Genomic DNA, 72,089 nt, shown 5'->3' with positions numbered 1-72,089 from the left:
AGAGCTTTGAAATCTTCATGTAGTCACTCACGTGACTCCGAAGTAAAATAGTAAGATTAAACGAGAACTTACCAGTTCGAAGTTTGATCTGTATTTTATGAGGAGTAACGTTGAGGGAATACATGCCCTCCGCTCCCACCCTTGATCATAAACACAACTGGTATCTTTTCTCTAATCTTACTATGCTTAGTCATTACAGGTATCTGTGATTCACTCCGCTGCTTTGAAGAATGGCACACGTGCGTACTGGCGGGTGCTTCATGTATTCCCTCAACGTTACTCCTCATAAAATACAGATCAAACTTCGAACTGGTAAGTTCTCGTTTAATCTTACTATTTACTTTAGTTTAGAGGAAACAGGCCATTCGCCCAACCAATCCCACACCGATCATCGATCACCTGCACGACTCCTTTTCTTCGCACTCGGGACAATTTGCCAGAAGTGAATTAACGTACAAACTGCACGTCTTGGGAATTTGGGAGGAAACCGAAGCACCTGGAGAAAACCCACGTGGTCACAGGGAGAAGGTACAAACTCCACACAGACAGCAGGCGTAGTTAGTATCGAGCTGGGGTCTCTGGCGCTGTAAGTCAGCAACTCTGCGCCACTGGTAAATCCCGGGGGGGGGGGAGGGGGGTCTGTTACCCAATGTTTTGAGAGGTGGGGAACAATCCCCCCCATGTTTTGTGAAACATGTTATAGCAAAATCGCCTTAGAATTTTACAATTTTAAAAAGCTCGGGTTTAATGAGAACTACAGAAAGGTTGTAGTCATTTATCACTTGATTCCTCTGAGACGAAAATGATTTGTTAACTACTACTGTTAGCACTTGTTAACAGCCAGTAGTTAACAAGTAGTTATACAATGTGTCATCAATACATCGATATGCATTCCTCAATAAATGTAATTGTCTTTTGTCCTTCAAGTATTACTGACGCCGCGTTCCTTTGAATAAAATTCATGGGAGAATTTCTTAAAACTGTCACTAACGGCTCCGGACCGCGAGCATGGGCTTCTTCCTGGCGTGCACGTACAGTTCCTCATTCAGCTACGTTATTTAGGCATTTTTACCCATCATTTAGGGATGTTTTATGAATTTAAAATAATTATGTTTTTTCTCACCTCAGTCTTGAATGGTTTCCACAGTCTTAGAATAAAGGGGAGGCCATTTATCATTTCCCCTTTTTTTTCCCTTTTATCATTTAAAAATAAATTGGATAGGTATATGGATAAGAAAGGAATGGAGGGTTATGGTCTGAGTGCAGGCAGATTTGGACTAGGGGAAAATAATTGTTTGGCACGGACTTGTAGGGCCGAGATGGCCTGTTTCCGTGCTGTAATTGTTATATGGTTATATAGTTATTTAAGACTGAGGTGAGAAAAAACTGTTTCACTCAGCGTGTTGTGAATTTGTGGAATTCCCAGTCACAGAGGGCAGTGGAGGCCAAGTCACTGGATGGATTTAAGAGAGAGTTAGATAGAGCTCTAGGGGCTAGTGGAATCAAGGGATATGGGGAGAAGGCAGGCACGGGTTATTGATTGGGGACGATCAGCCATGAGCGGTGCCGGCTCGAAGGGCCGAATGGCCTCCTCCTGCACCTATTTTCTATGTATGTTTATTTTTGTTAGTTTATCAAAAGTTTCTTTATGTACGTTTTATTAATTTATGAAAAGTTTATGTGTTGTTTTCTCTCTCTCTCTCTCTCTCTCTCTCTCTCTCTCTCTCTCTCTCTCTCTCTCTCTCCCCTCTCTCTCTCTCTCTCTCTCTCTCTCTCTCTCTCTCTCTCTCTCTCTCTCTCAAGGTTAGTTCTTCTATTTGCTTTTATTTGCTTCAGTTTTATTTGGTGTTATTTATTACGTTGTGGTTGTAGAAATATTTAAATGGGCATCGGATATTTTAAATTCATATAACATCCCTAATTATCTAAATGGCGTCAAGTTGGGAAAAGGGGAAGTACAACGGGATCTGGGGGTCCTTGTACATCAGTCTATGAAAGTAAGCATGCAGGTACAGCAGGCAGTGAAGAAAGCCAATGGCATGTTGGCCTTCATAACAAGAGGAATCAAATATAGGAGCAAAGAGGTCCTTCTGCAGTTGTACCGCGCCCTAGTGAGACCACATCTGGAGTAATGTGTGCTGTTTTGGTCCCCTAATTTGAGGAAGGACATTCTTGCGATTGAGGGAGTGCAGCGTAGGTTTACAAGGTTCATTCCTGGGATGGCGGGACTGTCATATGCCGAGAGAATGGGGCAGTTGAGCTTGTACACTCTGGAGTTTAGAAGGATGAGAGCGGATCTCATTGAAACATATACGACTGTTAAGGGTATGGACACACTAGAGGCAGGAAACATGTCCCCGATGTTGTGGGAGTCCAGAACCAGGGGCCGCAGTTTAAGAATAAGGAATAAGCCATTTAGAACGGAGACGAGAAGACACTTTTTCTCATAGAGAGTGGTATCGGCCTCTTTTATGCATATTCGGGAAAAAGATTAAACATGTGGCAAATATGTTATTGCGGCCTTTGTGTCGGGGAAGGGGGAAAGTTGCAGTTGAATAATTTGCAATTTCCATTTCATTCTTTTTCCACTCTGTGCGATGTGGGCTGATCGATACCGCGTCACTCAGCTATCTTTCACTCGTACTCATGAGATTGATTTCAAGATGCTCAGATGATCTTGTAATGCGGTCATTGTTCCGAGCGCCAAATCCCTTCAGCTGTACCAGCAACTGAAGCTATGGGTGGATTAGTAGACCTTGAAGAGGCATTGACACTTTGTTTTTATGTAGAGGGGAAATTGAGGTAAGGTATGTGATTTGAGAATATCGTCTGGGGTGGGAAGGGGAGGGGAGGGAGGTTAGAGGAAGTATGAATTACTTGACACCACTGCTAAAATGGCACTGTTAAATGCCCCAAACAACAAATTAACTGCAAATAAACGTTAAAAATACAGATTATCTGGTGTTTTGTGCGTGAGAGTTTGTTATGTCCGTTACGCAGACAACCAGGCGGTATTACAATGTTTAAACAATAAATATAATGCTCTTCTTGTGGGGGGGGGGGGGGGAAGGGGGGGTGAGAGGAGATAACATTGTTCGTTGCCATTCATACTTGTCATCGGGCCGCCAGGAAATGTGTGTGTCCCCCCCCATGTTTTAGAAGCGATTTCCACTCATGGGCACTGTGACACCACTGTGCCACATGTGTATCAGGACAATGATACTCACCTCGCATAGTCAGGTGTGAGAAGGCAGCTTGTGAATGGACCGATTCTAATCAACAGCCCATGACATCATGGAGTTTCCCTGTCCATTTCCTGGAATATCTGGACTGGAGACGGGATTGGATTCATTGTACCTGCTCCGTGTGTTCCAATAACAAGGCCACATGACTTTCACCTCTGAGTTTCTCCAGCATTTTTGTGTACCCTGACATTCACCTCTGCCCAACCCCTCAGCTCAATGTCCATGCTGGTCTAATTCTGTATTCATCTCCTAATGTACTTTAGGGCCTTTATCCAGTCTGTGTCCACCACACCATCATGTAAATATTATATCCAAAAACCCCAACTATTCCATTATATTCACTTTATCACCTTGTTACAGGTTCTCCCGTCGATCCATATAGATCACTGTTCTCAGGACAGAGCCAGCGCCATTGAACACAATATAGACAGAGTTGACGTGGACAAGCTTTTCCCATTGAGAGTAGGGAAGATTCAAACAAGAGGACATGACTTCAGAATTAAGGGACAGAAGTTTAAGGGTAACATGAGGGGGAACTTCTTTACTCAGAGAGTGGTAGCTGTGTGGAATGAGCTTCCAGTGGGAGTGGTGGAGGCAGGTTCGATGTTATCATTTAAAAATAAATTGGATAGGTATATGGATGAGAAGGGAATGGTCTGAGTGCGGGCAGATGGGACTAGGGGAAAATAATTGTTCGGCACGGACTTGTAGGGCCGAGATGGCCTGTTTCCGTGCTGTAAATGTTATATGGTTAATATCTTTCCTTCTCTAGGCTGAGCCAGTGTTGGCTCTACAAACCTCCATCACATCCCTACTCTGCATCACTGCAGTCTGCTCTGTACGTGGCAACCATCATCTAAACGCAGGCAATTCCCCAGGAACTCCAAGCAAGTCCGGGTTCCGCTTTAGAACTCCGCATTTCAACACTTCTCCGCTTCAGTTTGAGGTTCCGATGTTTCCTTCGGTTCAGTAAGTTGTGGGAATTGTCGGGATTCTCTGGCAGTGCTGCCGAGAGTGGAGTTCGGTGACTTGCTGACTGACAGACAGCAGCCCGTCGCTGGATTCCCCATGGAGGAGTCTGATTAAACATCGTGACTCCACTAAATGACTGAGGATTGTAACAAAAACAAATAGTTCCCCATCCACCAGACCCAGCAAGGAAGGTCCAGCGCCCAAGGTCTGACAGATACTGATCAGGCAGCTGAAGGCAGACATTCAGTTTCAGAGTGAAAGACAGGCGGCTGTGGGAGTCCCATCCCATCACTTACCTTTCAGGTGAGTGGGCACTTCAGATAAACCCTGCCCTGCCTTGTCCATGTAGGCGAACTGGCCATGACCTGTTTAAACAGATTGACCTATTAACTTGTGAGCTTAACTTTACACCTCAGCGGTATAAATATTGACTTCTCTAACTTCAAGTAACTCTTGCTTTCCCTCTCTCTCCATCCATCACACCTTCACAGGTCTCCGACCAGTCTGACTGTCCTTGATTACATTTTATCTGTTTGTTTTGTTGTTACTTTCTCCTCGTTAACACTGATCTATTCCAGTGCTTCTTAAACTAGTTCAGTATCATTCACGCTTGAGTCTTTATCACAACATTTCATTCACCCTCCACTAAATATTCTTATGTTTTTCGGTAATTTTCATCTTATTCTCCCTTGTATATAAATAGCTGAATAAATTAAGTCATTCACCCCTCTAGTTTAATTCATCGCGAAACAATTTCATTCACCCTTGGGTGAACCATTCACCAGTTTAACAAGCACTGATCTATTGTACAATTTCATTGATCTCATTCCTCTTTGTCCGTTTGCACACCTTACACTTCCTTATCTCTGTAGCTTCCACTCCCCTGACTCAGTCTGAAGAATGGTCTAGATACGAAACGTCGCCCATTCTTTCTATCCTAAGACGCTGCCTGTCCCGCTGAGTTACTCCAGCATTTTGTGTCTATCTTGTGCTTAACTTGTATGGTCCTTTTTGTTAATACTGTAAGATCAGCAGCATTTACAGCTGAAGTTTAATAGTCTAATGTTGCCGTACCTTGAGCCAGTATCACTTTCAATAATCTGCTCAATTTCGGTTGTGTTTGACGTATTTCCGCAAGGAATTCCCACATCGCCCTTCGTGCCCCAGAACCCTTCTCCGTCGCCAGATTCAGGAGCAGTTTGGAGGCGGCCGCTTGGTTTCCCTTCTCTGCGAGTTCAGTCACACTCTGTAATGAACAATGGTGAACATATTGAGGAGCGGAGGAAGGCAAGCAGCAAGCGGGAGGAAAGGGCCAACTCCGAGACAGGGCCCTGAGCGGCAATGTCACCATGCAATCATTAGGCTGACAATGACCCACCCTGGACACTGACTGACCCAGCACAGTCTGACTACCACAGGGTCAGTGTTGAGCTTCCCCAGGGTAAGTGCTGACTAACTACAGGAAGAGCACACATCACTACTGGGCCCAATGAGGGATCTGGTGTCAGCTGGAGAACCGGTAGCCAGTGACCACAGGACATGTGCGCAGGGAGAGAGTCGTGCTGAAGCAGCAGTGAGGCAGTGAAACATGTATGAAGTGGAACAATCACATGGGGAATGTTATGGTTAGGTTGGGTTTGTATATTTGGTGTCATACAGTTTGGGATAATACATAAGGTCCGTGATCACCAGTTATTAATTATCTCCGCAGCTGCCTTCTGAGTATGTATTGTTAGTAATTATTCAATAATGTTAACCTTTCCACCGCTGTAATTATGAAACTGTGAAATACTCCTAAGGAAAAGGCAACTACAACACGAGGCTTGATGTAATGTGCCCAAACGCCGGGAATCACTGGGACTACACAGCCCCTTGTCAGGGCCTTTGGACCAAGTATATGAAACATCATGGAAGACAAGCTTAATACAATCTGCGCTCGCAATACCATGAGGTATCATATCACCAGATGTCACGTACCCAAATGTGGCTAAACATGGGAATTCAGGACAATTGGTGACTTCTGTTGGTGCTGTGATCATGTGTTGGTCAAATACAGGCTCAGTGTTGCTGCATCTCCAGACTGCTTTGTGAACTTTGATCCACATGTGCCCCTGATATTTCATTCTCCAGCCGTCCCTTTACATTGGTTCTCTCAGTCTGTGTTAAATTTAGAAACAGCACACAATCTGCATCTCTTCCACTGACATGATACTCTCGCCCAGTGAAGTGATCCGCGCCCGTTAGCATCAAGCCAAGTCCATCCACAACCTCTTCAATCGTCCTGCTCCAGTCGGTCCCTGGTAGAATCTCGTCAACTGTAAGAGCTGGTGATCGTCACAGTTTGACAGGAAAGTGGAGATTGCGGAGTTTATATCTGTGAACACAGGAGGGGAAGGAAAACATCATCTGAGAAATCGTTCACCATTGGCCCTCAGTTCACACTTCCATGAGTACATTAGAAAGAAACTGCAGTTTTAACATCACGTATTCACAGTGAACGGTTCCCGCTCCCACACCATTCATCACACCAGAAAATACTCTCTAGCTGGGTCACGGGAAATAGATAGAAGGATAGTCTCATCATCACCACTGTGCAATAGCCCAGGAAACCAGAATTAAATCATCACCTGGCCTTCTAATCTGATATCGAAAATAGATGTCTTTCTGAATCCTTCACAATTTAGTAGATTTTACATCTGTTTTCCTCAGTGACTGTTGCAGGTGTTTTCCACATTGGGGCCTGGCTCGGGCAAAAAGGGCACTTCCTGTTCCCTGAACTGTCAGTTTGGAATTTTTGTGCAGTTCAGATCCCCCACTGACAGTAAGCATATGGAACTGGAAATGGCCAAATTGTCCCCTGGATTGGAGGGTGTTAGCTACAAGAAGAGGTTGGACAAACCTGGATTGCTTTCTGTGGAGTGTGAGAGGTTGAGGGCAGAATTGATAAACATTGTAATGCCTGGAATTTGCTGCCAAACTTGGTGGTGGTGGCAAATATGATCGTTCCATTTAAGCAGCTTTTAGGTAGGCACATGGATAGGATGGGATACGATTCACATGCAGAGGTGATTAGTGTTGTAATGTATTCATGTATATTCATGTATATGTTAATGAGTTGGTGTTATATATAAGTAGGGAAAGTTGAGTAATAAACCTCTCTCGTGATCCAGGCAACCTGCGTGTAAGTTGTTATTCATTCTGCTGTCCAGAATATAACAAAATTGGCGACGAGGATGGGATAGAGTTTATGAACTCATCCTTTAAATACAGTGAGGACTGTTTTGCAACACACAGTATTGTTTAACAGTTTAAACAGTAAATACGGAGTTGTGTGTCGCAGTTGTTTGCGAGCTGGACATGAGAGGCCGCAGATCCTTCTATGCAGGGGACTGTAGTTTAAAACAGCAGCTGGACAAATCGTCGAGAGTTTGTCAAGCTATCTCTATGTTGTGTCTACGTGGTAAGATGTCATCCTTGGGATTGTATAACATTTTAGACGGAGTATTTTTTGTCGAATTGCTCAAGCTGAATAGCCTTTTTACAGCTAAGTTTTAGGTGAATTGTTACACCAAAACAGACAGGAATTCGGGGTTTTTGAACGGACTTTAAAAAAAAGAGAATGACACGATGGCAGAGTCCACAGGTTACATTGTAAACATTGGCACTTTTGACAAGATTAGAGAGTCGTTCAGCTCCTATATGGAGAGAGCAAACATGTTTTACACGGCAAACAATATAATGGAGATTAGTGGTGAAGGAGAGATAGTGTGGCGGGACTGTCATATGCTGAGAGAATGGAGCAGCTGGGCTTGTACACTCTGGAATTTAGAAGGATGAGAAGATATCTCATTGAAACATAGAAAATAGGTGCAGGAGTAGGTCATTCGGCCCTTCGAGCCTGCACCGCCATTCAATATGATCATGACTGATCATCCAACTCAGTATCCTGTACCTGCCTTCTCTCCATACCCCCTGATCCCTTTAGCCACAAGGGCCAAATCTGAAATATATCAGATTGTTAAGGGCCTGGACACGCTAGAGGCAGGAAACATGTTCCCGGTGTTGGGGGAGTCCAGAACCAGGGGCTACAGTTTAAGAATAAGGAGTAAGCCATTTAGAACGGAGACGAGGAAACACTTTTTTCTCACAGAGAGTTGTGAGTCTGTGGAATTGTCTGCCTCAGAGGGCGGTGCAGGCAGGTTCTCTGGATGCTTTCAAGAGAGAGCTAGATAGGGCTCTTAAAGATAGCGAAGTCAGGGGATATGTGGAGAAGGCAGGAACGGGGTACTGTTTGTGGATGATCAGCCATGATCACATTGAATGGCGGTGCTGGCTGGAAGGGCCGAATGGCCTCTACTCCTGCACCTATTGTCTATTGTCCTTTTATTGAATTTCTTCAACAACATAATGGTTGAACATAAACTCAAAACGGACGCTAGGGTCGGGTGAGCGGGTGTAGGGAAGGGTAGTGGGATATATCTCCGCTTCTTTCACTCCTTCGTTAGTTCGGGGGGTTTCTCTTTTCTTTTTCGTGTCTTTTTCGAAATTCTTGCTTTTCTATTTCTTTTCTTCTTTCTTTCCCTTTTTTCTTTTTTCCCTATTTAGTTATTAGTTTATAAAATGTTAAAATTGAAGCAGTACAAAAATTGTATAATTGTTATGTCGATTAATTTCTCCTTGTACAATTGCTTCTAATAAAATAAATATATATTTTTAAACTTTGGCGGCAACTCAAATCATTTGTATCCTAAAGGAGTGCTGATTTATCAGACAATTCCTGCATCTGTGACATTGCTGTCCCTGTATATGTCAACTCTCTGTGCTCAGCCCCTTCCCTATTCTCACTTCTGTGTGAACCTCATTTCTTGCAGCAGGTGTACATGCAATGTCAGGGCAACATCTATATTTCACTGAAGGCTCACAAACCTTTTTGTTCCTTTGATGTACAGGCAACTGAATCACCTCCCCTGTCACCACCTTCAGCCATGATGTCGACAGATGTTCCCAACTTCTGTAGCTCTGAATATACAATATTAATAGAACCATCAGGTGACAATTGAATGTGAAGGAAGACATTGCCTTGTGAACCAACAAACAGCATTACAGTGCAGCGGAGATGTGGAAAATATCCCATCCAAACAAGGTATACACCTGCAAATTAACAGAAACTAAAAGCAGTAGACCACCTTGCTCTTCATGGCTGTATTTGTGTAAATTTCATACTTCCACTCATATACTCAATAGTCCCGACTCGTTAGGTCTCATTTCATTATTCAAATATGTACAAAATGCAATCTATATTGCAAATGCGAAATGCTGAAAGTATCCTTTCCTCTTACAATCATTCTGCTGCAACTTCTCCTGTGATCACAGTCCTCGCTGTGACCAGAGGGTGATAAACATGTGCAACTCTCCGTACAGGAGGCTCAGAAAGGCCTTTACTCTGGCAATTGAGGACGTAGCTCACAAAAATATGGATAGTTAGCATAGTTTTGTGTCGGAGATCATATCTCACAAATGTGATTACATTTTCTGAGTAACTTAAAAGATTGATGGGACAAGTCATAGATTTAACTTATATGGACTTCAGTGTATTTGGTAATGTTCCACATGATAGGCTGCTTTGGAAGGTTTTATCACAAGTGATCCAGGGAGAGCTAACTGACTGGATAGAGAATTGACGATGAAAGGAAGCAGAGGGTGAGGGTGGAAGTTTGTTTTACAGACTGCAGGCCTGTGACTAGTGGTGTTCCCCAAGGATCATTGCTGGCCCCATTGCTGTTTGTGGTTGATATCAAAGATGTGGATGAGAACACAAGGCATGATTATCAAATGTTGCAGAGGGATCTTCATCTGTTGGGCTGAGGAATGTGGAATGGAGTTTAATACAGATAAGCTCAAGGTGTTGCATTCTGGTAAGACAAAGCAGGACAGGACCCCAGTGAATGACAGGCCTCATCATTCACAATATTGAGTGTAGAAGTCGAGACGTTATGTAACTGGTGTACAAGACTTTGGCCAAGTCACATTTAGTGAATCGTACCCTGTTATAGGAGAGATGTTACCAAACTGGAAAGGGTGCGGAGAAGACTTAAGAGCATGTAAGAGCAAGTTGCCAGGACTCGAGGGCCTCCTCCTGCACCTATTTTCTATGTAAATGAAATACAGAGATATATTAACGGCATATTAAATTTATTGATAACAAAATATAAAATACTGAGAACAGTGGAAAGTGCAATGGTGGAAGATCCATTGTTAGAGTTGGAACTGATTCAGATGCTGCCCAACTAGATGTGTGTTGTAGTAATTTTAGCATTTTCTCTTTTCTCTTTTTTGATTTTCTGCAGCAAGTTTTAAAAAAAATGTCATGTCCCGCCCCAAAATAAATGACTGGTTGCAAAATTCACACGTCATCTTACAGTGGTCAATGGATGTGTGCAAATAACGTACATCCACTCACGTACCCGACCGTCCCAACTCGTTAGTTCATGTTTTTTTATTCAAATGTGGTACAAAGTTGATTCCGTGCACCAAATCCACAAAGTAACATTTCATCGTACTATCATTCTGCTGCATCTGCTCATTCTCAGCTGAGGATCGATAAAAATGTGCAACACTCCGTACAGGTCAGAAAGGTTGTTGCTCTGGCAACAGAGGCTGTGGTTCACCAGATATAACTGAGAACGGTAATGACTAGCTCAGCATCAGATTGTTCCAGTTTCACTATGAATAATTACCCTGAACATTCAACCATTTTGTAATTGTGAAATAAAATTCTGAAATTAGCTTTTACTCCACCAGGTATTTCAGTAATTCGATGAACCAAGTGTTAGTTCCAACTTTATAGATGTCAATGCTGTGCAGTATCATTTTAAACAGATACAATGCCAAAACACAGCTGTTGGAGGAGATGACTTTTCTGCATCAAATTCTCATTTGGCCACATTAGTCACAACAATAAATTCAATGGCCAAAGTCTATCAAGTTATATATTTATTCAAATAGTCGCTCAAAATAATTTAGGACAACCCAAAATAGGCAAATTAGCTCTGGCACAGTTAATGATGTAAAGAACAAAAGCTCTTCCCAAGGAATTGAGCGAGCTAGTAACATCCGTGGAAGCAAAAGGTGCAATGCTGACTTGGTGGAATGATGAATCATTGCCAGTAAACCACAGAGGGGAAGTGGGGAGGGTGAAGATTGAAGAATAAACATGGTGGGACAGAGGCTGGATGTTGTCAAGTGTAACCAGAGGGAGGGGGCGGACACTTGCTGCCAAGCCGGCAGATGGGATGGGAAAGGTAACAAATATGAGGAGATAACAGGTTGAACAAGCGAGTGTAGGTGGGAGAAGAAGGACGTGGGGTGGATAACTGACATTGGTAAATACAATGCATCTTTTATTCCCCCCCCCCCCCAACACTCACCTCCACCAAGTTGAAACCGCCCATCTTCCCCAATCCATCAGGTTAACCTGTCCCATTTCCTCCTTCCCCTACAGCTGTACACTGGCCACATCTACTCTTCCCCCAATCCTTAGACAGAAGACGGCCTGGAAATGTAACATGTAACCCTTTGTCTCCACTTATGCTGTTTGACATGTGAATTTATTCTTGATTTTTGTTCCACATTCCACCAACTCCAGTCTCCTCCATCTCTGGCCCTGTGGTGTCCTCCGGGTGCTCGTACCACAGACCCACCAGTAGTAGCGTGTGGGAAATGTGGTCTGGAACAACCTGTGTGTCCTCAGTAATGAATCCAGAGCACAACAGTATCTAGGCACAGGTTTCACTCCTTAATGACCAACTCGTACCCTAGAGTCAAATCACAAACATGTGACATTCATTGGCACTGCCGTCATGAAGTTACCCACCACCAACATCATAGAAACATAGAAACATAGAAAATAGGTGCAGGGGTAGAGGCCATTCGACCCTTCGAGCCTGCACCGTCATTCAATATGATCATGGCTGATCATCCAACTCAGTATCCCATCCCTGCCTTCTCCCCATACCCCCTGATCCCTTTAGCCACAAGGGCCACATCTAACTCCCTCCTAAATATAGCCAAAGTATAGGACCTCTTTGCTCCTATACTCAACTCATCTTGTTTCGCAGGCCAACATGTCATTCGCTTTCTTCACTGCCTGCTGTACCTGCATGCTTACTTTCATTGACTGATGAACAAGGACCCACAGATCCCGTTGTACTTCCCCTTTTCCCATCTTGACACCATTTAGATAATAATCTGCCTTCCTGTTTTTGCCACCAAAGTGGATAACCTCACATTTATCCACATTAAACTGCATCTGCCATGCATCTGCCCACTCACGCAACCTGTCCAAGACACCCTGCATTCTCATAGCATCCTCGTCACTGCCACCCAGCTTTGTGTCATCTGCAAATTTGCTAATGTCACTTTGAATCCCTTCATCCAAATCATTGATGTATATTGTAAATAGCTGCAGTCCCAGCACCGAGCCTTGTGGTACCCCACTAGTCACTGCCTGCCATTCTGAAAAGGACCCGTTAATCCCTACTCTCTGGATGCTTTCAAGAGAGAGCTAGATAGGGCTCTTAAAAATAGCAGAGTCAGGGGATATGGGGAAAAGGCAGGAACGGAGTACTGCTTGGGGATGATCAGCCATGATCAGATTGAATGGTGGTGTTGGCTCGAAGGGCCGAATGGCCTCTACTCCTGCACCTATTGTCTATTGTCTATGTTTCCTGTCTGCCAAACACTTCTCTATCCATGTCAGCACTCTAACCCCAATACCATGTGCCCTAATTTTGCCCACTAATCTATGTGGGACCTTACCAAATGCTTTCTGAAAGTTCAGGTACACTACATCCACTGGCTCTCCCTTGTCCGTTTTCTTAGTTACATCCTCAAAAAATTCCAGATTAGTCAAGCATGATTTCCCCTTCGTAAATCGCAAAGGCAAGAGATAAGAACAGTAGTTGTGAGGTAGGTTTGAAGATTTGCGTTGTGATCCCGGGGGGGGGAGGGGAGATTAATAGCGGGAGGTGGGGGAACTAGATATAAATATTAAATGAGAGCACAGATGGGAGAGTTGGGAGAAAGCGGCTGTTCCTACATGTTGCATGCGGAAATGGCAATGGAGGAGTCCGGTGACTAAAAGATACAAAGCTTAGCACATGCCTTGCCCGACCGAGCGCAAGTATTATGCCCCTGTCCCACTTAAGAAACCTGAACGGAAAGCTCTGGAGACTTTGCGCCTCACCCAAGGTTTCCGTGCGGTTGCCGGAGGTTGCAGGTGGTTGTCGGAGGTTGCAGGTAGTGGAAGCAGGTAGGGGGTCTGAAAAAAACCTCCGGTCAATATAGTGTAGTGAAGACTAGACCACACACACACAGTGTTCTGTACAACACGTGTACTGCACTGTACTGTAACTAGACGGACGGAGCTGAGGTAAATAATGTTGTAAATGTGTGTATGTGGTCAATATATATAAATATATAGTGTAGCGTAGTATAAATATACTTACACTGTGTGTGTGTGGGGTCAACATGTAGCAACGACCACATCATCTACAGTTACACGTGTGTGTGGTCAATATGGGTCAATGACCACATAAATACAGTATGGTCAATAAACTAGACGGACGGAGCTAAGGTAAATAATGTTTTAAATGAGCGGGAAATGTCTTTATAGTTTAGTCTAGTCTAGTATAAATGTAGTGTAATACAGAACACTGTGTGTGTGTGGGGTCAAAATGGGTCAATATCACCATAGAATGTACAGAATGGAGAAATTAGTGAGGTAAATAATGTTGTAAATGAGCGGGAACTGTCAGTGGTCAATATTGTCAATATATATAAATATAGTGCAGTTACAGTTACAGTCCAGTACAGAACAATGTGTGTGTGTGGGGTCAATAAATATATAAATACAGTAACAGTATAGTGTAGTATAGTACAGAAAACTGTGTGTGTGGGGGAATTAGTGAGGTGAATAATGTTTTAAATGAGCGGGAACTGTCTGTGTGGTCAATATTGCAAATATAGTATAGTGTAGTACACGTGTGTGTGGTGAATATTGTCAATATATATAAATATAGTGCAGTTACAGTGTAGTGTAGTCTAGTACAGTCTAGTACATGTGAGTGTGGGGAAATTAGTGAGGTAAATAATGTTGTAAATGAGCGGGAAATGTCTTTGTCTGTGGTCTATAAATATAAATATAAATATATAGTTATAGTGTAGTCTAGTACAGTACACGTGTGTGTGTGTGTGGAAACTGGTCAATATGGGTCAATGACCACATAAATAATGTTGTAAATGAGCGGGAACTCTGTGTGTGGTTAATATATATAAATATAGTTACAGTACAGTGTAGTACACATGTAGTACAGAACACTGTGTTTGTGTGGGGTCCATATCATTAGGATGCCACCCTACAACTTCAGGACTGCTTTGATCGCACCGACTGGGACCTGTTTGCACAACAGGCTACCAGTGGTACAGAGGTAGACTTGGAGGAGTACACATCCACTGTGCTCTCCTACATCAACTGCTGTGTGGAGACTGTCAGTGGACAAGCAAATAAAGATGTTCCCAAACCGGAAACCCTGGATGAACAAGGAGGTTCAGGATCTGCTAAGGGCACGCAACAATGCCTTTAAATCCAGGGACACTTCTGCCTACAGTGCGGCCAGGTCGAACCTGAACAGAGGCATAAAAAAGGCCAAAGACATCCACAGGCAAAGGGTAGAAGACCACTTCAATACCACGGACACCAGAAGCATGTAGCAGGGTGTCAGGGACATCACTGACTACAAGAGCAACACCGCCTGCCCCCACGGGATATCACACTGGCCAACGAACTAAACACCTTCTTTGCCCGGTTCGAAACTGGCAACACCACCAGGAGTGGAATAACCCCGGCTATGGCGGAGGAATAGGCCTTAACACTGAGCACTCAGGAGGTACAGAGCGCTCTGCGTAGAATCAATCCACGCAAGGCTGCAGGCCCGGAAGGGTACTAAAGGACTGTGCTGTACAGCTGGCGGAGGTATTCACGAGAATCTTCAATCTATCTCTATCTCTGGCAACGGTCCCCAAGTGCCTGAAAACAGCCACCATAGTGCCGGTGCCGAAAAAGTCCAAAGTCACCAACCTGAACGACTACCGCCCGGTTGCCCAAACTCCAATCCCAATGAAGTGCTTCGAAAGGCTGGTCCTCTCCCATATCAAATCCAGCATCCCTGCCTCACTGGACTCTCATCAATTTGCATACAGGGCAAATAGATCAACAGAGGATGCCATCTCTCTGGCCCTTCACACTGTCCTGACTCACCTGGACAGACAGGGCATGTATGTGAGGATGCTCTTCATTGACTATAGCTCTGCATTCAATACGGTCATCCCCACCAAGCTCACCCCCAAACTCCACCAGCTAGGCCTCAGCTCACCGATATGCGATTGCATCCTGAACTTTCTGACGGAGCGACCGCAGGCAGTGAGACTGGGCCCGCACCTGTCCTCCACTATCACCCTGAGCACCGGCACACCACAGGGCTGTGTACTGAGCCCCATGCTCTACTCCCTCTTCACTCACGACTGTGTCCCTGCATTCGACACCAACACCATCGTCAAGTTTGCAGACGACACAACAGTGATTGGGCTGATCACCACCGGTGATGAAACTAAATACAAAGCGGAGGTGCAGAACCTGGCGGGCTGGTGCGCTCATAACAACTTGTCACTAAACACCTCCAAGACCAAGGAGCTGATTATCGACTTCAGGAGGTCCCATAATGGAGAATACGCCCCAAACTCCATTTACGGGGAAAGTGTGGAGAGGGTGTCCAGCTTTAAGTTTCTGGGCACTCACATTTCAGAGGACCTTGCATGGTCCACGAACACCGCTGTGCTGGTCAAGAGGCACAGCAACGACTGTTCTTCCTGAGGACATTAAAAAAGACTGGTCTGCCCCAACAGCTGCTGACAACGTTCTACGGCTGCACCACAGAGAGCATATTAACGTATGGCATCTCTGTGTGGTATCTCAGCTGCAGGGAGGCGGAGAGGAGAGCTCTTCAGCGCGTCATCCACAGAGCGCAGAGGATCATTGGGACACAGCTACCAGCCTTGGAGGGCATCTACCACACACGGTGTTTCAGGAAGGCCGTCAGCATCCATAAGGACACATCACACCCTTGTAACGGACTGTTTGAACTACTTCCCTCCGGCAGACGTTACAAGGCCTTCTACGCCCGAACCTCCAGACTCAGAAACAGCTTTATTCCAAGAGCTATAGCGGCTCTGAACCGGCCCTGCTGAGTGCCCCCCACCCACCCCCCCTGGACAGTCTCCCTTGGATGGTCACGTCACACAGCTTATTTATTTACTTTACTTTTCTTGTACATCGGTTGGAGCTGCATATTAAATCTCGTTGCACTGATGTGCAATGACAATAAAATATATTATTATTATTATATTGTTAATATAGTGTAGTGTAGTACACGTGTGTTTGGTCAATATGGGTCAATGACCACATAAATACAGTATAGTCAATAAACTAGACGGACGGAGCTGAGGTAAATAATGTTGTTGTAAATGAGCGGGAAATGTCTGTGTAGTTCAGTCTAGTCTAAATATAGTTATAGTGCAGTGTTGTGTAGTGTAGTTCAATGTAGTGTAGTGTAGTACACTGTGTGTGTGGTCAATAAATATATAGTTATAGTGTAGTGTAGTGTAGTTCAGTGTAGTACACGTGTGTGTGGTAAATAAATACCACATATATACAGTACAGTACACGTGTGTGTGTGTGTGTGTGTGTGTGTGTGTGTGGAAACTGGTCAATATGGGTCAATGACCACATAGATAATGTTGTAAATGAGTGGGAACTCTGTGTGTGGTTAATATATATAAATATAGTTACAGTACAGTGTAGTACACATGTAGTACAGAACACTGTGTTTGTGTGGGGTCAATATTGTTAATATAGTGTAGTGTAGTACACGTGTGTGTGGTCAATATGGGTCAATGACCACATAAATACAGTGTAGTCAATAAACTAGACGGACGGAGCTGAGGTAAATAATGTTGTAAATGAGCGGGATCTGTGTGTGTCTGTGGTCAATAAATATAAATATATAGTTCAGTTACAGTGTAGTGTAGTGTAGTACAGTATACGGTGTGTGTGTGGTCAATATTGTGGGATAATTAGTGAGGTAAATAATGTTGTAAATGAGCGGGAACTGTCTGGTGAATATTGTCAATATATATAAATATAGTGCAGTTACAGTTACAGTCCAGTACAGTGTAGTACAGAACAATGTGTGTGGGGTCAATAAATATATAAATACAGTTACAGTTACAGTATAGTGTAGTATAGTACAGAAAGCTGTGTGTGTGTGGAAATTAGTGAGGTGAATAATGTTTTAAATGAGCAGGAACTGTCTGGTGAATAAATATAAATACAGTTACAGTGCAGTACACATGTGTGTGTGGTCAATATTGTTAATATATATATTAGTACAGTACAGTGTAGTGTACAGTATAGTCTGTGGGGTCAATATTGTCAATATCACCACATAAATACAGTTATAGTTACAGTATAGTGTAGTCCAGTACAGAAAACTGTGTGTGTGGGGGAATTAGTGAGGTGAATAATGTTTTAAATGAGCGGGAACTGTCTGTGGTCAATATTGTTAATATCAGCATAAGCTACAGTACAGTACATGTGTGTGTGTGTGGTCAATATTGTCAATATGTAGCAATTATCCCATAAATACAGTACAGTACACGTGTGTGTGTGTGTGTGTGTGGTCAATATGGTTGAAAAGTGAGTGAGGCCAATCACCACATCATCACACCACGTGTGTGTGTGTGTGTGTGTGTGTGTGTGTGTGGGGGGGGAGGGGGGGGGACTGGTTATAAATAAACCAGCCTCCACCCTCTTTCTTATTCACTCAGGTGAATAACTGAGGTTATAAATAATTAAATAAATGAATCAGCAGCGGAATCAGCGAAATAAATAAACCCGGTAAATCTGGGGGAGAGAGAGAGCTGAGGTCAATCTCCACATAAACTACACGTCTGGTGGAATAAAACTGGTAAAACTGTGGTCAATAATCTAAACTCACCGTCTGGAGCAGCGTCCTGAGATAAAACACGTTATAAACATCTCCCTCTCTCTGGCTCCCAACCCCCTCCCCCTCTCTGTAAATAATTGATAAATCACCAAATAAACAACACATCGAGGGAATAAATTAAAATTTCTTTATTTATATAGCACATTTTTAGTCAACTTGCATTGACCCCAAAGTGCTTCACATAATTACATCCACACACACAGGCAAAGGTGGGTGAAGTGTCTTGCCCAAGGACACACACAGGCAAAGGTGGGTGAAGTGTCTTGCCCAAGGACACAACGACAGTATGCACTCCAAGCGGGATTCGAACCAGCTACCTTCCGGTTGCCAGCCGAACACTTAGCCCATTGTGCCATCTGTCGTCCATGTCGAAAGGATCATGACAAAATTAAAATTCCATTGAATAAACCCGGTCTGGGGTAAAACTGGGGTAAATAATGTTATAAACACACAGGGGATCAACATACTCCCGGTCTGGGGTAAATAAGTAAGTGATTTGGCCAATTATTCACATACAAGGAATTTGCCTTGGTGCTCCGCCCACAAGTAACAACATGACATACAATGACAGTAAATAATGTTATAATACAGTATAATACAGTAAATAATGTTATAAACACACAGGGGAGCAAAATAAACCCGGTCTGGGGGTAAAACTGGGGTAAATAATGTTATAAACACACAGTGGAGTGGAATAAACTGGGCTGTGGAGTCGTTCCAAAAACATCCAACCCCGACCCCTCAGTAAAATAAATCTAAATCTGCTGTGATGACATTACACAAGTTGACATTTCATAAGAACCACATGAATCATCGGGCTGCCTTTTAAACCCATGTCCATAAAGTTTTGAGTCTAACGGTTGTAGCTGTGCTATTGTGGCTTTTCTTTTAATGTTTATTCTTGAAATAAAAACCATAATTCATTATGCTAAAAGCAAACAAAATGACAGAAAGGACCAGGACAAAATTAAAATTCCATTGAATTAAGTAAAAATTATAAAAGCATTACTCCAAAATGTATTAAAGTACATCCCGAAAATGTATTAATAACGTCTGGAACAGAATTGCTTCTGTCAGAGAGACAGAGGGAGAGGGAGGGGGGATGGAGGGAGAGAGGGAGGGGGTGAAGGTGGAATGGGGGTGAAGTGTAGCGGGGGGGAAACAGGGAGCAGAGGGAGGGGGAGGATTCAAGGGGGAGTGGGTTTGGTGACGAGGGGGTGAATGGGGGGGCAGGGAACTGGGGGGGGGGGAGGGTCAAGTGACCCCAGGAAAGGGGTAGGGAGCAAGGTGGGGTCAACCGTCAACCGTCAACCGCGCGCCGACCTCACCTGCCCTCACCAAGATGGCCGCCGTAAACGTCATATATAGAGGGTGCTGGAGAAACAGCGGGTGGAGCAGCAGCTTCTGTGGAGCGAAGGGAATAGACCCCTCACCAAGATGGCCGCCATCTGACCACCTCACCTGCCCTCACCAAGATGGCCGCCGTAAACGTCATATATAGAGTGTTACATATGCTACATATTCATTGTAGCAGTCCCAACCTCCTGCACTACTTTGTATCAGGCACACTCACCACACACACACACTGTGATTAGGTATGTAAGCACTTTCAGTATTACTACGCCACACAGACAAAGGAGCTGAATAAAGGAGTACAATAAGGCAACTGAAACAACCTGAATTGTGTCGTTTATTATCAGGATACCAAACACGAAGACACAACATGGTGGCAGCGGTGACTTTCGAGTAAAAAACCGCGCTATTGTGAATCGCTATTGGGAATTAGGAACAGCGGCTGCAGAGAAATTGATTTTTTTTGTGCACCCGCCTAACAACACAAGATGGCGGCCTCCACAGCAGCAATGAGCCTCCACCCTACGATGAACTGGGACGCCGATGATGTGGAGGAGGCGTTCAAGAAATTCAAACAAAAGAGCCAGCTGGCATTCAAAAGCATCCTGAAAGGAACTGCAGATGAAGAGAAGGTCAGTTATATTTTACTATGGCTCGGGGAGAAGGGTCTAGACATTTTTAACAGTTGGAGCTTAACAGAGCCCGACTGCAATAATCCGGGAATAGTCCTTGAAAGGTTTGCGAACCATATGGAGCCCAAATCAAACCACAGAATCCATCGGTATGAGTTCCAAGGGCTAAGACAAGACCCACAAGAAACAACCGACACTTTCCTGTCGAGACTAAGGAACGTGGCCAAGAAATGCAGATTTGGTGATGAAGATGACAGAATTGTCGACCAGCTAATATGGGGGTGCGCCCACCAAGAGGTCCAAAAGTCCCTAATAGGGAAAGACACCCTCAACCTAAAAGACGCCGTAGATGCTGCCAGAGCTTTCGAAGCCACAAGGAAACAAATGTCCTCCCTCTGCCTTCAAGTTGGCTCATCTCAGAGCAGCACCAGAGTGAATATAGACGCTCTCTCAAAACGTGACCCTGGCTCCACCTTAAAGGCTCCAAAGCAGACATTTTCTAGGCATGCAAACAAACAAGCAAGCCAAAGAAGCTGCTGGAACTGCGGTACAGAGCATGCATTTGATGATCGCAGGGAGTGCCCAGCATACGGGACTACCTGCAACTCCTGTGGGAGGCCTAACCACTGGAAGAAAATGTGTAGGTCAACAAAATCATACAGCACCAAGCCAAAGCAGCAATGGTCAAAGAACGATAGAAATACGAGAAGGAAACAAATACACGCACACGTCCAACAGGAAGAGGAGATAACCTCAGATACCTCTGAGGAAGAATTCCTTTCCATTGGGACCATTGACGTCCACGAAATGGGAAACAACAAACCACATAGCAACAGAGATGAAGCATATACTATAATACAACTACAGAAAAAAGTGGGAAAGAAAAGAACAACGATTAATCTAAGGCTCAAAATTGATACTGGAGCCCAGAGCAATATCTTACCAGTCAATCTTTACGGAAAGATATTCCCTGAACACATGACAAAAGATGGCAGCGTCAGGAAAGGAATCCTTGGAAGTAGCGATGTAGTCCTAGCTGCATACGGAGGTTCCAGAATCCCACAGCTAGGCAAAACAATCATAGCAGGAACATACAAAGGGAAAGAAGTGAAATGCCCCTTCTACATCACTAAATCGAAAGGACCTGCTATTCTTGGCCTGAACACGTGCCAAAGACTGAAGATTGTGTCAATCAACCATCAAACCCGGTAAATCTGGGGGAGAGAGAGAGAGCTGAGGTCAATCTCCACATAAACTACAAGTCTGGGGGAATAAAACTGGTAAAACTGGGGTCAATAATATAAACTCACCGTCTGGAGCAGCGTCCTGAGATAAAACACGTTATAAACATCTCCCTCTCTCTGGCTCCCAACCCCCTCCCCCTCTCTGTAAATAATTGATAAATCACCAAATAAACAACACATCGAGGGAATAAACCCGGTCTGGGGTAAAACTGGGGTAAATAATGTTATTAACACACAGGGGAGTGGAATAAACGTGGACTGGGGTAAAACTGGGGTAAATAATGTTATAAACACAGGGGATCAAAATACACCCGGTCTGGGGTAAAACTGGGGTAAATAAGTAAGTGATTTGGCCAATTATTCACATACAAGGAATTTGCCTTGGTGCTCCGCCCACAAGTAACAACATGACATACAGTGACAGTAAGTAATGTTATAATACAGTATAATACAGTAAATAATGTTATAAACACACAGGGGAGCAAAATAAACCCGGTCTGGGGGTAAAACTGGGGTAAATAATGTTATAAACACACAGGGGAGTGGAATAAACTGGGCTGTGGAGTCGTTCCAAAAACATCCGACCCCGACCCCTCAGTAAAATAATTCTAAATCTGCTGTGATGACATTACACAAGTTGACATTTCATAAGAACCACATGAATCATCGGGCTGCCTTTTAAACCCATGTCCATAAAGTTTTGAGTCTAATGGTTGTAGCTGTGCTATTGTAGCTTTTCTTTTAATGTTTATTCTTGAAATAAAAACCATAATTCATTATGCTAAAAGCAAACAAAATGACAGAAAGGACCACGACAAAATTAAAATTCCATTGAATTAAGTAAAAATTATAAAAGCATTACTCCAAAATGTATTAAACTAAGGCCACAGGTCTGAGCTAAATTATAACAAAAATTAATCTCATGTGCAATAGAAATTAAAAGTAAATGCCTAGGTAGTTAAGTTTGCTACAAAAGTACATACCTAAAATTGATTAATAACGTCTGGAACAGAATTGCTTCTGTCAGAGAGAGAGAGGGAGAGTGGAGGGAGGAGAGGGGTGAGAGGCTGAAGGTGGAATGGGGGTGAAGTGTAGCGGGGGGGAAACAGGGAGCAGAGGGAGGGGGGAGGATTCAAGGGAGAGTGGGTTTGGTGCCGAGGGGGTGAATGGGGGGCAGGGAACTGGGGGGGGGGGGTAGAGAGAGGGGTCAAGTGACCCCAGGAAAGGGGTAGGGAGCCAGGTGGGGTAAGGTGGGTTCACATTGTTTGGGGGTGGGTAGGAGGGGGGAGGGAGAAAAGTGGGTTAAGAAGCAGGAGGCGGCAGGGGTATGGAGGAGGTCACATTGTTTGGGGGTGGGGACTGTGTTGCCATTTAGGAAGTCAAACCAGGGCAGGGCCTTCACTGTGAATGGCGGGGCACTGGGGCAATGTGTGGAGCCGAGGGATCTAGGAGTGAAAGTACGAGTTGGGCCGAAGGGCCTTTTTCCAAAGCTGTATCACTCTATGAATCTATGGCAAAGTTCTGGAGTAACTCAGCGGGTCAGGCAGCATCTATGGAGAAGATAGACACAAAGTGCTGGAATAATTCAGCGGGTCAGGCAGCATCTGTGGAGAGATTGAATGGGTGACATTTTGGGTCGAGACCTTTTGGTTTAGTTTAGTTTAGTTTGGAGATGCAGCACGGAAACAGGTCTTTCAGCCTGCGGAGTCCTCGCCGACCAGCGATCACCCCGTACACTAGCACTATCCTACCACATTAGGGTCAATTTAACAATTTTGCGGAGGCCGATTAATCTCCAACCCTGAAGCTCTTTGAAATGTTGGAGGAAACCGGAGCATCCGGAGTGAAAACCCACGCAGGTCAAGGGGAGAACGTGCAAACTCCGCACATACAGCACCCGTAGTCAGGATCAGACCCGGGTCTCTGGCGGTGAGGCAGCAACTGTACCGCTGTGCCGCGCAGGATTATATAATGGTTTCCTCCGCCATAAACGCACCCGATATGTGCTAGTAATGTCCTGTTTGCCAGCTTGTTGACCCTCTGTGTTTCCCGCCTGCACGGTTTTGTAGCCGTTGCTGTGGACAGTGAGACCGGGGATGTGAGCGGCCATTGAGGGTGGCGAGGGTGCTGGAGAGCCCCCCCCCCCAACTGCTCGGTGTGCGGGCTGAGCTTCGAGGGGTTGAGCTTCGATGGTGGACCACATGACGGAGCACAACAAGGAGAAGCGTTATCAGTGCGACGTGTGTGGCAAGGCCTGGCGGTACCCGAGCGAGCTGGAGATCCACCGGCGGATGCACACGGGAGAACGCCCCTTCGACTGCTCCACCTGCGGCAAGAGCTTCACCAGCTACGACAACCTGCAGCAGCACAACCGTGTGCACTCTGGTGAGAGGCCCTTCACCTGCTCCGACTGCGGCAAGAGCTTCATCCGCTACGCCAACCTGCAGCAGCACAACCGGGTGCACACTGGAGAACGCCCCTTCAACTGCTCTGACTGCAGCAAGAGCTTCAAGACAGCACCAAACCTGACGAAACACCGGTGGTTACACACGGGTGAGAAGCCCTATGGCTGCTCCACCTGCGGCATGAGCTTCACCAGCTACGGCAACCTGCAACAGCACAACCGCATGCACTCTGGTGAGAGCCCCTTCACCTGCTCCACCTGCGGCAAGAGCTTCACCAGCTATGACAACCTGCAACAGCACAACCGCGTGCACACGGGAGAAAGCCCCTTCACCTGCTCCACCTGCGGCAAGAGCTTCACCAGCTACGCCAGCCTACAGCAGCACAACCACGTGCACTCGGGAGAACGCCCCTTCGACTGCTCCTGGATGTCGGGGCTACGGCATCACCGGCGGGTGCACAGCAGTGAGCGGCCCTTCACCTGCTCCGACTGTGGCAAAGGCTTCAAATCGTCGCCAGAGCTGAAGAGGCACAGGCTCGTGCACACCGGGGAGCGCCCCTACACCTGCGCCCAGTGCGGCAAAGGCTTCACCCATTGCAGCAACCTGCTGTCCCACCAGCGCACGCACACCGGCGAGCGCCCCTACACCTGCGCCCAGTGCGGCAAGGGCTTCACCTGCTCCAGCAACCTGCTGTCCCACCAGCGCACCCACACCGGCGAGCGCCCCTTCACCTGCGCCCAGTGCGGCAAGGGCTACACCCATTCCAGCACCCTGCTGGTGCACCAGCGCACCCACACCGGCGAGCGCCCCTACACCTGCGCCCAGTGCGGCAAGGGCTTCATCCGCTCCTCCAAGCTGCTGGAGCACCAGCGAACCCACACCGGCGACCGTCCCTTCACCTGCGCCCAGTGCGGCAAGGGCTTCACCCGGTCCTCCTATCTGCTGTCCCACCAGCGGGTTCACGCCGGCGACCGTCCCATCCCCAACCCGGTGTGTGAAGAGCGCTTTGCCATGGCCTCCCACGCCCTGTCTCACCAGCGCATGCACACCAGTGGCCAGCCCTATGACTGCCCGTACTGCGGTGAGGAGTTTGACAGCTCGCGGGGGTTTCGGCAGCACCAGCGGACCCACGTCGGCGAGCAGCTGCTCCCACTGTGACGAGAGCACGGGGGCTGCGGGAGCACCAGCGGATACTCACCGGAGAGAGACCTTATGTGTGCGCTGAGTGTCAAGTCACGCTTATTCGTCACATATACATACGAGATGTGCAGTGAAATGAAAAGTGGCAATGCTCGCGGACTTTGTGCAAAAAGACAAACAAACAAACAACCAAACAAACTACAAACAGAATGGAACAGAATCACATATTCTTTTACATATTAAATATTGTAGGCGGAAGGAAAAATGGAAAAAAAGAGCAATTTAAAAAAAAGCAGTAGAGTGGTACAGTAAAGTTAGTCCCTGGTGAGATAGGAGTTTACAGTCCTAATGGCCTCGGAAGAAACTCCTTCTCAACCTCTCCATTTTCACAGCATGGCAACGGAGGCGTTTGCCTGACCGTAACAGCTGGAACAGTCCGTTGCAGGGGTGGAAGGGGTCTCCCATGATCTTATTGGCTCTGGAGTTGCACCTCCTGATGTATAGTTCCTGCATGGGGGCGAGTGAAGTTCCCATAGTGCGTTCGGCTGAACGCACTACTCTCTGCAGAGCCTTCTTGTCCTGGGCAAGGCAATTCCCAAACCAGATTGTAATATTTCCGGACAAGATGCTTTCCACAGCCGCTGGGTAGAAGCACTGGAGGATCCTCAGAGACACTGAATTTCCTCAATTGCCTGAGGTGGTAAAGGCGCTGCCTTGCCTTACTCACGAATGCTGCGGCATGTGATGTCCATGTCAGATCCTCTGAGATGTAGACTCCCAGGTATTTAAAACAGCTCACCCTATCCACAGTATCCCCATTTATCTTCAATGGTGTGTACGTCCTCGGATGATGTGCCCTCTTAAAGTCCACGATCAGCTCCTTAGTTTTTTTGATGTTCAAGAGGAGGCTGTTGGCCTGACACCAGAGTGCCAGATCAGCCATCTCCACCCGGTAGGCCTTCTCATCGTTGCCTGAGATCAGGCCCACCACCACAGTGTCATCAGCAAACTTGATTATCGCGTTGGAGCTGAACCTAGCCACACAATCATGTGTGTACAGGGAGTACAATAGGGTGCTGAGGACGCAACCCTGGGGGGGATCCTGTGCTCAGGGTGAGGGACTTCGAGGAATTCCCTTCCATCTTGACTACCTGGGGCCTGGTGGTGAGAAAGTCCAGGACCCAGGCACACAGGGGGGTGTTGAGCCCTAATTCCAGTAGCTTCTCGGCCAGTCTGGTGGGGACTATCGTGTTGAAGGCTGAACTGAAGTCTATGAACAGCATCCTCACGTAGCCCCCCTTCTGGCTGTCAAGATGAGAGAGAGCGGTGTGCAAAACCTGGGAGACCGCGTCGTCCGTGGATCTGTTCGGACGGTATGTGAATTGTAATGGGTCCATGTTGCGAGGGAGGAAGGCACAGATGTCAGTGGATATATATATTATTTTTTTTAATTAGAAGTGAGTACAATGCATTGGTACAAAAACGATGTTAACATATTACAGTCTCTGTACAACTTCCCTTTTTTTTAAAGAGAGAAGTGAGAAAGGAGAGAAGAAAAAGAGGTTGTGAAAAGTGAAGAATAGATTAGTGAGCGTGGGTGAAAAACCGATAAAGAAAAAGTGAAAGAGAAGGAATAAGTGAAGAAGGAAAGCAGTAGGGAGATGATTCAATCGCCACAATGAGATTATTTTTTTTAAATATTCTAAATCATCTTTCACCCATACCTGAAACTGTTAGTTTTCATGATACTATGTCACCACATGAATCCAAGAAATCAATAAATGGGGAACAACTCCTTAAGAATAGGTGTTCAAAAGGGAACTGCAGATGCTGGAATATCGAAGGTACACAAAATTGCTGGAGGAACTCAGCGGGTGCAGCAGCATCTATGGAGCGAAGGAAATCAGTCTGAAGAAGGGTTTCGGCCCGAAACGTCGCCTATTTCCTTCGCTCCATAGATGCTGCTGCACCCGCTGAGTTCCTCCAGCAATTTTGTGTACCTTCCTTAAGAATAGGCCTTGTTTGTCTATTAGGAGGAGTCTCATTTCTTCCAAATGTGCTGTGTCCTGCATATTACTGATCCACATTTTAAATGTTGGTGTATTAGCATTTTTCCAAAATTTAAGTATAAGTTATTTTGCTGTTATTAACCCATAATTGAAAAATGAGTGTTGGTGTGTATTTAATTTGTTCCCACCTCCACTTACTCCAAATATAATCATTTCAGTGTTAGGTTCCATTTTTGTCTTAAATAGCTTTGAGAATATATCAAATATATCACACCAAAATTTATAAAGTTTTGTACAAGAGTGCGTAATATTGGCATTTTGAGAAAGACATTTATCACAAATGGGAGAAATATTTGGATAAAATGTATTCAACCTAGTTTTAGAATAATATAATCTATGTTATATTTTAAATTGAATTAAGTTATGTCTAGTGTTGATCGAACATTTATGTATATTTCTTCATAAAGTCACATACCTGTAGGTATTTAAAATATTGATTGTTATTCAATTTAAATTTTGATTTTAGTTGTTGAAATGATAATAAATTTCCCAATGCATACAAATCACCTACCTTTTTAATTCCCACTTTTTCCCATTGTTTATATGTTTTATCCATACCAGATGGTTTAAATACTGGGTTATTAACTATTGGTGTTAGCACTGATAAATTTCTTAATTTTAAAGTTAATTTTATTTGTTTCCAGATTCGTATTGTTTTTGGTAAATTGGATTCTTCCTATATAACATATTATTCAGCTTTATTGGGGAAAAAATGATTGCTCCTAGATCGTAGGGGGCGCAATCCTCTTTCTCCATTCTTATCCATTCCAACTGTTGAGCAGGACTGTCCAACCAATAAATTATATTTTTAATATGTACTGCCCAATAATAGTATAGAAAATTAGGTAGTGCAACCCCCCCCCCCCCCCCCCCACCTCTTTGGGTTTGCACAAGTGATTTCTTTTAATTCTATGTGCTTTATAATCCCAAATAAAATTAAAAATATTCGCATCTAATTTTTTTTTAAAGTGTTTTGGTATATATATCGGTATAGGTTGGAATAAATATATTATTTGTGGTAGCGCTATCATTTTTATAGTGTATATTCTGCCGATTAGTGACAGTTCTCCAAAATTTAATCAGTGAATCAAATTTATTTAATAATGGTATAAAATTAGCATCAAATAATGATTTATATCTTCTAGTAACTTGAATACCCAAATACTTAAATTTTCCGATGCGATTTTAAATGGAAATTTTAATAGGTGATTCGCTTTCTGGGGTTTTAATGACATAATTTCACTTTTATTCCAATTTATTCTATAACCGGAGAAAGAGCCAAATTCCTCTATTAGATTTAATAGATTCAGGATGCTCATTTGGGAGTTTGTAATATATAAACGTATATCATCTGCATAAAGTGATATTTTATTAATCGTATCCTTAGTATTATATCCCTGAATATCCGGATGCCTTCTTATCCTTTCAGCAAGGGGCTCTATCATGTGCAAATAGCAGGGGTGATAAAACACAGCCCTGCCTATTGCCCCTCGATAATTGAAATTTTGAAGATAATATGTTATTAGTTAGTATTCTTGCCATTGGTTTATCATATAGTAATTTAACCCATCTGATAAAATTCTCTCCCATATTAAATTTTTGGAGTACTTTGATCAAATGCTTTCTCTGCATCCAGAGATATAACTGACAAGTCTTCCTTTCCATTTTGTATGAATACATTATATTAAAAAGGCGTCTCAAATTGTTAGATGATTGTCTTTTAGGTATAAACCCCGTTTGGTCCGGATTTATCAATTTATTAATATATTTACTCAATCTTCTTGCTAAAGTTCTTGCTAAAATTTTCTGATCTGTATTTAGGAGTGATATGGCTCTATATGAGCCCGGTTCTTCTAAGTCCTTATCTTTTTTAGGTATTAACGTAATTGTGGATTCGGCTAATGTTTCTGGTAATTTATTTTCGGTAAAGGCATATTTATATAATTTAAGTATCCGTGGTACCATTAACTCCTGGAAACCTTTATAGAACTCATTATTAAAACCATCTGGTCCTGGCGTTTTCCCATTTGTCAGCTCTTTTATTGTTTCACTTATTTCTTCCCTTGTGATCTGTGCTCCTATTTCCTCTTGTTCCAAAATATCCAATTTTGGCAGATTACAATTATCTAAAAAATCTACGATTATATTGTCTTCTATTTTAAATTTAGACGTATACAAGTTTTGATAAAACTGGGCAAACCTTTTATTAATATCTTGGGGTAACGTTAATAGTTCCCCATTCTCTGATTTGATTTTAGTAATCGTCTTTTCCTTCTCCTGTTTCTTCAATTGTCTAGCCAGAAGTTTATGTGGTTTTATCACCAAATTCAAACTGTGCCTGTTATGTGATCTGAAATAATCTTATTACTCTTGCCGATAATATTCGATTAAGTTTAAATTTCAATAATGTGATCTTATTATGTTTATCTATAGTTGGGTCTTTTGCGTTATCTAATTCTATTATTTTAATTTCCTTTTCTAAAGTCTCTTGTTCTATGGAGTTCTTTTTATTTTGGTAACTTTGATATGAGAATATTACTCCACGTATAAATGCCTTAAAAGTTTCCCATAATAAAGATGGTGAAATGCCTGGTGTCTCATTTGTATCAAAAAATAATTTCATTTGTTGTTTTATATACTCATAACCTTGTGGATTATTAATTAACTGTGTATTAAAACGCCAAAACGATTTTATACCTGGCGTTCCCTCTAGTTTTAAAGTAAAGGTCAATGGTGAGTGATCAGAAATAATACTATTGTGATATTTAGGGTTAATCGTATAAGGAATTAATTTTGTGTCCACTAAAAAATAATAAATTCTCGATTAAGTTTTATGTACCGCTGAGTAAAATGAGTATTCCCTTCCCGTAGGGTTGACTATTCTCCATACGTCTGTTATATTAGTGTTTTTTATATATATGTTTAAAAATTCACTAGTTTTAGATTTAACCTTCCTCTTCCTTACTTTTATTGATTTATCTAAATATGTATCTATAACACAATTAAAATCCCCCCCTAATATTACATTTTGGTAATTATACTCATCTATTATATCCGTGATTTTCTTTAAAAATTGGGGGTTATCAAAATTTGGTGCATAAATATTTATCAGAGTCAGTGGTGTAGTATAAATTTCTCCTGCCATTATAGTGTACCTTCCTTCCTTATCAGATATAGTGTTCTTTGATATAAATGGTATACCTTTCCGAATAATAATAGCCGTACCTCTAGCTTTAGAAGTAAATGACGAATAATAAGTTTGGCCTATCCAATTTGCTTTTAGTCTCATCTGTGTTTGTAATTTCACATACGTTTCTTGTAAAAACGCAATATCCACCTTTAAAGATTTTAATTGAGCCATAATCTTACCCCTTTTAATTGGATCGTTCGCACCCCTAATGTTCCAACTACAAAATGTGATTCCTCCATTCCTTTTTCCCCTAATGTCTTGCATTCTTAATTAGTTTTGCTAGTTTTAATTCATGTGGTGTGGTTAAATACCTTGAGGTTTTGGGTGTGGGGTAACCGTCCCCTATTAGCGTTATTTTACATCTCCTCCTTCTATTGAACCTCCATAGGAAGAAAAAAGAAGTGCGTTGAAAAATACATAGAAAAACCAGAATACTATTATTACGTAAACCATATAACAGTGAATTATAATTTTTAAAAAAGAGTGATTTTAAGGTATCAAAAATGGGATACCTTAAATTCTCGTTGCCACCGAAGGTGGCCCGAATATTATTGACTTCTGCCGTTGGAATTGTACATTGAGCTCAGCCCCCAAATTAAGCTGTCCTAGACAATATCATGTAATTTCCCCTTAATATAGCCAAAAATCTTAACCTACATAGAGAAAAAAAAAATGTAACCAGTCAAGCAAAAAAACCAAAAAAAACAACCAAAATGTCATCATTAAAAATCATCATCATCATTACTTTTCCACGTAATCTCCTAAATAAAACCTTCTATGATTCTTATTCCTTACTTACAATAATGAAATCATAAGACATAAGGACAGGCCTTGTCCTTATACTCAGAGATGCACCTAATTACCAGCCTGTTCCAAGGGTTAATTTTCTTTATCTTAATAGTAACCATCTTCCTGTCGGAACCTTTGGAACTATTCCAAATCCTTAACACCTCCCCCTTTACTACAGGTTTATAGTATTATAATCTTCTTATACATATTTTCATTAGTTATTGAGTATTAGAATACATCCAGGATATATTTCCTTACATTTCATCTATTGGAATTATTTAACTGTTATTAATTTAATAAGCTTCATATAATTAGTTGGTTCTTTACTATTTAATCTTCATTATAATAGTTAAAGCTTTAAATTCAGTCCATAATATCAGTTCTGCTGTTTTTCTTCAGCCTGTCATTTTTTCTTCAGTTGTTTATCTTCTAACTTTTCGTTCAAGGTGAAATCTGAACTCTGTCGTTGAAAACACATTCCATTGAGATAAGGACATTCCATTGGTTAGTGTCTGAAGCAGGTCCGCCATCTTAATTGTAGTACAGACTTTTATTGAAAGTTTTAATCATCATCATTCTCAATTTTCTGTACAATCTCTTGTGCGTACTTAAGTGCCTTCTCCGGATCCCTGAATGAACGTTGAGTTGTTTTGTAAGAAATAAACATCTTGGCTGGATAGACCACGCCGTATCTTATCCCTCGTTGTCCTTGCAAAGTGTTGCTTGCTTTTTTAAATTGATTCCTTTTCTCCATTACTTCGCGAGGGTAGTCCCTATAGAATCTCATGGACTCTCCCTCGAATATAAGCCTCTCACCGTGTGGTATCATCTTCAGGAGTTTTCCCGGGGTTGAAATATCTAAGAACTTCGCAATAATTTGTCTTGGGGGAGCATTTGTTTCTCTTCGGGGGGGGGACCGACTCTGTGAGCCACATCAATCCTCACATTTTCCTTCAGCTTAAAGACCTCTTTGATTATTTTGGAGACAAGCTCCGGCATATCAATTCCTTGCTCTCGTCCCTCCTTTACTCCTACAATCCTTAAGTTCAGTCTCCTTGATCTCGCTTCCAAATCTTGACATTTGTCCGTCAATTTAATCAATTGCTCCCGATGATCATTTTGTTCCTTTTTCAGAATCGTTATTTCACGAGCCATCTCCTTCATTCCAGTTGTAATCTCTTCTGTCACGATGTCAGAATGTTTCATCTCTTCAATCAACATATCAAATTTATTTTTATGATCACTTTCTAGTCTTTCAAATTCCAGTGTTGTTCTCTGATCAAAGTCACTGAGTTTCTGCTTCAGAGAAGTATACATTTCCCTTGATTCTTCTCGAGCAGCATCAATTTTCTTGGATAAATTAACTTCCAGTTTACAGAGATTGTTCTCCAGTGTAATATTAATACTGCATATATTATTCAGTGGATATATTTAAGGCAGAGATAGATAGATTGTTGATTAGTGTGGGTGTCGGGGGTTATGGGCTGTGGATGGGAGCAGTGGTCCTGGGCTGTGGATGGATGGGAGCAGTGGTCCTGGGCTGTGGATGGATGGGAGCAGTGGTCCTGGGCTGTGGATGGATGGGAGCAGTGGTCCTGGGCTGTGGATGGGAGCAGTGGTCCTGGGCTGTGGATGGATGGGAGCAGTGGTCCTGGGCTGTGGATGGATGGGAGCAGTGGGCCTGGGCTGTGGATGGATGGGAGCAGTGGTCCTGGGCTGTGGATGGATGGGAGCAGTGGTCCTGGGCTGTGGATGGGAGCAGTGGTCCTGGGCTGTGGATGGGAGCAGTGGTCCTGGGCTGTGGATGGGAACAGTGGTCCTGGGTAGAGACAGGGAGTCTCCCCTTGTGCCTGATGTGGATCTACATCTCCAGGGCATGAGGTCGGTGAGAACACTATCGCTTTCTACTGAATTGTGTTTGCATCTTTGATTAATTGTGCTGACTTTTACTTTCAATTGTTGTCATTTGAAGTGTCCAGGGTTTTTAATGTTGATATTTTTCTGGTACAACTGGAATTGTGTTGTTTCTGTGCTCTATCTCCAAACTAAACGGATGTTTCCACTAGTGGGAGAGTCTCGCACCAGAGGGCACAGTGTCAGAATAAAAGGATGTAACTTTGGAATCTTATTTGTGTAATTCCCTGCCACAGACGGCAGTGGAGGCCAAATCACTGGATGGATTTAGGAGAGAGTTAGATGGAGCTCTAGGGGCTAGTGGAATCCAGGGATATGGGGAGAAGGCAGGCATGGGTTATTGATTGGGGATGTTTAGCCATGATCGCAATGGATGGTGGTGCTGGCTCGAAGGGCCAAATGGCCTCCTCCTGCACCTATTTTCTATGTTTACTAAAGTGATGATACCCTAACCTTATCACAACTGAAATTGAATCTGGCTGATGTAAATATAGAAACAAAGACTTGTAGAAGCTGGTTTATACCAAAGATAGACACAATGCTGGAGTAACTCAGTGGGTCAGGCAGCATCTCTGGCGAAACAAGAGATTTTGGGATGGAATAAAAGGGTTCTTACCCAAAATATCACCCATCCTTTTCCTCCAGAGATGGTGCCTGACCTGCTGAGTTTCTCCAGAACTCTTATCATTGTTACTCGTACCAAGGACAGAGTCCCCATGTCCCCCATTGCAGGCAGTGAAGAAAGCGAATGGCCTGTTGGCCTTTATAACAAGAAGAATCGAATATAGGAGCAAAGAGGTCCTTCTGCAGTTGTACAGGGCCCTAGTGAGACCACACCTGGAGTATTGTGTGCAGTTTTGGTCCCCTAATTTGAGGGAGGACATTCTTGCTATTGAGGGAGCCCAGCGTAGGTTCACCAGGTTAATTCCCGGGATGGCGGGACTGTCATATGCTGAGAGAATAGAGGGGCTGGGCTTGTACTCCCTGGAGTTTAGAAGGATGAGAGGACACACTAGAGGCAGGAAACATGTTCCCGATGTTGGGGAAGTCCAGAACCAGGGGCCACAGTTTAAGAATAAGGAGTAAGCCATTTAGAACAGATATGAGGAAACACTTTTTCTCACAGAGAGTTGTGAATCTGGAATTATCTGCCTCAGAAGGCGGTGGAGGCCGGTTCTCTGGATACTTTCAAGAGAGAGCTATATAGGGCTTTTAAAGATAGCGGGGTCAGGGGATATGGGGAGAAGGCAGGAACAGGGTACTGATTGTGGATGATCAGCCATGATCACATTGAATGGTGGTGCTGGTTCGAAGGGCCGAATGGCCTCTACTCCTGCACCTGTTGTCTATTGTCCTCACCTTCCACCGTCACATACAACAGATAATCCTCCAACATTTCGCCACCTCCAGCAGGATCCCAACATTGGCCACATCTTCCCATTCTCCAATTTCAGTGTTTTCTCCCTCCTTACTCTTTCCAAGCTCTCCCACAGCCGACTGTCTCTGCCTCTTCCTTCCCCTATCCTGCCCACCCCAACTTCAGTCTGAAGAAGGGTCTCGACCTGAAAAGTCACCTATTCCTTCTCTCCATGGATCCCATGGATGCTGCCTCACCCGCTGAGTTACTCCAGCATTTTTGTCCACCTTTGATTTTTTCAGCATCTGCAGTTCTTTCTTAATCCACACGGTGGGAGTGTTGACCACAAATTGGAGCGACCTGTTATGTGAATTCACTGCATATTGGGAGTTGCTGTCTACAAATTAGATGTAATTATGCTCTTTACTGCAAAATGGTTCTTTGTTGCTCTGTGACCCTTTACCTTTCCCCGTAATGCCCCCATTGCACAGATGCCAAACTTAGTAAAAGCCCTGAAACCAGGGAAGATTTGGGATGAAAATCAAGGAACTGCAGGTGCTGGCTGACAAAAAAAAGGCACAGAATGCTGGAGTAACTCAGCGGGTCAGGCAGCATCTGTGGAGGACATGGATAGGTGTCGTTTCACAGGGTGCTGGTGAAACATAGAAACATACTAAAATGGGCGGAATAAATGCCCAGGTTCCCCTCTGTAGCTACTACACGTCAGCCCATTGCATTTCGCAGCAGTGGCCTATCTTGCTCCGCTATAGGATCTTTGATACATCCCACACACAGTATTGTGTTCACATACGCACGTACATATTCACAGGGCCTATGAGAGAGTGGGGTGCAGGGGGTACATCGGACCTGAGCCCAGAGGCCAAAAGGGGGCCCGGAATTTCCTGAAATCTCAGAAAATGTTTGCATATATTTTGTGAGACATAGAAACATAGACAATAGGTGCAGGAGTAGAGGCCATTCGGCCCTTCGAGCCTGCACCGCCATTCAATATGATCATGGCTGATCATCCAACTCAGTACCCTGTACCTGCCTTCTCTCCATACCCCCTGATCCCTTTAGCCACAAGGGCCACATCTAACTCCCTCTTAAATATAGCCAATGAACTGTGGCCTCAACTACCTTCTGTGCCAGAGAATTCCACAGATTCACCACTGTGGACAAAATGTTTTTCCCATCTCAGTCCTAAAAGATTTCCCCCTTATCCTTAAACTGTGTGTGGCCCCTTGTTCTGGACTTCCCCAAAATCAGGAACAATCTTCCTGCATCTAGCCTGTCCACCCCCTTAAGAAGTTTGTATGTTTCTATAAGATCCCCCCTCAATCTTCTATATTCTAGCAAGTACAAGCCGAGTCTATCCATTCTTTCTTCATATGAAAGTCCTGACAACTCAGGAATCAGTCTGGTGAACCTTCTCTGTACTCCCTCTATGGCAAGAATGTCTTTCCTCAGATTAGGAGACCAAAACTGTATGCAATACTCCAGGTGTGGTCTCACCAAGACCCTCTACAACTGCAGTAGAACCTCCCTGCTCCTACACCAGTCATTGAAAGTAGACACACAAAAATGCTGGAGAAACTCAGCGGGTGCAGCAGCATCTATGGAGCGAAGGAAATCGGTAACGTTTCGGACCGAAACCCTTCTTCAGACAGGAGGAATTGAAAGTAGGCATGCAGGTGCAGCAGGCAGTGAAGAAAGCGAATGGTATGTTAGCATTCATAGCAAAAGGATTTGAGCATAGGAGCAGGGAGGTTCTACTGGCAGTCTGTCATTGCAGTCCATTGGGTGTGAAGGTCTGGGCGGCCATCTTAGCTACTGGCAGTTTTCCATTGAAGCCAATGGGAGGTGAAGCCCAGGGAGGCGGCCATCTTGACTGCAGGCACTCCCATTGAAGTAAAAGGGAGTGATGCCCAGGGTGGCCATGTTAGGTACTGGCAGTACATGTGAAGTGTCCTTAAGGTGACACAGACAGGTAGACTTCTTCAAGTAGAAGAAAAGGCCTTTATTTGCAAACATCGGCTGGAACATTCAGGGAAGACGCCCGCCCGCTTTTTATTACAGTTTTACAGCCATATCTCCTCTACCTTATCTTGCATGTTCCGCACTCCTCTTGCATCAATCCATCTTCTATCCTGACATTCTAAACTCCAGTGAATACAAGCCCAGTCTCTTCAATCTTTCCTCATATGGCAGTCCCGCCATCCCAAGAATCAATCTCGTGCGTATAGTTTTGGTCTCCTAATCTGAGGAAAGACATTCTTGCCGTTGAGGGAGTACAGAGAAGGTTCACCAGACTGATTCCTGGGATGTCAAGACTTTCATATGAAGAAAGACTGGATAGACTCGGCTTGTACTGGCAAGAATTTAGAAGATTGAGGGGGCGATCTTATAGAAACGTACAAAATTCTTAAGGGGTTGGACAGGCTAGATGCAGGAAGATTGTTCTCGATGTTGGGAAGTCCAGAACAAGGGGTCACAGTTTAAGGATAAGGGGGAAATCTTTTAGAACCAACATTTTTTTTCACACACACAGAGTGGTGAATCTGTGGAATTCTCTGCCACAGAAGGTAGTTGAGGCCAGTTCATTGGCTAGATTTAAGAGGTAGTTAGATGTGGCCCTTGTGGCTAAAGGGATCAGTGGGATAACCTCACATTTATCTATATTATACTGCATCTGCCACGCATCTGCCCACTCACACAACCTGTCCAGGTCATCCTGCAACCTCCTAACATCCTCTTCACAGTTCACACTGCCACCCAGCTTTGTGTCATCCGCAAACTTGCTAGTGTTGCTCCTAATTCCCTCTTCCAAATCATTAGTATATATGGTAAACAGTTGTGGCCCCAACACCGAGCCTTGCGGCACTCCACTCGCCACTGCCTGCCGTTCTGAAAAGGACCCGTTCACTCCTACTCTTTGCTTCCGGTCTGCAAACCAATTTTCTATCCAAGTCAACACCCTACCCCCAATACCATGTGCTCTAATGTTAGTCACCAGTCTCCCGTGCTGGACCTTATCAAAGGCTTTCTGAAAGTCTAGATACACTACATCCACTGGCACCCCTTCATCCATTTTACTTGTCACATCCTCAGAAAAATCCAGAAGGTTAGTCAAGCATGATTTCCCTTTCATAAATCCATGTTGACATGGACTAATCGTTTTACTGCTATCCAAATGCCCCATTATTACCTCTTTAATAATTGACTCCTGCATCTTTCCCACCACCGAAGTGAGGCTAACTGGTCTGTAATTCCCCGTTTTCTCTCTCGCTCCTTTCTTGAAAAGTGGGATAACATTAGCTATCCTCCAATCCACAGGATCTGATCCTGAATCTATTGAACATTGGAAAATGATCACCAATGCTTCCACTATTTCTAGAGTCACCTCCCTGAGGACCCTGGGATGCAGACCATCAGGTCCAGGGGATTTATCATCCTTCAGTCCCATTAGCCTACCCAATACTATTTCTCACCTGAAAATTTCTTTCAGTTCCTCTACCCCATTAGATCCTCTGTCCTCCAGTACATCTGGGAGATTGTTTGAAACACTGAATAGACTCGGCTTGTACTCGCTAGAATTTAGAAGATTGAGGGGGGATCTTATAGAAACTTACAAACTTCTTAAAGGGTTGGACAGGCTAGATGCAGGAAGACTGTTCCCGATGTTGGGGAAGTCCAGAACAAGGGGTCACAGTTGAAGGATAAGGGGGAAATCTTTTAGGACTGAGATGAGAAAAACATTTTTCACACAGAGTGGTGAATCTGTGGAATTCTCTGCCACAGAAGGTAGTTGAGGCCTGTTCATTGGCTATATTTAAGAGGGAGTTAGATGTGGCCCTTGTGGCTAAAGGGATCAAGGGGTATGGAGAGAAGGCAGGTACAGGATACTGAGTTCGATGATCAGCCATGATCATATTGAATGGCGGTGCAGGCTCGAAGGGCCGAATGGCCACTACTCCTGCACCTATTTTCTATGTTTCTGTGTTTCTATGTGTCTTCCTTAGTGAAGACAGATCCGAAGTACCTGTTCAACTCTTCTGTCATTTCCTTGTTGCACATAATAATTTGACCCGTGTCTGCCTTCAAGGGACCCACATTTGACTTTGCTACTCTTTTGCCCTTAACATATCTAAAGAAAGCAGCACACCATCCTTGAATCCCGTCTTTCCCCGCAGACACCGCTGTTGTAGAGAACTGTACAGACACAGTCTGGTGTTCAAAGTCAGCTTTAATTATCAGTCACACCACAGATAATCCTCCAACATTTCACCACCTCCAGCGGGATCCCAACATTGGCCACATCTTCCCATTCTCCAATTTCAGTGTTTTCTCCCACCTTCCCCTTCCAGCTCTCCCACAGCCGACTGTCTCTGCCTCTTCCTTCCTTTATCCCACACCCCCCCCCCCCCCGACATCAGTCTGAAGAAGGGTCTCGACCTGAAACGTCACCTATTCCTTCTCTCCATAGATGCTGCCTCACCCGCTGAGTTACTCCAGCATTTTTGTCCACCTTTGATTTTTCCAGCATCTGCAGTTATTTCTTAATCCACACGGTGGGAGTGTTGACCACAAACTGGAGCGACCTGTTGTGTGAATTCACTGCATATTGGGAGTTGCTATCTACAAATTAGATATTGTGCTCTTTACTGCAAAATGACCCTTTACCTTTCCCTGTAATACACCCATTGCCCATATGCCAAACTTAGTAAAAGCCCTGAAACCAGGGAAGATTTGGAATGACACAACAGTGATTGGGCTGATCAACAACAGTGATGAAACAAAGTACAGAGCGGAGGTGCAGAACCTGGCGGACTGGTGCTCACGTAACAACTTGTCACTAAACACCTCCAAGACCAAGGAGCTGATTATTGACTTCAGGAGGTCACATAATGGAGAATACGCCCCAATCTCTAGCAATGTTACAAATTTTTGAGATTTAAAAAATCAAGTCTTTAATTTATCCCATCAGATAAAGCATAAAAATAAGTTTAATTTGACACCTAATTCACTTTCATATCTTCAGTATTAAAAAAGTTATGATCATTTTCATACTCGGAAATTAGCATTTTGTTCCCTTTTGGTTTTTCATTGTCTTAACACAAAAGCTGTGATTGAGAACATTTAAAAGCCGATAACTTTATTAAAAATTAAAACTGAATGAAATTTTCAGTTATTATAGATTGAAGCATTCTGAAACAAATATGAAACAATCTTACTTAGATGACTTGAAATTAAAACAGTTAGTTAGTTACCTAATTGTAGCTAATTACAAAATTCAATTACTAGATCTAAACATCTATCAATTTCTTAAGAATAGATTAACGTTTTTAAATAGCCTGTGTCCAAATAACATTTATTTATTTATTTGTTCCGAACAAGTAAAGACATAAATAGGAATAAATAACAACAACAAAATCGAAATAGTCAAACAATTGGACATTCCAGGCAATATTTGCAAAGCAGTGAAAAGCATAAAGCAAAATTTAAATGTCCAACACTTTTTCTTTACAAGCTCGAAAAAGAGTGAGAAGAATAACTTATTTAATCTCACCCCTTCTCCCTAAACCCTTCTTCCATATTTAATAATTAATTAATAATAATAATACCCCAGGCAATTTGTAGAGATGCATACAGACATATATATACATACAACTGATATACACATACAAGTAATATGTATGAAGTAACCAAAAAACATAAATAAATAATAAATAAAATAATAAATAAACATTAACCCCTGTTTGTCAACCATCTCCTTCATCCCTGTACCTTGTGGAAAAAAGTTTTTTGTATGTCATTTTGAACTGGTTCATGTTTGGACATTGCTTTAACTCCACATTCAAACTGTTCCACAATCCTACTCCACAGACCGAAATACAAAAAGTTTTTCTGGTCGTGCGGACTCTTTGTACCTTAAAATTAAATATTCTTCTTAAATTATAACCCCCCACTCGCTCATTGAATAATTTTTATATATTTCCAGGTAAGTTTTTATTTTTGGCCCTAAACATTATCTGTGCTGTTTTAAATGCAACCAAATCTTCTAATTTTAATCATTTTGACTGTAAGAATAATGGATTCGTGTGACCCAGATACCTGACATTGTGGATAATACGTATTGCTCTTTTTTGCAGAAGAGTTAATGAATGTAGCGAACTTTTATAGTTATTGCCCCAGACTTCTGCACAGTAATTTAAATAGGGTAAGATTAGTGAACAGTAGAGAATGCGGAGTGATTTGTGATCCAGAACCTGCTTAACTTTGTGTAATACAGAAATGCTTTTTGACAGTTTGGATTGTACATGTTTAATGTGTGATTTCCAGCTGATTCTACATTCACACAAGAATTCAGAATATAACATAATTTTTAAATCTCATTGTCGTGGGTTTATATGCCAAATAGAAGGAATTTAATCGTTAATACCTGTAAATTAGCTTGGGAGTGTGATTTTCTGGAACGGGACCAGTTAGAACGTTCAGGCTGCGGTGAATTTATACCGCATATCGGCAGCAAATACACTGCCGGTTCTTCGGGGGAGAAAAATCACCGTATCGCAACGTAAAATGTGAATTAAATACATCTTAAGCAACACTTTTATACATAAAAATAAACTACTTTTTTTTTAACCTGGTCCTGCTTAAAATCCGTCCCAGTTTTCGTTATTGACGGCTTCAGAAGCTGATTTTAAAATCATTCCAGCGATGAACTTGTCGGGTGAAATTTTTTTTTAAACACACAAACGGCCGTAGGAACGATTCTTTAGCAACATCTTGCACTCCAACAAAATATAATTCATGACCAGGTCGGAACAAAACCCCGTTTTAACCCCGCGCCCCCTCAAACGCGCCAAAATCGCGCACATGGCCAGAGGCAGAATTACAGCCCCCGCCGCTGAAGGTAAGTTTTGTAACATACCTACAATCTCCATCTATGGGGAAAGTGTGGAGAGAGTGTCCAGCTTTAAGTTTCTGGGCACTCACATCTCAGAGGACCTCACATGGTCCACCAACTGCGCTGGTCAAGAAGTCACAGCAATGACTGTTCTTCCTGAGGACATTAAAAAAGACTGGTCTGCCCCCACACCTTCTACCGCTGCACCACAGAGAGCACATTAACGTATGGCATCTCTGTGTGGCATCTTAGCTGCACGGAGGCGGAGAGGAGAGCTCTTCAGCGCGTTGTCCACAGAGTGAAGAAGATTATTGGGAAACAGCTACCAGCCTTGGAGGGCATCTACCACACACGGTGCCTCAGGAAGGCCATCAGCATCCATAACGACTTCGCAGGTGCAGCAGGCAGTGAAGAAAGCAAATGGTATGTTAGCTTTCATAGCAAAAGGATTTGAGTATAGGAGCAGGGAGGTTCTACTGCAGTTGTACAGGGTCTTGGTGAGACCACACCTGGAGTATTGCGTACAATTTTGGTCTCCAAATCTGAGGAAGGACATTATTGCCATAGAGGGAGTACAGAGAAGGTTCACCAGACTGATTCCTGGGATGTCAGGACTTTCATATGAAGAAAGACTGGATAAACTCGGCTTATACTCGCTAGAATTTAGGAGATTGAGGGGGGATCTTATAGAAACTCTTATAAAATTCTTAAGGGTTTGGACAGGCTAGATGCAGGAAGATTGTTCCCGATGTTGGGGAAGTCCAGAACAAGGGGCCACAGTTTAAGGATAAGGGGGAAATCCTTTAGGACTGAGATGAGAAAAACATTCTTTTCCACACACAGAGAGTGGTGAATCTGCGGAATTCTCTGCCACAGAAGGTGGTTGAGGCCAAAGTTCATTGGCTATATTTAAGAGGGAGTTAGATGTGGCCCTTGTGGCTAAAGGGATCAGGGGGTATGGAGAGAAAGCAGGTACAGGATACTGAGTTGGATGATCAGCCATGATCATATTGAATGGCGAATGGTGCAGGCTCGAAGGGCCGAATGGCCTCTATTCCTGCACCTATTATCTATGTTTCTATGTCTCCTGGATAGCTGTCCAATTGTGTTTTAATTGGGGCACTCACTTTATGAAGACTGGTTTTCTGTTGATGACATTGTTGTGATTAAGACAGCGAGGAATATAAAGTGGATCTACATTGTACTTGGTTGAGGAAAGTTAATGTGAACTAGTTGTTAACCACTTGTGTGAAATGGTTAATGTTAAATTCCCTAATCACAGCATGTTTATTGTGAGTTCTTGTGCAGGATTTTCAGGTGAAAGGAATGTGTGTGTGATGTGTGGAGTGGTCATTCATTGAGCTTTGGACTGGACAGACTGTTGTAGAGATATTTGGATACTCTTGCTCAAAAGACAAAGTTCTGGAGTAACTCAGCTGGTCAGGCAGCATCTGTGGAGGACATGGATAGGTGACGTTTCACAGAGTGCTGGAGTAACTCAGCGGGTCAGGTAGGATGCCCATAGTAAAGAGTACAGCTTTGGTGGGCAACTCTGTGAGGGAGTTCACTGTTTGTGTGAAGTGTTGTCTTAGAAAAATAGACAATAGGTGCAGGAGTAGAGGCCATTCGGCCCTTCGAGCCTGCACCATTCAATATGATCATGGCTGATCATCCAACTCAGTATCCTGTACCTGCCTTCTCTCCATACCCCCTGATCCCTTTAGCCACAAGGGCCACATCTAACTCCCTCTTAAATATAGCCAATGAACTGTGGTCTCAACTACCTTCTGTGGCAGAGAATTCCACAGATTCGCAACTCGCTGTGTGTGCAAAAAAATGTTTTTCTCATCTCGACTTCCCCGCTATCCTTAAACTGTGTGTGGCCCCTTGTTCTGGACTTCCCCAACATCGGGAACAATCTTCCTGCATCTAGCCTGTCCAACCCCTTAAGAATTTTGTAAGTTTCTATAAGATCCCCCCTCAATCTTCTAAATTCTAGCGAGTACAAGCCAAGTCTATCCAGTCTTTCTTCATATGAAAGCCCTGACATCCCCGGAATCAGTCTGGTGAACCTTCTCTGTACTCCCTCTATGGCAAGAATGTCTTTCCTCTGATTAGGACTGCTGTTTCTCCCTCTACAGTTACTCTACTTGTTTCTCGTTGATGAGTCAAGGTCTTTGGAGATCTTCTAATGTCCCCAGTTTTCTATGGTTTGTGATAGATGGGCTTTGTCAACTTGCTGTTCCAAGTACTGCTTGTGAGAGAGGGTATCCTGACTGCACTTGTGAGTACCTGCTTATTTTATGTCTTCAGTAGCTCAATAATTTTCTTTTAGCCATGAAAGATATTCTTGCCATAGAGGGAGCACAGAGAAGGTTCACCAGACTGATTCCTGGGATGTCAGGGCTTTCATATGAAGAGACTGAATAGACTCGGCTTGTAATCGCTAGAATTTATAAGATTGAGGGGGGATCTTATAGAAACGTACAAAATTCTTAAGGGGTTGGACAGGCTAGATACAGGAAGATTGTTCCCGATGTTAGGGAAGTCCAGAACAAGGGGTCACACACAGTTTAAGGATAAGGCGGAAGTCTTTTAGGACCGAGATGAGAAAAACATTTTTTTTCACACAGAGAGTGGTGAATCTGTGGAATTCTCTGCCACACAAGGTAGTTGAGGTCAATTCATTGGCTATATTTAAGAGGGAGTTAGATGTGGCCCTTGTGGCTAAAGGGATCAGAGGTATGGAGAGAAAGCAGGGACAGGATACTGAGTTGGATGATCAGCCATGATCATATTGAATGGCGGTGCAGGCTCGAAGGGCCGAATGGCCTCCTCCTACACCTATTGTCTATGTTTCTATGTTTCTGTGCCAAACTTAGTAAAAGCCTTGAAACCAGGGAAGATTTGGGATGTAAATCAAGGAACAGCAGATGCAGTTTCTATGTTTCTATGACTGCAATTTGAACAGGTTCATATAGATGTAAACTTTCATATTTTTTCCTGCAATAACCCTTTATATCTATGTAATTCTCTAGCAGGGTTGCAGGCAATCAAAGTTGTTAATGATATTCTGCAGCCCCTCTTCCATTCTCTTGCAAACACCTTCCACAGGTCATGTGTTTGAAGTTCGAATCTTGTCTCCAAATGCTGCGTTAAATATGCAGGAAGGCAGGCAATTAGCACATGTTGTATTTGTTTTAAACTTCCTACTTATCTTGTGTGCCCCTTCCTTTCTTATCCTCGCAGGCCGACAATTAACACAGTCCTCAATGATTATTATGTACATGTTTGTTTACTTTCTGTAGCTGAATCAATTGTCTTTGGAGACATACAGGCAGCTTTCAGAGATTGTTTCAACTCTCCTCTTTGTTAAACTGTCTTTCTCAGGCTACAGAATAAATTGGATTAAAAATGAAATGGTGTCGATAAAACCAAAAGACTCAACACACTTCTTAAATTTCCCTTTTAAAATAGCTACAAAAAATTTAAATATTTGGGAATTGAAATCACTAGAAAATATCAAGCTATGTTTAATGCAAATTATAGTCCCCTACTTAAGAAATTAAATACTTTAATTAAATTCTGGAAAACTCTTCCGATGTCTTTAATAGGTCGAATAAATGCTATAAAAATGATCTTTCTACCACAAATTCTATACCTATTCCAATCAATTCCTATATACCTACCAAAAATGATTTAAAAAAACTGGACTCAGACATTACAAATTTTACATGGGATTATAAATCCCACAGAATACAAAGAACTCACTTGAGCAAACCGAAACAATTGGGCGGTTTAGCACTTCCTAACTTTATGTACTATTATTGGGCAGTAAATATCAAAAATATGATTCACCTGCTGGACAACTCTGCCCAGCAGGTGGATTGGTTTATAATGGAGAGGGAGGATTGTTCCCCTTGCAATATAGGACCGATCCTCCTCTCACCAATGAATCTGAATAACACAAAATACAATAAAAATACAATTATACACAGTACAATTAGAACTTGGAAACAAATAAAATATAACCTAAAATTAAATTTGTTAAACTGTTTACAACGGGCACCAAATCTGGGGGCTGCTGAGCCCAATTTGTTGAGGCCATTTGTAGGAACCTAACAAAGGTACACGACCACACACAATATTGTGTTTAAATGCACACGTACATATTCACAGGGCTCGATGAGAGAGTGGGGTGCGGGGGGAACATCGGACCCGGGTCCAGAGTCCAAAAGGGGGCCCGGAATTTCCTGAAATCTCAGAAAATATTTCCATATATTTAGTGAAACATAGACAATAGGTGCAGGAGTAGGCCATTCTGCCCTTCGAGCCTGCAACGCCATTCAATATGATCATAGCTGATCATCCAACTCAGTATCCTGTACCTGCCTTCTCTCCATACCCCCTGATCCCTTTAGCCACAAGGGCCACATCTAACTCCCTCTTAAATATAGCCAACGAACTGTGGCCTCAACTACCTTCTGTGGCAGAGAATTCCACAGATTCACCACTCTCTGTGTGTGAAAAAAATGTTTTTCTCGTCTCGGTCCTAAAAGATTTCTCCCTTATCCTTAAACTGTGTGTGGCCCCTTGTTCTGGACTTCCCCAACATCGGGATGCATCTTCCTGCATCTAGCCTGTCCAACCCTTTAAGAATTTTGTAAGTTTCTATAAGATCCCCCCTCAATCTTCTAAATTCTAGCGAGTACAAGCCGAGTCTATCCAGTCTTTCTTCATATGAAAGTCCTGCCATCCCAGGAATCAGTCTGGTGAACCTTCTCTGTAGAATAACTGTAGAGGGAGAAACAGCAGCAGGTGAGAAGATTCTACATTCACCTCAAAATATCAAACACTGGATGGACAGGGCCGGGAAAAATAATTCTAGGCACATGTACCAATTAAGGTCCAGTGAAATTTAAATGTGTCTGCAGTAGTGAATCCTACAGGGTAGAAGAATGCATTGAGTATTTTCATAATCAGCCTGGCACACCAACATGCCAGCTATATCAAAGAGAACACTTCACACAAACAGTGAACTCCCCGACAGAGTTGCCCAATGCTGTAACTCTTACTATGGGCATCAAACCCTGTACACAATTAGTGAACTCCCTCACAGTCCTGTTCTCTTTACTAAGGGCATCCTGCCTGACCCGCTGAGTTACTCCAGCACTCTGTGAAACGTCACCTATCCATGTTCTCCACAGATGCTGCCTGACCCGCTGAGTTATTCTTGCCATAGAGGGAGTACAGAGAAGGTTCACCAGACTGATTCCTGGGATGTCAGGACTTTCATATGAAGAAAGACTGGATAGACTCGGCTTGTACTCGCTAGAATTTAGAAGATTGAGGGGGGATCTTATAGAAACTTAGAAAATTCTTAAGGGGTTGGACAGGCTAGATGCAGGAAGATTATTCCCAATGTTGGGGAAGTCCAGAACAAGGGGTCACAGTTTAAGGATAAGGGAGAAATCTTTTAGGACCGAGATGAGGAAAACATTTTTCACACAGAGAGTGGTGAATCTGTGGAATTTTCTGCCCCAGAGGATAGTTCAGGCCACACAGTTCATTGGCTATATTTAAGAGGGAGTTAGATGTGGCCCTTGTGGCTAAAGGGATCAGGGGGTATGGAGAGAAGGCAGGTACAGGATACTGACTTCGATGATCAGTCATGATCATATCGAATGGCGGTGCAGACTCGAAGGTCCGAATGCCCTCTACTCCTGCACCTATTATCTATGTTTCACCAGCACCCTGTGAAACGACACCTATCCATGTCCTCCACAGATGCTGCCTGACCCACTGAGTTACTCCAGCACTGTGCCTTATTTTTGTCAACCAGCACCTGCAGTTCCTTGATTTCATCCCAAATCTTCCCTGGTTTCAGGGCTTTTACTAAGTTTGGCATCTGTGCAATGGGGGCATTATGGGGAAAGGTAAAGGGTCACAGAGCAACAAAGAACCATTTTGCAGTAAAGAGCATAATTATATCTAATTTGTAGACAGCAACTCCTAAAATGTAGTGAATTCACATAACAGGTCGCTCCAATTTGTGGTCAACACTCCCACCGTGTGGATTAAGAAAGAACTGCAGATGCTGGTAAAATCAAAGGTGGACAAAAATGCTGGAGTAACTCAGCGGGTGAGGCAGCATCCATGGAGAGAAGGAATAGGTGACTTTTCAGGTCGAGACCCTTCTTCAGACTGAAGTTGGGGTGGGCAGGATAGAGGAAGGAAGAGGCAGAGACAGTAGGCTGTGGGAGAGCTTGGAAAGAGTAAGGAGGGAGAAAACACTGAAATTGGAGAATGGGAAGATGTGGCCAATGTTGGGATCCTGCTGGAGGTGGCGAAATGTTGGAGGATTATCTGTTGTATGTGACGGTGGAAGGTGAGGACAATAGACAACAGGTGCAGGAGTAGAGGCCATTCGGCCCTTCGAACCAGCACCACCATTCAATGTGATCATGGCTGATCATCCACAATCAGTACCCTGTTCCTGCCTTCTCCCCATATCCCCTGACTCCGCTATCTTTAAAAGCCCTATCTAGCTCTCTCTTGAAAGTATCCAGAGAACCGGCCTCCACCACCTTCTGAGGCAGATAATTCCAGATTCACAACTCTCTGTGAGAAAAAGTGTTTCCTCATATCTGTTCTAAATTGCTTACTCCTTATTCTTAAACTGTGGCCCCTGGTTCTGGACTCCCCCAACATCGGGAACATGTTTCCTGCCTCTAGTGTGTCCTCTCATCCTTCTAAACTCCAGAGAGTACAAGCCCAGCCCCTCCATTCTCTCAGCACATGACAGTCCCGCCATCCCGGGAATTAACCTGGTGAACCTACGCTGGGCTCCCTCAATAGCAATAATGTCCTTCCTCAAATTAGGGGACCAAAACTGCACACAATACTCCAGGTGTGGTCTCACTAGGGCCCTGTACAACTGCAGAAGGACCTCTTTGCTCCTATATTCGATTCTTCTTGTTATAAAGGCCAACAGGCCATTCGCTTTCTTCACTGCCTGCAATGGGGGGACATGGGGACTCTGTCCTTGGTACGAGTAACAATGATAAGAGTTCTGGAGAAACTCAGCAGGTCAGGCACCATCTCTGGAGGAAAAGGATGGGTGATATTTTGTGTAAGAACCCTTTTATTCCATCCCAAAATCTCTTGTTTCGCCAGAGATGCTGCCTGACCCACTGAGTTACTCCAGCATTGTGTCTATCTTTGGTATAAACCAGCTTCTACAAGTCTTTGTTTCTATATTTACATCAGCCAGATTCAATTTCAGTTGTGATAAGGTTAGGGTATCATCACTTTAGTAAACATAGAAAATAGGTGCAGGAGGAAGGCCATTTGGCCCTTCGAGCCAGCACCACCATCCATTGCGATCATGGCTAATCATCCCCAATCAATAACCCATGCCTGCCTTCTCCACATATCCCTTGATTCCACTAGCCCCTAGAGCTCCATCTCTCTCCTAAATCCATCCAGTGATTTGGCCTCCGCAGCCGTCTGTGGCAGGGAATTACACAAATAAGATTCCAAAGTTACATCCTTTTATTCTGACACTGTGCCCTCTGGTGCGAGACTCTCCAACTAGTGGAAACATCCGTTTAGTTTGGAGATAGAGCACAGAAACAACACAATTCCAGTTGTACCAGAAAAATATCAACATTAAAAACCCTGGACACTTCAAATGACAACAATTGAAAGTAAAAGTCAGCACAATTAATCAAAGATGCAAACACAATTCAGTAGAAAGCGATAGTGTTCTCACCGACCTCATGCCCTGGAGATGTAGATCCACATCAGGCACAAGGGGAGACTCCCGGTCTCTACCCAGGCCCACTGCTCCCATCCACAGCCCAGGACCACTGCTCCCATCCACAGCCCAGGACCACTGCTCCCATCCATCCACAGCCCAGGACCACTGCTCCCATCCATCCACAGCCCAGGACCACTGCTCCCATCCATCCACAGCCCAGGACCACTGCTCCCATCCATCCACAGCCCAGGACCACTGCTCCCATCCATCCACAGCCCAGGACCACTGCTCCCATCCATCCACAGCCCTGCTCCATGGAGTTCTCCTGCACAATTAAAGCATGGAATAGTCTTCACCCTACCATAGTTACCCAACCAGACGCAACTAAATTTAAGGCACCTTTTTTTTCCCCCAAGAACCCTTTTTTGGTTAAGTCCAAGTCAAGAGTCAAGAGAGTTTTATTGTCATGTGTCCCAGATAGGACAATGAAATTCTTGCTTGCTGCAGCACAACAGAATATGTAAACATAATACAGAACAGGAGATAAAAGTTAATTATGTTTATATACCATAGACCATATATATACACATTAAATAAACAGATAAAATGCAATAGGCTGTTATTGTTCAGCCCTTTACCATCTCCAGTTTAAATTCCATTTAGAATATTTATGGAGGACCAGGAAACCAGAAACAAGAGAGTTACTCCAGGGAGTTACTCCAGATCCAGGGTCAGGGAGTGATTCTGTGTTGGTTTTCAGCGGTTGCGGCGAGGTGGCGACCGGACAGCAATGGCGGCCAGATACCCCACAAAGTGCCCAGAGCCGACCAGTTGCCGTGGCAGCGCGCAAGAGCAGGGCGGCCGATGATGCGCTGGCCGTGGATGAGAAGCGAGAGGAGAGCGGGAACCCTGCAGCCCGGACACAGATACGGATGGTGGGTGGAGACGGAGAGTTGACAGACAGAGAGATAATGAGATAGCGAGGGGGGGGGCGCCCAGAGTTGAACGCCAGGTATCCTGCCTTGGCCGGAGGTCGCCTAGATTTCGATGCCCTAGGCTTCAGCCTATGAAGCCTAGTGGTGAATCCGGCTCTGCGAGGCCACCCTAGATCTTGAGGCCCTAAGCTTAAGCTTGCCAAGCTTATACGTAAATCCAGCCCTGCACTGATACAAAAAGAAGGTAGACAGAGGCTAATGCCCAGGATTAGCACAGGACCTTCAAGAGAGCGTGAAGGTTCCATACTGTTTCCAAAACAGCAGCCTTTGGCCTCTCCTTGAACTGGACACCGCAGTGTATGATCCACCAAACCAAACAGTGGATCATATTGACAATGATAAACGTAAACTATAAACTTGTGATCCAAAGTTAAAGTGCCAGAGAAGAAGCAGCAAATCCTCACAGCGATAATACACCTTAATGGTGTAAATACAGACTATTATTAGCATCTTGTACAATACCTCTTTAAAATGGGCGGTTGGTTCATTCAGCGGTGAAACGCCTCTTGGCTCTGACAGCGCTGCCGTGGGTCGGTGTTTAAGGGGAGGCAGTCAAGGGGGTGAGGCTGGGAGCCACCCCCGTCCGCAGGGCCCCCAACACGGGGAAGAGCGGTCACCTGTGCAGGGCCAGGGACCGACATGACAGACTCACGGTGTGATGGTCCCTGCGGGTCCGAGCGGCAGAAGCTTCCCCGCGGCGCTGGGAATAAGGAGAGTGAGCGTGGCAACTTCAACTACTCCCATTCTGGTGAGGGTAGGGTAGGGTGGGGTCGGGTAGAGATGGTTGAGCTAAACAGAGCAAACACGACCTCCTCCAACGCCGTCTGTCTGTGTCTGTGTCTGTTTATCTTCCTGCCCATTGTGTGCATCGTTCAAAATGCTACATTATAGAATGTTAGTTTGTGTCAAGGTTCCATCTCCCCGGGACTGCGGCAACATCACCCCAACATTCCAACCCGCCCCTCCAGGCATGGACATCGCTATCAAAACATGCGGGGGACACCATTTCTTGCCACACTTTCACAACTCTGCTTGCTACCCAGCTGTGTGATTCCTGTCACAGAGTGGTACAGCAGATGATAGACCTTTGACTAACTTCCTGTTATTTGGGGTTTCGTAACTAAACTAAGATCGATATAACCATAGCATGAGTATATTGTATTAGAGACAAGCATGCTTTGAATGGGTAGAGCTGTGATTGATATGTTAGACGTCATTGCTGCCATTCTGTATGAACATGTGACTATGTTTCCAAAACAGTATAAAAAGATGCTGTATGTCTTCATTCATTAGAGTGATGGCCTGGGAGGAGTTAAGCATCTGCTATATGCTTGACTTTGTATCTCCTAGCACTCTCTAGCTAAATGATCATTAAAGCTTGTATTGGTTTTACCCAACATTGTAAGTTGTCTGTTTTAAGAAAATGAACCTTAACCATTAACCTTAACCTGGACCATTTCCGACACTTCCCTACCATTCCTTGACCTCACCATCTCCATCGCAGGGGACAGACTTCTGACTGACATACACTACAAACCAACTGACTCACATGGCTATCTGGACTACACGTCTTCCCACCCTGCCTCCTGTAAAGACTCCATCCCCTACTCCCAATTCCTCCGCCGACGCCGCATCTGTTCCCAGGATGAGACGTTCCACACCAGGGCATCGGAAATGTCCTCGTTCTTCAGGGAACGGGGATTCCCCTCCGCCACCATAGATGAGGCTTGCAACAGGGTCTCATCCATACCCCGCAACACTGCTCTCTCTCCCCATCCCCGCACTCGCAACAAGGGCAGAGTCCCCCTAGTCCTCACCTTTCACCCCACCAGCCGGCAAATACAACACATAATCCCCTGCCATTTCCGCCACCTCTAACGTGACCCCACCACTCGCCACATCTTCCCATCTCCCCCTATGTTTGCCTTCCGCAAAGACCGCTCCCTCCGCAACTCCCTTGTCAATTCTTCCCTTCCCTCCCGTACCTCCCCCTCCCCGGGCACTTTCCGTTGCAACCGCAAGAAATGCAACACCTGTCCCTTCACCTCCCCCCTCGACTCCATTCAAGGACCCAAGCAGTCGTTCCAGGTGTGACAAAGGTTCACCTGTATCTCCTCCAACCTCATCTACTGCATCCGCTGCTCTAGATGTCAGCTGATTTACAGCGGGGAGACTAAGCGGATATTGGGCGATCATTTCGCCGAACACCTCCGCGCAGTCTGCAATAACCTACCTGAACTCCCGGTGGCTCAGCACTTCAACTCCCCGTCCCATTCACAATCCGACCTCTCTGTCCTGGGTCACCTCCATTGCCAGAGTGAGCAACACCGGAAATTGGAGGAACAGCACCTCATATTCCGCCTGGGCTGCTTGCGTCCGATGGCATGAACGTTGAATTCTCCCAATTTTGCTAGCCCTTGCTGTCTCCTCCCCTTCCTTAACCCTCGAGCTGTCTCCTCCCTTCCCCCCCCCCCCCCCCACCCTTGGGCTCCTCCTCCTCCCTTTTTCCTTCCTTCTCCCCCACACCCCCCATCAGTCTGAAGAAGGGTTTCGGCCCGAAACGTCGCCTATTTCCTTCGCACCATAGATGCTGCTGCACCCGCTGAGTTTCTCCAGCATTTTTGTGTACCTTTCATCAAAGAAGTTATTTAGTTTACGAAGCCAGTGCTTCCAATCCTTTGCAGCAACAGCAGGTGAGTTGGGATCCAGATCCAAGCGTTGTGGTTTCAGTAGTTTCTCCATTCCAAGTCGGACTGTTTGACTTCTAAGATTAAGTTGCTTAAATTGGTGTGAGATAAATGAAACTTTCACTACTCGTAATTAACTTAACTTTATTTAAGCTTTAAGCAACTTATTTGTTTAATACATAAACTCACAAACGTCTGGCAAACATGGCTGATTCTGCAGGCTTTTCCCGCCCAAAATACTTTGCACATGCGCACACTCCGGAAATGTCCTGCACATGCGCACTCTCTAGAAGAGCTCCGCACATCCGCACATGCGCCGGCTTCACTGCTACATTAAATATGCAGGAAGGCAGGCAATTAGCACATGTTGTATTTGTTTTAAACTTCCTACTTATCTTGTGTGCTCCTTCCTTTCTCATCCTCGCATCCCCGATAATAAACACAGTCCTCGATGGTTATTAAGTGCATGTTTGTTTACTTTCTGCAGCTGAATCCATTGTCTTTGAAGACATACAGGCAGCTTTCAGAGGTGGTTTTAACTCTCCTCTTTGTTAAGCCGTTTACAATGGGCACCAAACGTGGGCTGCTGGGATCAATTTGTTGAGCCCATTTTTAGGAACCTAACAAAGGTACAGACCAAAGATCTTATAGTGGATCTTTCCTGCACAATCTAGTCAGTTGTGTGCTCGTAGAATAAAACCATCCTTAAGTTAGACATCTTTTGTAAATCTTGCTCAAAACAAATTTAATTTTGTGAAATTCTTCAATTAGATAACCCCACCATTACAGACAGATCTCATTCCACTCTCTGGCTTTTGGGAAGACCAGACCCCTTTTTATTTGTGGAGAAACAACTCCATAGTAAATAGAAAATAAGCACAAAAACATTAAGTAACATTCCAGGGCTAGAGCAACTGGAATCTTCATATTGCTATTATTTTCCCAAATACCGCAGATGTGAACAGTGTGATTACATTAGTGTGATTAGATGAATGAATTACAGAGTGCAAGTGTAATACAAACATCATCTCAAACACAGCTTATGTGCCATTTAACCTTATAACCATATAACAATTACAGCACGGAAACAGGCCATCTCGGCCCTTCTAGTCCGTGCCGAACACTTATTCTCCCCTAGTCCCATCAACCTGCACTGAGACCATAACCCTCCATTCCTTTCCCGTCCATATACCTATCCAATTTATTTTTAAATGATAAAATCAAACCTGCCTCCACCACTTCCACTGGAAGCTCATTCCACACAGCTACCATTCTCTGAGTAAAGAAGTTCCCCCTCATGTCACCCCTAAACTTCTGTTCCTTAATTCTCAAATCATGTCCTCTTGTTTGAAACTTCCCCACTCTCAATGGGAAAAGCTTATCCACGTCAAGTCTGTCTATCCCTCTCATCATTTTAAAGACCTCTATCGTCCCCCTTTAACCTTCTGCGCTCCAAAGAATAAAGACCTAACTTGTTCAACCCTTCTCTGTAACTTAGTTGCTGAAACCCAGGCAACATTCTAGTAAATCTCCTCTGTACTCGCTCTATTTTGTTGACATCCTTCCTATAATTAGGCGACCAAAATTGTACACCATACTCCAGAATTGGCCTCACCAATGCCTTGTACAATTTTAACATTACATCCCAACTTAAAAAGAAATGATTTAAAAAACATTAAAAAAGGCAATTACCAGAGTCAATTTTATTCTTTAACAAGAATTAACAGAAGTATGGACTAACAGAATTATGAATCTAACCCTATATCACACACACAAACCGTTCCCCTGCAACATTGATTACACTGTGAGTCGGGTCGGATAGGTTCCGGGTTACTAAAATGGGTGGAATAAATGCCCAGGTTCCCCTCCGTAGCTACTACACGTCAGCCCATTGCATTTCGCAGCAGTGGCCTATCTTGCTCCGCTATAGGATCTTTGATACATCCCACACACAGTATTGTGTTCACATACGCACGTACATATTCACAGGGCCTATGAGGGAGTGGGATGCAGGGGGTACATCGGACCTGAGCCCAGAGTCCAAAAGGGGGCCCGGCATTTCCTGAAATCTCAGAAAATGTTTGCATATATTTTGTGAGACATAGAAACATAGAAAATAGGTGCAGGAGTAGAGGCCATTCGGCCCTTCGAACCTGCACCGTCATTCAATATGATCATGGCTGATCATCCAACTCAGTATCCAGTACCTGCCTTCTCTCCATACCCCCTGATCCCTTTAGCCACAAGGGCCACATCTAACTCCCTCTTAAATATAGCCAATGAACTGTGGCCTCAACTACCTTCTGTGCCAGAGAATTCCACAGATTCACCACTGTGGACAAAATGTTTTTCCCATCTCGGTCCTAAAAGATTTCCCCCTTATCCTTAAACTGTGTGTGGCCCCTTGTTCTGGACATCCCCATCATCGGGAACAATCTTCCTGCATCTAGCCTGTCCACCCCCTTAAGAAGTTTGTACGTTTCTATAAGATCCCCCCTCAATCTTCTATATTCTAGCAAGTACCAGCCGAGTCTATCCATTCTTTCTTCATATGAAAGTCCTGACAACCCAGGAATCAGTCTGGTGAACCGTCTCTGTACTCCCTCTATGGCAAGAATGTCTTTCCGCAGATTAGGAGACCAAAACTGTACGCAATACTCCATTTGTGGTCTCACCAAGACCCTCTATAACTGCAGTAGAACCTCCCTGCTCCTACACCAGTCATTGAATGTAGACACACAAAAATGCTGGAGAAACTCAGCGGGTGCAGCAGCATCTATGGAGCGAAGGAAATAGGTAACGTTTCGGACCGAAACCCTTCTTCAGACTGGAGGCATTGAAAGTAGGCATGCAGGTGCAGCAGGCAGTGAAGAAAACGAATGGTATGTTAGCATTCATAACAAAAGGACTTGAGCATAGGAGCAGGGAGGTTCTACTGGCAGTCTGTCATTGCAGTCCATTGGGTGTGAAGGTCTGGGCGGCCATCTTAGCTACTGGCAGTTTTCCATTGAAGCCAATGGGAGGTGAAGCCCAGAGAGGCGGCCATCTTGACTGTTGGCACTCCCATTGAAGTAAAAGGGAGTGATGCCCAGGGTGGCCATGTTAGGTACTGGCATGACATGTGAAGTGTCCTTAAGGTGACACAGACAGGTAGAATTCTTCAAGTAGACGAAAAGGCCTTTATTTGCAAACATCGGCTGGGACATTCAGGGAAAACGCCCCGCCCGCTTTTTATTACAGTTTTACAGCCATATCTCCTCTACCTTATCTTGCATGTTCCACACTCCTCTTGCATCAATCCATCTTCTATCCTGACATTCTAAACTCCAGTGAATACAAGCCCAGTCTCTTCAATCTTTCCTCATATGACAGTCCGCAATCCCAGGAATCAATCTGGTGCGTATAGTTTTGGTCTCCTAATCTGAGGAAAGACATTCTTACCGTTGAGGAAGTACAGAGAAGGTTCACCAGACTGATTCCTGGGTTGTCAAGACTTTCATATGAAGAAAGACTGGATAGACTCGGCTTGTACTGGCAAGAATTTAGAAGATTGAGGGGGCGATCTTATAGAAACGTACAAAATTCTTAAGGGGTTGGACAGGCTAGATGCAGGAAGATTGTTCCCGATGTTGGGAAGTCCAGAACAAGGGATCACAGTTTAAGGATAAGGGGGAAATCTTTTAGAACCAACATTTTTTTTCACACAGAGAGTGGTGAATCTGTGAAATACTCTGCCACAGTAGGTAGTTGAGGCCAGTTCATTGGCTAGATTTAAGAGGTAGTTAGATGTGGCCCTTGTCGCTAAAGGGATCAGTGGGATAACCTCACATTTATCTACATTATACTGCATCTGCCACGCATCTGCCCACTCACACAACCTGTCCAGGTCATCCTGCAACCTCCTAACATCCTCTTCACAGTTCACACTGCCACCCAGCTTTGTGTCATCCACAAACTTGCTAGTGTTGCTCCTAATTCCCTCTTCCAAATCATTAATATATATGGTAAACAGTTGCGACCCCAACACCGAGCCTTGCGGCACTCCACTCGCCACTGCCTGCCGTTCTGAAAAGGACCCGTTCACTCCTATTCTTTGCTTCCGGTCTGCCAACCAATTTTCTATCCAAGTCAACACCCTACCCCCAATACCATGTGCTCTAATGTTAGTCACCAGTCTCCCGTGCTGGACCTTATCAAAGGCTTTCTGAAAGTCGAGATACACTACATCCACTGGCTCACCCCTTCATCCATTTTACTTGTCACATCATCAAAAAAATCCAGAATGTTAGTCAAGCATGATTTCCCTTTCATAAATCCATGTTGACATGGACTAATCCTTTTACTGCTATCCAGATGCCCCATTATTACCTCTTTAATAATTGACTCCAGCATCTTTCCCACCACCGGTCAGGCTAATGGGTCTGTAATTCCCCGTTTTCTCTCTAGCTCCTTTCTTGAAAAGTGGGATAACATTAGCTATCCTCCAATCCACAGGAACTGATCCTGAATCTATTGAACATTGGAAAATGATCACCAATGCTTCCACTATTTCTAGAGTCACCTCCCTGAGGACCCTGGGATGCAGACCATCAGGCCCAGGGGATTTATCATCCTTCAGTCCCATTAGCCTACCCAATACTATTTCTCACCTGAAAATTTCTTTGTTCCTCTACCCCATTAGATCCTCTGTCCTCCAGTACATCTGGGAGATTGTTTGAAAGACTGAATAGACTCGGCTTGTACTCGCTAGAATTTAGAAGATTGAGGGGGGATCTTATAAAAACTTACAAACTTCTTAAAGGGTTGGACAGGCTAGATGCAGGAAGACTGTTCCCGATGTTGGGGAAGTCCAGGACAAGGGGTCACAGTTGAAGGATAAGGGGGAAATCTTTTAGGACCAAGATGAGAAAAACATTTTTCACACAGAGAGTGGTGAATCTGTGGAATTCTCTGCCACAGAAGGTAGTTGAGGCCACAGTTCATTGGCTATATTTAAGAGGGAGTTAGATGTGGCCCTTGTGGCTAAAGGGATCAGGGGGTATGGGGAGAAGGCAGGTACAGGATACTGAGTTGGATGATCAGCCATGATCATATTGAATGGCGGTGCAGGCTCGAAGGGCCGAATGGCCTCTACTCCTGCACCTATTTTCTATGTGTCTGTGTTTCTATGTGTCTTCCTTAGTGAAGACAGATCCGAAGTACCTGTTCAACTCTTCTGTCATTTCCTTGTTGCACATAATAATTTGACCCGTGTCTGCCTTCAAGGGACCCACATTTGACTTTGCTACTCTTTTACCCCTAACATATCTAAAGAAAGCAGCACACCATCCTCGAATCCCGTCTTTCCCCGCAGACACCGCTGTTGTGGAGAACTATAGAGACACAGTCTGGTGTTCAAAGTCAGCTTTAATCATCAGTCACACCACAGATAATCCTCCAACATTTCGCCACCTCCAGCGGGATCCCAACATTGGCCACATCTTCCCATTCTCCAATTTCAGTGTTTTCTCCCACCTTCCCCTTCCAGCTCTCCCACAGCCGACTGTCTCTGCCTCTTCCTTCCTTTATCCCGCACCCCCACCCCGACATCAGTCTGAAGAAGGGTCTCGACCTGAAACGTCACCTATTCCTTCTCTCCATAGATGCTGCCTCACCCGCTGAGTTACTCCAGCATTTTTGTCCACCTTTGATTTTTCCAGCATCTGCAGTTCTTTCTTAATCCACACGGTGGGAGTGTTGACCACAAACTGGAGCGACCTGTTATGTGAATTCACTGCATATTGGGAGTTGCTGTCTACAAATTAGATATTGTGCTCTTTACTGCAAAATGACCCTTTACCTTTCCCTGTAATACACCCATTGCCCATATGCCAAACTTAGTAAAAGCCCTGAAACCAGGGAAGATTTGGAATGACACAACAGTGATTGGGCTGATCAACAACAGTGATGAAACAAAGTACAGAGCGGAGGTGCAGAACCTGGCGGACTGGTGCTCATGTAACAACTTGTCACTAAACACCTCCAAGACCAAGGAGCTGATTATTGACTTCAGGAGGTCACATAATGGAGAATACGCCCCAATCTCTAGCAATGTTACAAATTTTTGAGATTTAAAAAATCAAGTCTTTAATTTATCCCATCAGATAAAGCATAAAAATAAGTTTAATTTGACACCTAATTCACTTTCATATCTTCAGTATTAAAAAAGTTATGATCATTTTCATACTCGGAAATTAGCATCTTGTTCCCTTTTGCTTTTTCATTGACTTAACACAAAAGCTGTGATTGAGAACATTTAAAAGCCGATAACTTTATTAAAAATTAAAACTGAATGAAATTTTCAGTTATTATAGATTGAAGCATTCTGAAACAAATATGAAACAATCTTACTTAGATGACTTGAAATTAAAACAGTTAGTTAGTTACCTAATTGTAGCTAATTACAAAATGCAATTACTAGATCTAAACATCTATCAATTTCTTAAGAATAGATTAACGTTTTTAAATAGCCTGTGTCCAAATAACATTTATTTATTTATTTGTTCCGAACAAGTAAAGACATAAATAGGAATAAATAACAACAACAAAATCGAAATAGTCAAACAATTGGACATTCCAGGCAATATTTGCAAAGCAATGAAAAGCATAAAGCAACATTTAAATGTCCAACACTTTTTCTTTACAAGCTCGAAAAAGAGTGAGAAGAATAACTTATTTAATCTCACCCCTTCTCCCTAAACCCTTCTTCCATATTTAATAATTAATTAATAATAATAATACCCCAGGCAATTTTTAGAGATGCATACAGACATATATATACATACAACTGATATACACATACAAGTAATATGTATGAAGTAACCAAAAAACATAAATCAATAATAAATAAAATAATAAATAAACATTAACCCCTGTTTGTCAACCATTCCCTTCATCCCTGTACCTTGTGGAAAAAAGTTTTTTGTATGTCATTTTGAACTGGTTCATGTTTGGACATTGCTTTAACTCCACATTCAAACTGTTCCACAATCCTACTCCACAGACCGAAATACAAAAAGTTTTTCTGGTCGTGCGGACTCTTTGTACCTTAAAATTAAATATTCTTCTTAAATTATAACCCCCCACTCGCTCATTGAATAATTTTTATATATTTCCAGGTAAGTTTTTATTTTTGGCCCTAAACATTTGTTGTTTTAAATGCAACCAAATCTTCTAATTTTAATAATTTTGACTGTAAGAATAATGGATTAGTGTGACCCAGATACCTGACATTGTGGATAATACGTATTGCTCTTTTTTGCAGAATAGTTAATGAATGTAGCGAACTTTTGCAAGTAGAGAATGCGGAGTGATTTGTGATCCAGAACCTGCTTAACTTTGTGTAATACAGAAATGCTTTTTGACAGTTTGGATTGTACATGTTTAATGTGTGATTTCCTGCTGATTCTACATTCACACAAGAATTCAGAATATAACATAATTTTTAAATACATTGTCGTGGGTTTATATGCCAAATAGAAGGAATTTAATGGTTAATACCTGTAAATTAGCTTGGGAGTGTGATTTTCTGGAACGGGACCAGTTAGAACGTTCAGGCTGCGGTGAATTTATACCGCATATCGGCAGCAAATATACTGCCGGTTCTTCGGGGGAGAAAAATCACCGTTTCGCAACGTAAAATGTGAATTAAATACATCTTAAGCAACACTTTTATACATAAAAATGAACTACTTTTTTTTTAACCTGTCCTGCATAAAATCTGTCCCAGTTTTCGGTATTGACGGCTTCAGAAGCAGATTTTAAAATCATTCCAGCGATGAACTTGTCGGGTGAATTTTTTTTTTAAACACACGAACGGCCGTAGGAACGATACTTTAGCAACATCTTGCACTCCAACAAAATATAATTCATGACCAGGTCGGAACAAAACCCCGTTTTAACCCCGCGCCCCCTCAAACGCGCCAAAATCGCGCACATGGCCAGAGGCAGAATTACAGCCCCCGCCGCTGAAGGTAAGTTTTGTAACATACCTACAATCTCCATCTATGGGGAAAGTGTGGAGAGAGTGTCCAGCTTTAAGTTTCTGGGCACTCACATCTCAGAGGACCTCACATGGTCCACCAACTGCGCTGGTCAAGAAGTCACAGCAATGACTGTTCTTCCTGAGGACATTAAAAAAGACTGGTCTGCCCCCACACCTTCTACCGCTGCACCACAGAGAGCACATTAACGTATGGCATCTCTGTGTGGCATCTCAGCTGCACGGAGGCGGAGAGGAGAGCTCTTCAGCGCGTTGTCCACAGAGTGAAGAAGATTATTGGGACACAGCTACCAGCCTTGGAGGGCATCTACCACACACGGTGCCTCAGGAAGGCCATCTGCATCCATAAAGACTTCGCAGGTGCAGCAGGCAGTGAAGAAACCAAATGGTATGTTAGCTTTCATAGCAAAAGAATTTGAGTATAGGAACAGGGAGGTTCTACTGCAGTTGTACAGGGTCTTGGTGAGACCACACCTGGAGTATTGCGTACAATTTTGGTCTCCAAATCTGAGGAAGGACATTATTGCCATAGAGGGAGTACAGAGAAGGTTCACCAGACTGATTCCTGGGATGTAAGGACTTTCATATGAAGAAAGACTGGATAAACTCGGCTTATACTCACTAGAATTTAGGAGATTGAGGGGGGATCTTATAGAAACTCTTATAAAATTCTTAAGGGGTTGGACAGGCTAGATGCAGAAAGATTGTTCCCGATGTTGGGGAAGTCCAGAACAAGGGGCCACAGTTTAAGGATAAGGGGGAAATCCTTTAGGACCGAGATGAGAAAAACATTCTTTTCCACACACAGAGAGTGGTGAATCTGCGGAATTCTCTGCCACAGAAGGTGGTTGAGGCCAAAGTTCATTGGCTATATTTAAGAGGGAGTTAGATGTGGCCCTTGTGGCTAAAGGGATCAGGGGGTATGGAGAGAAAGCAGGTACAGGATACTGAGTTGGATGATCAGCCATGATCATATTGAATGGCGAATGGTGCAGGCTCGAAGGGCCGAATGGCATCTATTCCTGCACCTATTATCTATGTTTCTATGTCTCCTGGATAGCTGTCCAATTGTGTTTTAATTGGGGCACTCACTTTATGAAGACTGGTTTCCTGTTGATGACATTGTTGTGATTAAGACAGCGAGGAATATAAAGTGGATCTACATTGTACTTGGTTGAGGAAAGTTAATGTGAACTAGTTGTTAACCACTTGTGTGAAATGGTTAATGTTAAATTCCCTAATCACAGCATGTTTATTGTGAGTTCTTGTGCAGGATTTTCAGGTGAAAGGAATGTGTGTGTGATGTGTGGAGTGGTCATTCATTGAGCTTTGGACTGGACAGACTGTTGTAGAGATATTTGGATACTCTTGCTCAAAAGACAAAGTTCTGGAGTAACTCAGAGGGTCAGGCAGCATCTGTGGAGGACATGGATAGGTGACGTTTCACAGAATGCTGGAGTAACTCAGCGGGTCAGGTAGGATGCCCATAGTAAAGAGTACAGCTTTGGTGGGCAACTCTGTGAGGGAGTTCACTGTTTGTGTGAAGTGTTGTCTTAGAAACATAGACAATAGGTGCAGGAGTAGAGGCCATTCGGCCCTTCGAGCCTGCACCATTCGCCATTCAATATGATCATGGCTGATCATCCAACTCAGTATCCTGTACCCGCCTTCTCTCCATACCCCCTGATCCCTTTAGCCACAAGGGCCACATCTAACCCTCTTAAATATAGCCATTGAACTGTGGTCTCAACTACCTTCTGTGGCAGAGAGTTCCACAGATTCACAACTCGCTGTGTGTGCAAAAAAATGTTTTTCTCATCTCGACTTCCCCGTTATCCTTAAACTGTGTGTGTGGCCCCTTGTTCTGGACTTCCCCAACATCGGGAACAATCTTCCTGCATCTAGCCTGTCCAACCCCTTAAGAATTTTGTACGTTTCTATAAGATCCCCCCTCAATCTTCTAAATTCTAGCGAGTACAAGCCGAGTCTATCCAGTCTTTCTTCATATGAAAGCCCTGACATCCCAGGAATCGGTCTGGTGAATCTTCTCTGTACTCCCTCTATGGCAAGAATGTCTTTCCTCTGATTAGGACTGCTGTTTCTCCCTCTACAGTTACTCTACTTGTTTCTCGTTGATGAGTCAAGGTCTTTGGAGATCTTCTAATGTCCCCAGTTTTCTATGGTTTGTGATAGATGGGCTTTGTCAACTTGCTGTTCCAAGTACTGCTTGTGAGAGAGTGTATCCTGACTGCACTTGTGAGTACCTGCTTATTTTATGTCTTCAGTAGCTCAATAATTTTCTTTTAGCCATGAAAGATATTCTTGCCATAGAGGGAGCACAGAGAAGGTTCACCAGGCTGATTCCTGGGATGTCAGGGCTTTCATATGAAGAAAGACTGAATAGACTCGGCTTGTAATCGCTAGAATCTATAAGATTGAGGGGGGATCTTAGTGAAACTTACAAAATTCTTAAGGGGTTGGACAGGCTAGATACAGGAAGATTGTTCCCGATGTTAGGGAAGTCCAGAACAAGGGGTCACACACAGTTTAAGGATAAGGCGGAAGTCTTTTAGGACCGAGATGAGAAAAACATTTTTTTTCACACAGAGAGTGGTGAATCTGTGGAATTCTCTGCCACACAAGGTAGTTGAGGTCAATTCATTGGCTATATTTAAGAGGGAGTTAGATGTGGCCCTTGTGGCTAAAGGGATCAGGGGGTATGGAGAGAAGGCAGGGACAGGATACTGAGTTGGATGATCAGCCATGATCATATTGAATGGCGGTGCAGGCTCGAAGGGCCGAATGGCCTCTACTCCTGCACCTATTGTCTATGTTTCTGTGCCAAACTTAGTAAAAGCCTTGAAACCACGGAAGATTTGGGATGTAAATCAAGGAACAGCAAATGCAGTTTCTATGTTTCTATGACTGCAATTTGAACAGGTTCATATAGATGTAAACTTTCATATTTTTTCCTGCAATAACCCTCTATATCTATGTAATTCTCTAGCAGGGTTGCAGGCAATCAAAGTTGTTAATGATATTCTGCAGCCCCTCTTCCATTCTCTTGCAAACACCTTCCACAGGTCATGTGTTTGAAGCTCGAATCTTGTCTCCAAATGCTGCGTTAAATATGCAGGAAGGCAGGCAATTAGCACATGTTGTATTTGTTTTAAACTTCCTACTTATCTTGTGTGCTCCTTCCTTTCTTATCCTCGCAGGCCGACAATTAACACAGTCCTCAATGGTTATTAAGTACAAGGTACACAAAATTGCTGGGGAAACTCAGCGGGTACAGCAGCATCTATGGAGCGAAGGAAATAGGCGACGTTTCGGGCCGAAACCCTTCTTCAGACTGATGGGGGGTGGGGAAAGAAAGAAGGAAAAAGGGAGGAGGAGGAGGAGCCCGAGGGCGGGCGGATGGGAGGGTGGGAGGAGACAGCTAGAGGGTGAAGGAAGGGGAGGAGACAGCACAGGCTAGCCAAATTGGGGGAATTCAATGTTGATGCCATAAGGACGCAAGGACCCCAGACGGAATATGAGGTGCTGTTCCTCCAATTTCCGCTGTTGCTCACTCTGGCAATGGAGGAGACCCAGGACAGAGAGGTCGGATTGGGAATGGGAGGGGGAGTTGAAGTGCTGAGCCACCGGGAGGTCAGGTAGGTTATTGCGGACTGAGCGGAGGTGTTCGGCGAAACGGTCGCCCAACCTACGCTTGGTCTCACCGATGTAAATCAGCTGACATCTAGAGCAGCGGATGCAGTAGATGAGGTTGGAGGAGATACAGGTGAACCTTTGTCGCACCTGGAACGACTGCTTGGGACCTTGAATGGAGTCGAGGGGGGAGGTGAAGGGACAGGTGTTGCATTTCTTGCGGTTGCAACGGAAAGTGCCCGGGGAGGGGGTGGAAAGGGTGGGAAGGGAAGAATTGACGAGGGAGTTGCGGAGGGAGCGGTCTTTGCGGAAGGCAGACATGGGGGGAGATGGGAAGATGTGGCGAGTGGTGGGGTCACGTTGGAGGTGGCGGAAATGGCGGAGGATTATGTGTTGTATTTGCCGGCTGGTGGGGTGAAAGGTGAGGACCAGAGGGACTCTGCCCTTGTTGCGTGTGCGGGGATGGGGAGAGAGAGCAGTGTTACGGGGTATGGATGAGACCCTGGTGTGAGCCTCATCTATGGTGGCGGAGGGGAATCCCCGTTACCTGAAGAACGAGGACATTTCCGATGCCCTGGTATGAAATGTCTCATCCTGGGAACAGATGCGGCGTAGGCGGAGGAATTGGGAGTAGGGGATGGAGTCTTTACAGGGGGCAGGGTGGGAAGACGTGTAGTCCAGATGTTTTTAAGTACATGTTTGTTTACTTTCTGTAGCTGAATCAATTGTCTTTGGAGACATACAGGCAGCTTTCAGAGATTGTTTCAACTCTCCTCTTTGTTAAACTGTCTTTCTCAGGCTACAGAATAAATTGGAATAAAAATGAAATGGTGTCGATAAAACCAAAAGACTCAACACACTTCTTAAATTTCCCTTTTAAAATAGCTACAAAAAATTTAAATATTTGGGAATTGAAATCACTAGAAAATATCAAGCTATGTTCAATGCAAATTATAGTCCCCTACTTAAGAAATTAAATACTTTAATTAAATTCTGGAAAACTCTTCCGATGTCTTTAATAGGTCGAATAAATGCTATAAAAATGATCTTTCTACCACAAATTCTATACCTATTCCAATCAATTCCTATATACCTACCAAAAAAGTTTTTAAAAAACTGGACTCAGACATTACAAATTTTACATGGGATTATAAATCCCACAGAATACAAAGAACTCACTTGAGCAAACCCAAACAATTGGGCGGTTTAGCATTTCATAACTTTATGTACTATTATTGGGCAGTAAATATCAAAAATATGATTCACCTGCTGGACAACTCTGCCCAGCAGGTGGATTGGTTTATAATGGAGAGGGAGGATTGCTCCCCTTGCAATATAGGACCGATCCTCCTCTCACCAATGAATCTGAATAACACAAAATACAATAAAAATACAATTATACACAGTACAATTAGAACTTGGAAACAAATAAAATATAACCTAAAATTAAATTTGTTAAACTGTTTACAACGGGCACCAAATCTGGGGGCTGCTGAGACCAATTTGTTGAGGCCATTTGTAGGAACCTAACAAAGGTACACGACCACACACAATATTGTGTTTATGTGCACACGTACATATTCACAGGGCTCGATGAGAGAGTGGGGTGCGGGGTTGTTTAAGGGGAGGCAGTCAAGGGGGTGAGGCTGGGAGCCACCCCCGTCCGCAGGGCCCCCAACACGGGGAAGAGCGGTCACCTGTGCAGGGCCAGGGACCGACATGACAGACTCACGGTGTGATGGTCCCTGCGGGTCCGAGCGGCAGAAGCTTCCCCGCGGCGCTGGGAATAAGGAGAGTGAGCGTGGCAACTTCAACTACTCCCATTCTGGTGAGGGTAGGGTAGGGTGGGGTCGGGTAGAGATGGTTGAGCTAAACAGAGCAAACACGACCTCCTCCAACGCCGTCTGTCTGTGTCTGTGTCTGTTTATCTTCCTGCCCATTGTGTGCATCGTTCAAAATGCTACATTATAGAATGTTAGTTTGTGTCAAGGTTCCATCTCCCCGGGACTGTGGCAACATCACCCCAACATTCCAACCCGCCCCTCCAGGCATGGACATCGCTATCAAAACATGCGGGGGACACCATTTCTTGCCACACTTTCACAACTCTGCTTGCTACCCAGCTGTGTGATTCCTGTCACAGAGTGGTACAGCAGATGATAGACCTTTGACTAACTTCCTGTTATTTGGGGTTTCGTAACTAAACTAAGATCGATATAACCATAGCATGAGTATATTGTATTAGAGACAAGCATGCTTTGAATGGGTAGAGCTGTGATTGATATGTTAGACGTCATTGCTGCCATTCTGTATGAACATGTGACTATGTTTCCAAAACAGTATAAAAAGATGCTGTATGTCTTCATTCATTAGAGTGATGGCCTGGGAGGAGTTAAGCATCTGCTATATGCTTGACTTTGTATCTCCTAGCACTCTCTAGCTAAATGATCATTAAAGCTTGTATTGGTTTTACCCAACATTGTAAGTTGTCTGTTTTAAGAAAATGAACCTTAACCATTAACCTTAACCTGGACCATTTCCGACACTTCCCTACCATTCCTTGACCTCACCATCTCCATCGCAGGGGACAGACTTCTGACTGACATACACTACAAACCAACTGACTCACATGGCTATCTGGACTACACGTCTTCCCACCCTGCCTCCTGTAAAGACTCCATCCCCTACTCCCAATTCCTCCGCCGACGCCGCATCTGTTCCCAGGATGAGACGTTCCACACCAGGGCATCGGAAATGTCCTCGTTCTTCAGGGAACGGGGATTCCCCTCCGCCACCATAGATGAGGCTTGCAACAGGGTCTCATCCATACCCCGCAACACTGCTCTCTCTCCCCATCCCCGCACTCGCAACAAGGGCAGAGTCCCCCTAGTCCTCACCTTTCACCCCACCAGCCGGCAAATACAACACATAATCCCCTGCCATTTCCGCCACCTCTAACGTGACCCCACCACTCGCCACATCTTCCCATCTCCCCCTATGTTTGCCTTCCGCAAAGACCGCTCCCTCCGCAACTCCCTTGTCAATTCTTCCCTTCCCTCCCGTACCTCCCCCTCCCCGGGCACTTTCCGTTGCAACCGCAAGAAATGCAACACCTGTCCCTTCACCTCCCCCCTCGACTCCATTCAAGAACCCAAGCAGTCGTTCCAGGTGTGACAAAGGTTCACCTGTATCTCCTCCAACCTCATCTACTGCATCCGCTGCTCTAGATGTCAGCTGATTTACAGCGGGGAGACTAAGCGGATATTGGGCGATCATTTCGCCGAACACCTCCGCGCAGTCTGCAATAACCTACCTGAACTCCCGGTGGCTCAGCACTTCAACTCCCCGTCCCATTCCCAATCCGACCTCTCTGTCCTGGGTCACCTCCATTGCCAGAGTGAGCAACACCGGAAATTGGAGGAACAGCACCTCATATTCCGCCTGGGCTGCTTGCGTCCGATGGCATGAACGTTGAATTCTCCCAATTTTGCTAGCCCTTGCTGTCTCCTCCCCTTCCTTAACCCTCGCGCGGTCACCCCCCTTCCCCCCCCCCCCCCCCCCCCACCCTTGGGCTCCTCCTCCTCCCTTTTTCCTTCCTTCTCCCCCACACCCCCCATCAGTCTGAAGAAGGGTTTCGGCCCGAAACGTCGCCTATTTCCTTCGCACCATAGATGCTGCTGCACCCGCTGAGTTTCTCCAGCATTTTTGTGTACCTTTCATCAAAGAAGTTATTTAGTTTACGAAGCCAGTGCTTCCAATCCTTTGCAGCAACAGCAGGTGAGTTGGGATCCAGATCCAAGCGTTGTGGTTTCAGTAGTTTCTCCATTCCAAGTCGGACTGTTTGACTTCTAAGATTAAGTTGCTTAAATTGGTGTGAGATAAATGAAACTTTCACTACTCGTAATTAACTTAACTTTATTTAAGCTTTAAGCAACTTATTTGTTTAATACATAAACTCACAAACGTCTGGCAAACATGGCTGATTCTGCAGGCTTTTCCCGCCCAAAATACTTTGCACATGCGCACACTCCGGAAATGTCCTGCACATGCGCACTCTCTAGAAGAGCTCCGCACATCCGCACATGCGCCGGCTTCACTGCTACATTAAATATGCAGGAAGGCAGGCAATTAGCACATGTTGTATTTGTTTTAAACTTCCTACTTATCTTGTGTGCTCCTTCCTTTCTCATCCTCGCATCCCCGATAATAAACACAGTCCTCGATGGTTATTAAGTGCATGTTTGTTTACTTTCTGCAGCTGAATCCATTGTCTTTGAAGACATACAGGCAGCTTTCAGAGGTGGTTTTAACTCTCCTCTTTGTTAAGCCGTTTACAATGGGCACCAAACGTGGGCTGCTGGGATCAATTTGTTGAGCCCATTTTTAGGAACCTAACAAAGGTACAGACCAAAGATCTTATAGTGGATCTTTCCTGCACAATCTAGTCAGTTGTGTGCTCGTAGAATAAAACCATCCTTAAGTTAGACATCTTTTGTAAATCTTGCTCAAAACAAATTTAATTTTGTGAAATTCTTCAATTAGATAACCCCACCATTACAGACAGATCTCATTCCACTCTCTGGCTTTTGGGAAGACCAGACCCCTTTTTATTTGTGGAGAAACAACTCCATAGTAAATAGAAAATAAGCACAAAAACATTAAGTAACATTCCAGGGCTAGAGCAACTGGAATCTTCATATTGCTATTATTTTCCCAAATACCGCAGATGTGAACAGTGTGATTACATTAGTGTGATTAGATGAATGAATTACAGAGTGCAAGTGTAATACAAACATCATCTCAAACACAGCTTATGTGCCATTTAACCTTATAACCATATAACAATTACAGCACGGAAACAGGCCATCTCGGCCCTTCTAGTCCGTGCCGAACACTTATTCTCCCCTAGTCCCATCAACCTGCACTGAGACCATAACCCTCCATTCCTTTCCCGTCCATATACCTATCCAATTTATTTTTAAATGATAAAATCAAACCTGCCTCCACCACTTCCACTGGAAGCTCATTCCACACAGCTACCACTCTCTGAGTAAAGAAGTTCCCCCTCATGTCACCCCTAAACTTCTGTTCCTTAATTCTCAAATCATGTCCTCTTGTTTGAAACTTCCCCACTCTCAATGGGAAAAGCTTATCCACGTCAAGTCTGTCTATCCCTCTCATCATTTTAAAGACCTCTATCGTCCCCCTTTAACCTTCTGCGCTCCAAAGAATAAAGACCTAACTTGTTCAACCCTTCTCTGTAACTTAGTTGCTGAAACCCAGGCAACATTCTAGTAAATCTCCTCTGTACTCGCTCTATTTTGTTGACATCCTTCCTATAATTAGGCGACCAAAATTGTACACCATACTCCAGAATTGGCCTCACCAATGCCTTGTACAATTTTAACATTACATCCCAACTTAAAAAGAAATGATTTAAAAAACATTAAAAAAGGCAATTACCAGAGTCAAATTTTATTCTTTAACAAGAATTAACAGAAGTATGGACTAACAGAATTATGAATCTAACCCTATATCACACACACAAACCGTTCCCCTGCAACATTGATTACACTGTGAGTCGGGTCGGATAGGTTCCGGGTTACTAAAATGGGTGGAATAAATGCCCAGGTTCCCCTCCGTAGCTACTACACGTCAGCCCATTGCATTTCGCAGCAGTGGCCTATCTTGCTCCGCTATAGGATCTTTGATACATCCCACACACAGTATTGTGTTCACATACGCACGTACATATTCACAGGGCCTATGAGGGAGTGGGGTGCAGGGGGTACATCGGACCTGAGCCCAGAGTCCAAAAGGGGGCCCGGCATTTCCTGAAATCTCAGAAAATGTTTGCATATATTTTGTGAGACATAGAAACATAGAAAATAGGTGCAGGAGTAGAGGCCATTCGGCCCTTCGAACCTGCACCGTCATTCAATATGATCATGGCTGATCATCCAACTCAGTATCCAGTACCTGCCTTCTCTCCATACCCCCTGATCCCTTTAGCCACAAGGGCCACATCTAACTCCCTCTTAAATATAGCCAATGAACTGTGGCCTCAACTACCTTCTGTGCCAGAAAATTCCACAGATTCACCACTGTGGACAAAATGTTTTTCCCATCTCGGTCCTAAAAGATTTCCCCCTTATCCTTAAACTGTGTGTGGCCCCTTGTTCTGGACATCCCCATCATCGGGAACAATCTTCCTGCATCTAGCCTGTCCACCCCCTTAAGAAGTTTGTACGTTTCTATAAGATCCCCCCTCAATCTTCTATATTCTAGCAAGTACCAGCCGAGTCTATCCATTCTTTCTTCATATGAAAGTCCTGACAACCCAGGAATCAGTCTGGTGAACCGTCTCTGTACTCCCTCTATGGCAAGAATGTCTTTCCGCAGATTAGGAGACCAAAACTGTACGCAATACTCCATTTGTGGTCTCACCAAGACCCTCTATAACTGCAGTAGAACCTCCCTGCTCCTACACCAGTCATTGAATGTAGACACACAAAAATGCTGGAGAAACTCAGCGGGTGCAGCAGCATCTATGGAGCGAAGGAAATAGGTAACGTTTCGGACCGAAACCCTTCTTCAGACTGGAGGCATTGAAAGTAGGCATGCAGGTGCAGCAGGCAGTGAAGAAAACGAATGGTATGTTAGCATTCATAACAAAAGGACTTGAGCATAGGAGCAGGGAGGTTCTACTGGCAGTCTGTCATTGCAGTCCATTGGGTGTGAAGGTCTGGGCGGCCATCTTAGCTACTGGCAGTTTTCCATTGAAGCCAATGGGAGGTGAAGCCCAGAGAGGCGGCCATCTTGACTGCTGGCACTCCCATTGAAGTAAAAGGGAGTGATGCCCAGGGTGGCCATGTTAGGTACTGGCATGACATGTGAAGTGTCCTTAAGGTGACACAGACAGGTAGAATTCTTCAAGTAGACGAAAAGGCCTTTATTTGCAAACATCGGCTGGGACATTCAGGGAAAACGCCCGCCCGCTTTTTATTACAGTTTTACAGCCATATCTCCTCTACCTTATCTTGCATGTTCCACACTCCTCTTGCATCAATCCATCTTCTATCCTGACATTCTAAACTCCAGTGAATACAAGCCCAGTCTCTTCAATCTTTCCTCATATGACAGTCCGCAATCCCAGGAATCAATCTGGTGCGTATAGTTTTGGTCTCCTAATCTGAGGAAAGACATTCTTACCGTTGAGGAAGTACAGAGAAGGTTCACCAGACTGATTCCTGGGTTGTCAAGACTTTCATATGAAGAAAGACTGGATAGACTCGGCTTGTACTGGCAAGAATTTAGAAGATTGAGGGGGCGATCTTATAGAAACGTACAAAATTCTTAAGGGGTTGGACAGGCTAGATGCAGGAAGATTGTTCCCGATGTTGGGAAGTCCAGAACAAGGGATCACAGTTTAAGGATAAGGGGGAAATCTTTTAGAACCAACATTTTTTTTCACACAGAGAGTGGTGAATCTGTGAAATACTCTGCCACAGTAGGTAGTTGAGGCCAGTTCATTGGCTAGATTTAAGAGGTAGTTAGATGTGGCCCTTGTCGCTAAAGGGATCAGTGGGATAACCTCACATTTATCTACATTA

The 72,089-nt window shown here is 44.1% G+C and overlaps 1 protein-coding gene and 1 long non-coding RNA gene across 2 annotated transcripts; one reads left to right on the top strand and one right to left on the bottom strand.

The window, feature by feature from the left end:
• Nucleotides 1-20,970: 20,970 nt before the first annotated feature.
• Nucleotides 20,971-25,072, top strand: LOC116967552 (zinc finger protein 16-like; the record flags this gene model as incomplete). Its single annotated transcript, XM_033014177.1, has 2 exons — nucleotides 20,971-20,996; nucleotides 23,836-25,072. Coding segments are annotated over 2 exons (1,263 nt in total), but the record flags the coding sequence as incomplete, so codon positions are not given.
• Nucleotides 25,073-36,500: 11,428 nt separating this feature from the next.
• LOC116967553 lies at nucleotides 36,501-54,469 on the bottom strand. Its single transcript, XR_004410259.1, has 3 exons — nucleotides 54,459-54,469; nucleotides 50,448-50,453; nucleotides 36,501-36,552 (listed from the first exon to the last, which is right to left on the bottom strand). It is a non-coding gene; the product is annotated as an uncharacterized LOC116967553 (long non-coding RNA).
• Nucleotides 54,470-72,089: the final 17,620 nt, after the last annotated feature.

Source organism: Amblyraja radiata, chromosome 40 (assembly GCF_010909765.2).
Source record: "Amblyraja radiata isolate CabotCenter1 chromosome 40, sAmbRad1.1.pri, whole genome shotgun sequence".
In the NCBI taxonomy this organism is placed as follows: domain Eukaryota; kingdom Metazoa; phylum Chordata; class Chondrichthyes; order Rajiformes; family Rajidae; genus Amblyraja; species Amblyraja radiata.
The sequence above is the reverse complement of the archived record's forward strand: the minus strand, read 5'-3'. Positions and strand labels throughout refer to the sequence as shown.